The sequence below is a fragment of the Carlito syrichta genome, unplaced genomic scaffold (genome assembly GCF_000164805.1).
Source record: "Carlito syrichta isolate Samal-C Ts95f unplaced genomic scaffold, Tarsius_syrichta-2.0.1 Scaffold301651, whole genome shotgun sequence".
Classification (NCBI taxonomy): Eukaryota; Metazoa; Chordata; class Mammalia; order Primates; family Tarsiidae; genus Carlito; species Carlito syrichta.
Window position 1 is genome coordinate 2,030 of NW_007245747.1, and position 64,409 is coordinate 66,438.

At 36.3% G+C, this 64,409-nt stretch overlaps 1 protein-coding gene across 1 annotated transcript; it reads left to right on the forward strand.

Annotated features, from left to right (window-relative positions):
* Nucleotides 1-14,408: 14,408 nt before the first annotated feature.
* On the forward strand, nucleotides 14,409-44,130 carry LOC103257352 (potassium voltage-gated channel subfamily D member 2-like). Its single transcript, XM_008055076.1, has 7 exons — nucleotides 14,409-14,562; nucleotides 16,872-16,896; nucleotides 24,837-24,999; nucleotides 34,376-34,471; nucleotides 35,347-35,439; nucleotides 39,342-39,586; nucleotides 41,499-44,130. The coding sequence occupies exons 1-7, from the start codon at nucleotides 14,409-14,411 to the stop codon at nucleotides 41,674-41,676; spliced, it is 954 nt and encodes a 317-aa protein (XP_008053267.1). The 3' UTR covers nucleotides 41,677-44,130.
* The last annotated feature ends 20,279 nt before the right edge of the window (nucleotides 44,131-64,409 follow it).

The following is a 64,409-nucleotide window of genomic DNA, read 5'->3' on the forward strand; positions in this document are numbered from 1 at the left end:
CAGGATGTTAAGCCTTTGTCAGACCTAGAGTTGGCAAAGACTTTTTCCCAGTCTGTAGGCTGTCTCCCTGCTCTCTTGATGGTTTCTTTCTTATGCACAAGGATTTATATATTTCTACCCTGTAGAAACAGTCTACCTGGCTTCTCATATATTTCTACTTTACTGCCAATACATATTTAAGGATATAACTTATATGTGTATTTTCTTAACCTACATTACAATTAGAATAGTATCATGTATGTGATACAAAAATGTAGATAATATATTTTATATACATTTATATATTATATAATATGAAAACCATTAAATAAAAGATGACAAAGTAGATTTTTGAATTGTCTGAGAGATACTGTATACTTATGTCAAAGACACTGGCTTTAACATTTGATCAAAGATCCAAAGATATCAATTACATCATTGTAATGCCATGCTCATTTACATAGCTGAGTTTATATTCTACTTCCTGTATAACACTTACTATTTTTTTCAGTAAAATTGGAGGCTGGTATATGTAAAGCAGTGAATTAACTTTGTATTTAAAATGACTTGCATTCCCTTTATAATGATTCCTGGGTTTAATATCTGATAACTATAAAGATGTCCTTTTTCCCAACTTAATTTAAGAAGTCCCAGATGAAAACAAGAAAAACGAAATAGGCCATGAAGAATTTCAAACCAGGAAAAGGGATCCATATGGCTCCCTATGTTAAATCACAGGAGGAAAGAGCCTTTCTTGTCACTGAAAATTTGACAAAAATTCTTCGTATTTCTTTAGAAATAAGGGAAAGGCTTTGCAAACTTTTTGTATTTTATGGAAGTTCTATTCAGACTTAGTTCATGGAATATTCTGGTTCTGTTCCTTGGAGGCTTTGGTTTCTGGGCAAAAACAGTTAATAAATGATTTGTAGGAGTGTGTTTATCTATTATTTTGGTTTATTTTAATATGTGGTTTCATCAAAGTTTATATTTATAGTAAGAATCATAATTTAGTTTATTGAATAACAAGTGATAATCAGGCAAGTCAATAAATTGACAAATCAAAATATATAAGTTAACAGTAGAAGAATTTATTGTGTAACAAAGACTCTAATTTTAAGAAAAATTAAGGCTCCCCTCAATGGTTAATGTCTCAGGTGCTTCTTTCCAATTTAAAAGATTAAGAGAAGCTTATGTGATCAGGCTCAGTTGATGTTTCTTGCTCTATTTTCTGTCAACATGGACTCTAAAAGAACTGACATAAGTTTTTGGTATGGCAAGTTTAATTTTGCTTGTATATCAAGAGTTTGTTCGATTCTTTAAAACTTCCCATATGGATTTCAAAAATGTATTTTTTTTTTACTTAGCTTTATAGTCTAAGAGGAATACAAATGAACAAAAGAATATTAAATAAGCAAGGCAAACAAAAGTCCATAATGAAAAGTACAAAACATTTCCACCTAAGAATATAAATCTTATTTGGCTTTAAAATAGGAAAAAACTAAAAGAAAAAGTAATCTTAAATTGGAAGTTCAAAAATCAACTACAGGTTCTTGACGTGATAGCTCAGCCTGTATTTCCTGAGCAAATTCAGAATCTATTCCATTTTGCTTCTTGAAACACTTTTATTTCATCAGCAAGGTCCAGAATGCCTGGGTTCAGATTTCAACTCTGCCACAAATAAGCATGTACAACATCTGCATGCACAGTCACCATTTGCATGTGAGCCCCTTTAAGAATGTGAGGCCACACCTACCTAGCCCTTCTCATCTACCCTAGTGAATATCCCTTCAAGAACTTAACCCCTCTAATCCTCCTTTCCCTCATCTATAAAATAGGGGCAATAGTGATATCTGTCTCATTGTGATGTTATGAATTTCTTATAAATGTCTTTTTCCCATGTAACATTTCTAGTGCCCAATAAATGATATTTATTGTTTGGACAAGGAAGATTAAAGCTAAGCCCTAGATAAAGGAAACTTCTCGAGAGTCTATAAACCTTCATGTACCAACTCAGCCTCCAACAACAAAGAGTCTGCTTGGATAAGACAGTTTGCAGTAATAATTTCCACCACAAACTGGAAAGAAGAAAGTGAATATTGTAATACCTACATTTTACCAGTGAGGAAACAAGTCTCAGAGAGGTTAGATTATCGAGTACAATTTCATACAGCTAGTAGTAGACTGCTGAACTTGACTGCACGTCTTCTAATTTCGTATCCCAAAAGAGACTTATAGTCATGTTACTTCAAATGAAATGTCATAAATTGTGGAATAGTAACAAGAGGAAAATACTCTAGTCCTTGGCAATCAGTAACAGTAGACTTTTTTTTTTTTTTAAGCAAAATCCATGCAAGGTACAAATCTGGGCAAACGTCCATCAGAGATGAACATGGATAGTGGCAAGTGCCTCTACATAAAACTGTCACCCAAATGATCCCGTTATCTCTTGCTAACCTGAAATTTAGTTGTATCAAATTTTTCCTGAAACAAACTAAAGTGACAACTGGATCTTGCAGACTTCATTGTCATTGAGAGAATTTGCTGTGATTATATATTTGTTATAAGAGCTGCACCAGTCTTAAATGTGAGGACTTTGGAAGGTCTGACATACTATTCTTGTTTTGGCTTGGCTTAATTTTTCTGGAGTATCAGAAGCTAATTCAGACATAGTACTCATAAACAAACTCAGTAATGACAACTGCTTTATGATAACCATTTTTCTCTTTGCAATAATTTATTCATGAAGAGCTAACAAGGGCAACTTAAATGGCCGAGGCAAGATGGGTCAAAGTCAGAGTGGTAGTTATGGTCCTGAAAGTGGTAAGAAGGATAACAAGGACAAGCAAAAGAAATATTAACCTCCTTTACCAACTAGAGTGGGGGAAAATATGATGAAAACAAAGAGACTGAATACTGCTAGCAAACTGCCACTGGTGATACCTCATACCCAGTGCCAGTTAAAATTATTGAAGTTCGAGAGAATAAGGACTATCTTCTCATGGAGGAAAAATTTATTAAAAATCAGGAACAAATAAACCATTAGAAGAAGAGTAAAAGGGAAAACGATCAAAAGTGATGATCTGAGGAGGACCCTGATGTCAGTAGGAAACTTGGAAGAGATCATTGATGACAATCATGCCATCATGTCTGTCTGTGGCCTCTGAACATTACATCAGAATCTTTTATTTGTAGACAAGGATCTCCCAGAGCCAGGTTGCTTGATCCTGTTCAAGGTGTGCCATTTTGGGGTGTTGATGGATGACATGTATCCCCTGGTCACAGTGATAAGGGTGGTGAAGGCCCCCAGGAAATCTATGCTGATATTGAGGAATTAGACAATCCAAACCAGGAAATTAAGGAATCTGTGGAGCTTCCTCTTACCGATTCTAAATATTATGAAGAGGTGAGAAAAAAGCCCCCTAAAGGATTCATTCTCTATAGTTCACCTGGCATGGGTGAAAGCTTGTTAGCCACAGCTGTAACAAACCAAACCTTGACCACTTTCTTGAGAGCGTTTGGTTCTAAACATTTCAGAAGTACCTAGGTGATGAGCCCAAACTCTATGAATTGTTTCAAGTTGCTGTAGAACTTGCACCTTCCATCGTGTTTATTGATAAATGTGATACCACTGAGACAAAAAGGATAGACTCAAATTCAGGTAAAAGATAAATTAAGCAAACAACGTTAGAACTGCTGCATGGATTTGATTCAAGGGTAGAAGGAAAGTTATGGACATGAACCAAATAGAAACTTAGGGTTCAGCACTTATCAGACAAAAACACATTGACAGGAAGATCGAGTTCCCTTGCCCGCTGAAAAGACCACACACGGTGGCTTAGCCTGTAATCCCAGGACTTTGTGAGGCTGAGGCAAGAGGATTGCCTGAGCCTGGGGTTTCAAGACCAGCCTGGGAAACTTGGTGAGGCTTCATCTTTACAATAAATCGCAAAAACTAGCCAGGCATGGTGGTATGCATCTGTAGTTCCAGCTACTTGGAAGGCTGAGGTGAAAGGATCACCTAAATCCAGCAGGTCAAGGCTATGGTGACCGTGAGCGTGTCACTGCACTCCAGCCTGAGTGACAAGAGACTCCAACTCAAAAAAAAAAAAAAAAAAAGACTAAGTCTATCTTTCAGAATCACATAAGCAGGATGACACTGGCTGATGATGTAACCCTGGACAACTTGATCATGGGTAAAAATGGCCTCTGTGGTGTTGATATCTAGGCAGTCTGTACAGAAGCTGGTCCCATGGCCTTTAGAGACTGTACAGTGAAAGCAACAAAGGAAGACTTTTTAAAAATCTAAAGAAAACATTCTTTATAAAAAAACAAGAAGTCACCCCTGAGAGCCTCTATCTCTAGTGAACCCCAATTGCCATCAGAAAAATTGCTAAAAGTTTCCCTGACCCCTGAGAGAGATGATGAGGTTGTGGAAGTTGCCCTGAGGAATCCTTGTTCTGGTTGATTTTTATTAGCAAAACATCCTTTGTGTATTTTGGTGTGTGATGTGTAAGATGCCCACTGGATGGCCTTCGTCTGTCCGTCTCTCTGCGACATCCTGCTTCCCAATGAAGCTCTTTTACAACAATTGAAAAAAAGAAGAAGAAAAGCAGTAAAGAAGTATTTTCTCACTGGAATATTATATCTTTTACAGTGCTCAGTTCAGCACATCAGTTATTATTCAGTTTCTAATGATAATAGCTATACAATCAATACAAGAAAATCTTGCTATATAATTGTAAGTCCTACAGTCTTTCAGTCGCTCTAAATTAGATCACTCATTTTTTCTCCAAGAAAAGCCTTTTTCTATATGCTTCCATTGAGAATGGTACAAATAAGTTGAATCATTGAGAATTTTAATTTACCAGCTGCAGTCAGTTAGATAAAACTTCCTTTAGATCAGCGGTCCCCAACCTTTTAGGCATCAGGTACCAGCTTCATGGAAGACAATTTTTCCACAGACGAGATGGGGGAAATGGGGAATGATGTTTAGTTAAACCATACTGCTAATGTTATTCTGTATTTTCAACCACTCCCCAGGACTAGCGTCACCGTCTCGGCTCCATCTCAGATCTTCAGGCATTAGATTCTCATAAGGAGTGTGCAAACTAGATCCTTCGCATGAGTAGTTTGCACTAGGGTTCGCGCTCCTATGAAAATCTAACCACCACTGATCTGACAGAAGTGGAGCTCAGGCAGTAAAGTGAGCAATGCAGAGCAGCTGTAAATACAGAAGAAACATCCCTTGCTTGCCTATAACTCACCTCCTGCTGTGCAGCCCAGGTCCTAGCAGGCCACAGTCTGGTACCAGTCTATGGCCCCAGGGGTTTGGACCCCAGCTTTAGGTGATAAGGAAGTTTTACAAAGAAAATGAATTACTGTTTTATCTAATTATGCAAGTAAAAATTAAGTGTTGGTTGCATAGAGCTCAATGTAGCTAACATAAAACGTATTCAGCTATAATCCATAGATTAGTTTGTACTATGACATAAAATGATCCAACATTACACTTGCAAATACCTTTCCATAGAAACAACTGATCTTTGAATTTTTGTTTCTAGCATTGTATATTAATTCAGAATAATAAAAATTTAGCAATATTCAAATATCTGTTCTTTCTGCATTATGCTATTCATTCACATTTAAAATTTATGACATTTACCTTCCCCTATGGTAGCCATGGCATAATTAAATAAAACATAAAAATAGAAAATATCTTTAAAGTAGCCATTCCTATCCTTTGGGAATGAAAATATTCTTCCCTTCTTGTTTTCATTTCACAGCATGCACCCATTTTCAATTGGATAACAGACCGCCATATACATACATATATATACATATATATGTATGTATATATATTTTTATGGATTCAATTGGATAACAGACCGCCATATACATACATATATATACATATATATGTATGTATATATATTTTTATAGATTCAAATGAATTAAATAAAGTTTAAGTCACAAAAAATGTGTTGGAAATATTAAATAACCCTTGAGATTTAATTAAAGATATATTGAGATATCAGAAATCAATTATTGAGAATCAAGAACTTACAGTCTAAAGATAGTGTAGACCAAACACCCCAAATATACCTCTCACTCATTTTTCTGACTTTCCCTGGCATTCATCTTCTAGATCAATAGAAAAAGAATACAGCCATTGCTGATCAAAGTTGATTAAAGAGACTTTTGGCTTGTAGAGGCATTTAGTGGGATGACTCACATCTCTGCTTACACATGGCAGGAATTTGGCACAATTTGTAAGACTGTTTCTGTTAACCCTAAGATTTTGTTTTCAAAGGAATTTTAAGTTTAATTTTGAAAAAAGAAAAATGATTGTTGTGTAAGAGGTAGGGTAAAAATTGTTCAGGTCGTCCTACCCCCTTTAACTACTTAGTCTTTACATATTCCATTTAGAAAGAAAGGAAATATTGCTACATTTACCTCTTCATGTTAATAACCTTTATCTGTTGTATGCTCTTCTTATCTGAATCCATCACTCCGTTCCTGCTCTCAGAAGATATTACCGTGTATGTTATGTATACATAGGCATAAACACAGCTAAAAAATTATCACATTTATTTTCAAAGTCGCTTCGTATGTCCAGGGCCCTAGAATTATAGTGACTGCAGAATCACTTTTTTTTTTCAGTAAGAAAATTGAGAAGTTAAAACAGCACATCACACATATCATGAGAAAGATATAGAGCTTAAAACTAAAATACACCTGCATGGTCCCACATCCTCTTTCAGTAATAGCACTGTATTTTAGTTGGTATCGAGTGACAACTCTTTAGAAGAGCCAAAACGTTTTCTGACTTGATATTAAAATCAATATGCAACTGTCCATGTGAGTTCCCTACTCTCTTTCCTGAAAACCACTTATATAGACTTGTTTGACTTGTGTCATTCATTATAAATGAGAGAGTTTAACTTTTATAACCATACCTAAACAATTCAGTTAAGAAATCAATCACTTCTTTTTTTTTAATGTGGATTGGCTTGAGCTCACTCAGACAAATAATTAGCTGACTAAGAGGATGTTCTTACTTTAGTGAGCTTAAGCAAAATTCCACTCAAGATTATCATATTTCTGGGCTAGTGAGAGTTCATAATTACCGAACTTCACTCATATTTCAAATCTTTTATAATCTTTTGGGAGGTTTTAACAAGAAAACTTCACTAAGGTAAAGGAAAAACTGTGAGGTTTTTTTCACATTTTTTGTTTCTAAAATATAAAATAATTAGCACCATACTATGTATAAGCAGTAAATTAAAAAACATGAATAAAATTAGAAAATTATGTAAGAAACTGATTTTTTTTCTGATTTCATTTCATAGAGTTTAATTTAAGAAAACAATAAGACCACTTTTTTTTTTTTTTACTTCCCTGTATTAATGTTTATTCCATTCTTCACTCTCCTCTCCACACAGGGGGAGGTTTCATAAATGCATATTGACGTGCCTACTGTAGGCTCATGCGGAAGGGAGGATTAATCCTCCATTGTGTAACAGTCAAGTCCTATTTAGTGGTTTGTCTGCTAAGATCAATACGGGGTCTCTAAGGCATAACGGCTGGCTCTGCTCACTCCTACTAGACAAACAAATACCCCTTTAAAAGTCAGTCCACGAGAAACAGAATTAAAAAAAAAAAGAAAGAAAAGCTTTTTCTAGGCACAAACAGCCCTGGCTAAAACTTCTAAATAGCCTAAGTTTGGATATCAGTGCCCAGTCTTCAATTCCGGGCCCTTTTCCTTTTCCTGTCTTTGAATGTGACTTCTCTTCAATTTCTCCACATTAAAACCTACCTTCAAGAAACAATTTGCTATACAAATTTAATCCCAAAGAGATGCATGTGAATTCAAAGGTTTAGTGTGCTAAACCATTTCCAGGAATACAGCAACCCCTCCTTATCCACAGGATAGTATCAATCCCAATACACACACTGTTTTTCCCTATACATACAAGGGGGCACCCAAAAAATGGAATTATTTTTTTGGAGGGTGGGCCCCTTGTAGTACAGGATTTCCCCACTACATAAGTGTTCTAGAAATCCATCAGCATCACTGTATCAGCTAGTATTGCTGTGAGAGGCTGCATTCAGCGTCAGTGAATTTTTTTTTTTTTTTTTAGATTCTTTCAATAACATTATCTCATTTCATGATGGGTGATTTATGAGCACACCTACCCATACTGTGCTGAGTGTTCAACAGCTTTTGACCAAAAATGCATGACCCTTATGCTCCACCCTCACTATTCACCTGATCTCACCCCAAGCAACTTTTCTATGCTTTCCTGGATGAAAAAAAAGTTCTCAAAGGGGAACTTTTTGCTGATGTGGAACAAAAAACAGCAGAAGCACTAAAAGGAATCAAAATTGCCGAGTTTGAAAACTGTTCTGAGCAGTAGAAAAAGCGTCTCGATAGGTGTATAACATCAAGCAAAATTCTTTGAAGGTGACTGAAGTTTAAGCATACAAGAATAAATATACATTTCCTATAAATAAATTATGGTTTTGGGGGGTCACTCCTCGTACATATCTATGATAAAAGCTAATGTATAAATTAGGTACAGTACAAAATTAATAACAGTGATTAATGACAAAATAGAACAGTGATAACAATATGCTGTAATAAAGGTTATGTAAATGTGGTTTCTCTCTATAAATATCTCATTGTACTGTACTTATTCTTCTTGGGATGACATGAGATTATCAAACGGCTTTGTGATTAGATAAAGTGAGGTGACTTGCATAGGCATTGTGATGTAACATTAGGCTACTCTTGGCCTTCTGACAACCATCAAAAAGAGGATCATCATGGAGCCATGAGGATGTCGACAGTTGGATGTCAGGAGTAAACAATGTCAATGACTACAGGGAAGGTAGTGCGTACAAGATGCCTACACTGCACAAAGGGATAACTCATGACCCACGTGGAACAGGCAGTACAGCATGTGATTTAATCACTCTGCTTCAAGGGCACATGCTTTCAAACTTATGAATTGCTTATTTCTAAAATATTTTTGAACTATGATTGACTACAAGTAACTGAAACCATGGAAAGCAAAACGTTGGATATGGGGACTGCTATAATTTTATTTTAAAAGACAAGAATTCTTAGGCAGAATTAGTCTCCAATTGTGGGATTTAAGTAATACAAAGAGGCATTTGAGACATGGAGCTGAAAGCAAGACAACTCAGTATCATCATAGGCAGTAACTTACTCCCCTTACTCATAAGACAGTCATGCTGCTAGGAGTTGTCTGGAAGTCTCTTAGCAACATATCCCTTCTATTTACTGCCTGGCTAACTCCCTTTTATTCTTCTATATTCAACTCAAATCTTGCCTCCTCATGGAAGCACTTTACAAGTACACTCAACTACCAAGGAATCCCACAATCATTTCTATTATAGCAGTTATTACTCTCCATTGTTATTACCTATGCTGCGGCTTTCCCTCCTGGAGGTCACTAACATCAAGGGCTGCTGCTGTTAATCTCTGCCTTCCCACACTTAGCACAGTGTTTGAAGCATAATACTTCCTCCACCCCACACCCCCTGCACCAAAATTACATAAGTGGTAGACAGGAAACAGGGCCTCATCTCACTCTCCCTTCCATCTACTATAAACCTGTGAACCAAAGACATCCAGTAATGGTGGAAAGGGCAGGAATGAGAAAGAGGCAGATGAACTTTGATTCAGAGGTGCCACTTTTCTTTCCCCCAGAAGGTGCATTTCCTAAAGTCAAGAAGCATGAAATGTTTGAAGAAACACATTTTACAGTATTAAAATGATGATTTATTGAATGGTTTCAAACTCTTCTAGAAGAAACAGCACTTAACCTTTCCAAAGTGAATCGATTACACAGATTGTTCCTTCTAAGTCTGGGTTTGGCCAACTATGGTCTGTGGGTCAAGCACAGCCCATTTCCTATTACTGTATTGCCTGCAAGCTTAGGAGAATTTTCACATGTTTAAATGGCTAGAAAAAAAAATCCTATTTCTTGTCATATAAAATTGTATGAAATTTAAATATCAGTGCTCCTAAATAAAGTTTTACTGGACTATAATTACCCAAGTTCACTTATGGATTTCCTAGGGTTGTATTTGCATGACAATACAGTTGAGTAGTTGTGAGGGAGACAGTATATTCTGCAAAGCCTAAAATATTTGCCAGCTTGCCTGCCTTTTACAAAAGAAGACTGGCTCTAAATGAGTAAAATAGAGGCAACAATGGACAACTGAAAGACATTATTTATATCACATAAAAAATAGTTTAGAAACTTTTGAGAATGAGAAAAAGAGATTCACTTAGACTTGAACAGAGTTAAGTCATAGGGGCATTTCTCTTTAGGGTGAATAGCAGAGATGTAAATGAGATCATTAACAATTGTTTCCAGTAGACCTTAGATCAAGTAGAGCATGGGATGTAAATAGTTAGCTTAGGCATCTTAAAGGCAGAGGGAAAAGGTGTATAAAAATATTTAGAAACCTGAGATGATAAGAGTTCAATTATTTATTTATTGCTCTAACTTCTTTCCTTAACTGTGAGATCTTTGTGGGGGCGGGTGCTCAGTTGAAGAACCAAGTTTTCAATTTATTATCAGCCTCAAAGTACCCTACTCACTATAGCAGCTAGATACATTTTTGAGGAAGAGGGAGGGAGGAAAAAAAGAAGAAGGAAGAATATATATTTAAGAGTAATATTTGCTTTTAGCTTTTATAATTTGCTTTAACTTATCTTTTTATATATGGAAGTTCACTACTTTAAGTGCTTTTATCAAAGTAAACAATTTTATTTGTATTTATAAAACCACTAGCAAATGTTTCAAGGAATACACTTCTGCTGTTTCAAGTTTTAACCTCATTTTCTCATAATGAAAATCAACCACAATTGATCACATAGCGACTACTCTCAGAGGTTACTGCAGTAGTGAAAACCCCAGAAGCCTCTACCCTACAACTGTAAATAAACCATTATCGTAACCCCTCATTACTGGTTGAAACATCAAGTTGTCAAACAAATTCTAAAAGAGTATTCTAGCTATTCATGTTAATGACACCCATAATGAAATCATTATGTTCTTTCTTGTTTTTAATTTAAAGCACACATCATATGTTTCCATTTTATTGCCAAAAGTCTCATCTGCAATCTTATATCCTCCTTTAAACCTAATAATTTTTTTTCTTTATCTAAATTTATAACTAACAGCCAGGCTCTGACATATTTAGCTATAGACTTTTATTACTGTGATTTAAAAAAATAACAAATACAACAACAACCAAAACAAAAACTCCTACAGCAAAAAAGACTCAAGAGCAATTGAACTATGGAACTGAAATCATTTTTAAAGGCAACTTGGTTATACACATTCTCACCTGTCCTTAAAATATGGCTTTAATTTATTACTGATGGCATTTTCAATGATCTGTTGAAGGATTCAACTTGGAAACAGTTTATTCTAATTAAGAGTCTCTTGCCAACACTTAGTCACCATAAGGCTTGGAAGCCCCAGGGACCAGCTTTCATTACACATTGTGCCCATTTTAGACAAGTAGAACATTTTACAATCATCAGATCTAATTTACATCTTTATGATGTCGCTTCATGTTTGGCTTTTTTTTTTTTTTTTTTTTGTCACTCTGTCAAAACAGATATTTTGATTCTTTAGCTTTTTCTCAATTTACAAGGGATTGAAAATGCACATCTTTGACAGAAACTGAAAAGCCTGGAGCCTCCCCTAGAAGAAGACCTAACATAACCTTAGTTCTTAAAGTCATAAGGCTGATTTACTTGTGAGCATCCAAAACACAGGTGACTTGACTCACCACGCTGCTACCCAGAGGGTTCCAATCAGTCTCACTACTGGGATTCTAATTCTGGCAAAATGCAATTTTCTACCTTTAGTGGGGAATTGCTGGAGACCATTAACAGCATAACAGCTCTGTATCAGGTTCATAACGTTTTGGAACCAGATTGGATCTTTGCAGTGAGCTGTGGTGAAGCCGGCAGAACACAGCTTTGGGGGGAAAAGCCCTGGGTTTCAGTTTGGTTATGCTTCTTAAACTAGTGATCCAGACCCCAGCAGGCTTATCTTCCCAGGCTGGCGTCTCATCTCAGTTCCTGCTGGTTATGGCAATGGAAAGCACCAACAGGATATCTGAAGGGGACTGAGGGAAGAATCAGTGTATTTCTCTTCTTTCTTTGCATCTTCTAAGGCATTTGCCAACCCTCTTTTAATTCCTTCTGTATTCAAAACCTGGCAAGGATCCAGCTTCCATCTGATTCTCTGCCCTTGAGCTCATGAACCTTCTTCTCCCTTGGCCTCTCCAGCCTCCTGCTGGTAGAGGCTTCCTGCAGTTGCTAACTGCTGGGTGATCTCCAGGCTTCTCAGTTCTGCCATCTTATGAGGTGAGAATGCCCTTCGTTGACCCTATTCTGTTACAGAAACTTGAAGTGATTTTTGTCTTCCTGCTTAGACCCTAAATGCAAACAATATTATTTTTAAACTAAGATATTATGCTTATAATCTAATCTCATTTCCAGAAAATTAAGTGTAGATGGGAATATATAAAGAGATGTGAGAAATTATACATTGATTGTGCTCGGAATGTGGGTAATATGCTGGATTTTTTTTTTTAATTTCTAGTTTCAACTTATTTTCAAATAATTTGTTTCCTCTTTCTCCTTAAAATAAAACCTGAGGTAAATAAATTTTTAATAGAGGGTTTCTTCTTTTTCATTAGTTTATGTTTAAGCAGGTGTGCTTTTTGTTTCTTTTTTTATGTACTTTTAGTTTCATTTTGTTTTCATATAGGAGTCTGATTAAGTAGAATTCTAGAGGCAGAGCCATAAATTTAAGGCCTTCATGTATATTTTTTCTGAATATGCCTAATTTACATAGTTAATTGGAAGAATGACCATTCATTTAGTACTTTAATCTCCTAAGAAGAGGCAGAAGATCTAAACACAAAATGCATATAGTATATTCATTTAATTTTAGGGGATACCTTTGTCTCACATTGATTGGAATAGAATCATTCTTCTAAAACATATCTAATGTAAATATAGGCTCTTGGATTCTCATCAAAAACAAAGTTTGTTTAAGGATATAGAAATTTTCTAGGTTAAATTGAAGACTAACAATTTAGTGGAGATGGCTGTCTTTGGGAGGTTAAATCACATTTTCTCTGATCTCCTCTTTGTCTATATTTAAAGAGCTGTGTCTAGTTACATGAAGTATCATCCCATTAAATTATTGATACGTAAATAATTTTAAAATTTTTAACAGGAGAGAAGTCCCTGGTCAGTGACTGGGCAGAGGGACACATAGATATGCCAGGAACAAGGCAGGCTGGCAGCTTGGCTGTATGATTTGTGAGAACTACTCTGTGGTAGTAAACTCCACACTGGACCCATGCCCAGGAGGAGCCCAGGCCCTGCCCAGAGGGGTCAATTGAGCAAAGGGGCTGCCACCAGATCATACCAGGTACTTGGGAACAGGAATAATGTTCTTGTTGGCATGGCCAGATCTGCCAGGAGGAATACAACTTGCATTTATAATACCAGTATCTCAGACACCGCTGCTGCCCAAACAAGGCCTAATTCTCTGCCCCAGTAGACAGCCAAGTCTTATCTCCTAGGCAGTTAGAATTTTATGATTTCTTTTCTGTCACACTGAAGAAGTAGACAATAAGTAACCAAATAATCAGGACTTCCAGGGCAGAATTAGAAATAAGAGATGTGTTAGGTCATTACTGGATAATCCATAAGTAATTTCAAAAGTACAGTCAAAAATAAAATTGGTAAATACAACTTAAAGGTGTCATGGGATCTCTAATAGCTATCAGACTGTGTGAACTCAGGTGAGAAAAAAAGCAAAAACATTCACAATAAACAGATCCACTTCTTGCTTTTAAGCTGCCTAAGAAACACTCTCCTCTTAGGTTGGTGCTGCATACACCTGGGACCAGCTGTTTCTTCCTGTAGCAAAGGCACTGAGAACTTTTTGAATGGATCTTAAGCAGTGAGCAGTTTCAGGAGTGATGTGCCTGCTTATAAGAACACAGGTTTAGCCGGGCTCGGTGGCTCAGCCTGTAATCCCGCGCCTTTGGGAGGCTGACATGAGTGGATTGCCTGAGCCCACCGGTTCGAGACCCGCCTGGGCAGCGAGACCTCATCTCTACAATAAATCAAAAAATCAGCCGGGCGTGGTAGCGCATGCCTGTAATTCTGGCTACTTGGAAGGCTGAAGCGGAAGGATCACCAGAGCCCAGTAGGTCAAGGCTGCGGTGGCCGGGAGCAGCCACTGCACTCCAGTCTGGGTGACAGAGTGAGACTCCAACTCAAAAAAAAAAAAAAAGAACACAGGCTTATCAAGAGCACAGTCAAATGGCATAGGGATTTGGCTCCTTGGGTGATGGCCTGCAGGGCAGCAGCAGTGACTGGAAGCAGGCACAGTGGAAGTTTTAGTCAACAGAGTTACCCTTCAAAGGCCAGGAAGAGACTGGAACAGAAGCAGCAGGTCACTGAAGAAAGCCCCCAGTTTGAGAGCAGCCCTGACAGTGGTGAAGGTGAAACCTCTAGAGATGCAAAACCAAAACACTCATCTCAGAAAAGCTGGTGCCAACAACCCAAAAGCAAAAGACCCTAGCATTTGCTGAGATCTTGATTTGTTTAGTGGATTAATTTTCTTTTGTTGGAAGACAAGCATACCTCTTCTGAAATGATTCCAGGGCATAAGCAGGGAGGATTTTGTTAAGAAAATGCATAGCACAAAGGGAATTTTCAGGCAATTTCCAGTGTTCACTATCTAGCAGTAGCATCTGTGAGAAGAGTAGAGAGATATAGAAAAACTCAGCCATTTCTCAGAATTTATTTGCGAGATTTAGAGAACAGCAATCTCTAGTCATTCAAACTGTTGGATATTTGAGATTACAAAACCTGTCAAATTTGAGTGATTTGTATTTTAAGTTTTGGCCCAGCCAGACACAGTGGTCTATGTTTATAGTCTAAGCTACTTGGGAGGCTAAGACAGAAGGATCACTTCAGTCCAGGAACTCTAGGCTGTAGTGTGTGATTATCACATCTATGGTTAGCCACTGCACTCCAGCTTGGGCAACATAAAGAGACCTCATCTATAAGAAAATAATAATAATTTAAAACTAATTCTGACCAGATTCATAGATTCATGTTTGTTAAGCATGTGACTGTAGAAAACAGGTAGAAACTGGAAAAGTGTCAGGTCTTTCCACTTTGATTTTCATTTAAAATAATCTAGGTTAGGCACAGCAGAGTAACTCAAGCCTGTGATCCCAGCGCTTTGGGAGGCCGAGGTGAGAGGATTGCCTGAGGTCAGGAGTTCGAAACCACCAGCAACTTAGTCTATTTTGCACATAGACCTGAGTGACATAGTGAGATCTCATCTCTACAAAAAATAGAAATAGTCAGGCTTAGTGCTATGTACTTGAAGTTCTAGCTACTCAGGAGGCTAAGGCAGGAGGATTGCTTGAGCTCAGGAATTTGAGGTTGCAGTGAGCCAAGATGGTGCCACTGCACTCCAGCCTGGGCAACAGAAAAAGACCTTGTCTCTAAAAATAAAACCATTTAGGTTAAAAATGATTTCTCTGTATAAAAAGTAGAATATATTAACAGTGTAGATCCAGGTTATGCTGGGCATGTCATCTAAGTATGGGAGAGGAATTTAGAAGAATTGAGATGACGTGGTGCTGGGTATGGGGAGAAAAAGAAATCTGGTTAAGAGAAAAAGAGCAGTAGATATGTATTCCCGCCTCCAACTCCCTCCCATGTGTATAGTTTACCATCAGACTTTTCCCTGAAGGATATATTTAATCAATAAATTTTTATTGAGTTCCAACTATTTGCTCAGCATTGGACAAGGTCTGCACTAGACCTGGGTATATAATGATGACATGATCCTTGACCTTATGAGCATTATGGTTTAGTGAAAGAAGATAGGCCTGTAAAACACTAATTGTACTCTATTAGTTGTAAGCAGAATTGGAGGCATAGAAAAGGGAGAGTGGACACCCTTCTTGGATCCAGATAAAATAGCCAGACATTCATTAGATAAGAACTGATGTTTGAGCTTTATCGGTATAAATTGGAGTTTACCCAAAGGTTATGATGTGGGAGTGAAAAGTGGAACATTCTAGAAAAACAGTATCCAAGGCATAGAGGAATGGAAGGACATAGTACATTCCAGTCATAGAAAATTACTTGTTCTGGTTAGAATTTGGAATACTGGGAGTGGGGAGGGGGGTGTCAAAAAACACCAGAATTATCTTTTTGGAGAGTGGGCCCCTTGTAGTACAGGCTTTTCTTGCTAGGTCAGTGTTCTGGAAACCCATTAACAACAGTGTACCAGCTAGTGCTGTGAGAGGCTGCATTTGGCATTTGGCTTCAGTGAATGTTTTTCTTTTCTTTTCTTTTCTTTCTTTCTTTTTTCTTTTCTTTCTTTCTTTCTTTTTTTTTTTTTTTTTTTTTTTTTGAAGATTATTTCAACAGGTTTGCCATGTCATGATGAGAGATTTACAAGTGTACCTTCCCATACCTGGCTGAGTGTCCAGCAGTTTTTGACCAGAAAGGGCACGAGCTCCATACCCCACTCTCCCTCTTCACCTGATCTCAATCCAAGCACCTTTTTTGGTTGTTTTCTCTATTTAAAAAGTCCTCAAAGGTACATGTTTTGCCAATGTGGAAGAGGTGGAAAAAAAAAAAACAGCAGAAGCACTAAAAGGCATCAAAATGGATGAGTTCAAAAACTGTTTTGAGTAGAGGAAAAGGCAGAGAGTACTTTGAAGGGGGCTGACATTTAAACATGTAAGAATAAATACACAATTTTTTATCATTCCATTTTTAGGGGGTATCCCCCTTCGTATGTGTGGGTGAGCAGTGAGGACCAGGTGGCCAAGGTCAAGTCATAAAGAGCTGTGCGCATCATGCCAAGGAGTTCGGGTCTTTTCCTGCAGGTGATGGAGAGACAATGAAGGCTTTTATGCAGGAGAATGACATGACCAGACTCAAAGATATGTGAGAGTGAAAGGGTGGCTCCAGGCAAAAAGGACGGAACCCAAAGCAGAGGAAAATATTTCCGCTGGTTCCACAGCTGGGAAAGCCAGTGCCTGTTAGGGTTTTTCATTTGTTTGTTCTTAATGTGCAACTCACAATAATAATCAATGGTACATCTATTTTCCTAACATTTTAAACATGAAGAATAAAGTGTTGAAACATGGGCTCTGAAAAGCATCCTTTGAAAATAAGAGAGAGCTGTGTGTGTGTGTGTGTGTGTGTGTGTGTGTGTGTGTGGCCTTTTAATTATTGATTTTGTCTTTGAATTTTTCTATTTGAAGGAAAATTTTAAAGGAAACTATGTAGTCTTTTACTAATGGCATTCATTTTGGTAAAAAAAATTTTTCATTAGGATGTTAGGTCACAATCACATGTTTCATTTATACCTTTAAAGCCCTCACTTCATAATAGACTGAAAACATGAGAAAAAAATAGAAAACAGGGAAGAATTTGTTTTTCTAAAAAGGCACACACCAAAGGAACACAGACAGTAAGCCTTACTGAAATCTAATGTTAAGGGTTTGGTGTATAATGTTGAGTAGATGTGCTGAAAACATCTTAGTTCTTTCCTTAATGTTTTCCCTTTCTATCCACAAACCCAATCCCTTAATTTCACCTAATTTTCACACTAAGGGTCCTAGTTAAGGGCTTCTCATTTAAAATTATGCTTCAATTGTAGCTCACATTATAGAAAATGACTTATCTTTCTAAAAGAAACACAAAATGCTGTCAGAATTGTTTTGTATCTTTTTGGAAACACCTTGAACATAAATAATCTATGAAATTGGTGGGGTTTTGTCCTGTTCAACTATTTCCAGAGGAATAAGATGCCCAAAATATATCCTAAATATTGAACGTGTGCAGACAAAGATAAGGAATCGGTACGGGCAATTTACTGGAAATACTTTTCTCTCTCTCAGCTTGTGAAAACCAGAAAATACCTGGTTTGCTTCCAAACCTTCATTTAGGTTTTCGTGCCCCCTAGTGGGTATTTGGTATTTCTGCAGTTGTAAAATAGTGCTGATTTTTTACAGCATTTCCTTTGTGCAATGTGAGTTCAGAATCTTTATAATGACCATATATGACATTAACGTGTTCTCTTAAGTATTCAGATCAGAAATTTTAAACATTATTTGGGCCACAGCACTTTTGATAATTCAGTGAAAGTTATGAAAAGTCTTCAGGAAAACATATATGAAGACATAATTGTATCACTTGATTATATCCATGTATTCCATGAGAGTCCACGGACTCTCAGCTAAAAATCTCTAATTAGGATGTAGAATTGACTGGCTTCCTCCTTCATTTAGTAGACTGTAGGAATATCAGTGCTGTGAGTAGTGGTAAGAGATTGTTTTAAATGCACTGTTAAAAGAACAGCTCATAATTTGGCTGAAACAGAAGAAAACATCAAATACTTTAAATAACTATATATGTTAGGTGATCCAAAAAAAATTCTCAAGCTTTCCAGTGGAGCTGTGATAGTATAGTGATGAATCCTTCAGGCAAGAGAGGTAGAAACAAAATCAAGACAGCTTTTTAGGCGAACATCGATTTCAAAATGTCAAAGAGAAATCTGTCTATTGTTGAAGTAATACCAAGGCCCCTCTGGCAAACAAGTTCAGTATCACAAGCAGGTGTTCTATAGCAACACTTTTAAAAAGAGGTTGTTTGCTATTTGCAAACATTACAGCTACTATAAAAATCATCCATCAAATTGTGATCCTTCTAGAATATCAAACTGATGGCAGAAAATCCATGAATAACATAGATACTAAGACCCTAAGGGATAGAATTACTGGTTAAGAAGTGATCCAGTTTCCAGGTTGGAAGAAATAGTTTCTTAGATCTCTCAAATTAACATTCAGGTCAAAAAGAAAAATTCAAAGCCCAAATCAATAATTTAAAAGTACACACACACACACACACACACACACACACACACACACACACACACACACTCATACCCACAGTCAGCTAATGGCTTTCACTAGGATATTATATGTATTATTTCTTTCATCTAATTCTTTAAGGATACCTATTTTTCAAACACACCCCAAATGCTGATTCATATACCATATGAAGGTTTTTCTTTATTTTTAACTATTGTAGTAGTTGAAATACAGTATTTTTTAAATCAGCACATGCTTTACACAGTGTGTAAGATGCTCTTGAATTTCTCTGCACCTGTGCAGAATCCATTCATTCATTCATTCTATTCCTTATACCTAGTAATTTAAGACTTTTTGTTATACAAAAGTAAAAGAGAATGCAAGAGAGACTGCGTTACAGTATCATGGTCTATATTAAAATCAGCAGTTTCTTCCTGTTGTATGAAGATCTCTCTACCTTCATGATTGTTTATAAATTACATGATTTTTGTTTTCTCTCTTAGTATGTATGGGAAATAGTTCCAGAGATGGAAAGTCATGCATTATCTGGAAAGACTTGCCTTAAATAACATTTCTCCTTTATCAAATGAACCTACATTTATAGTCTTCAAATAGAAAGAGAAGAAAAAATAGAAATGCTATAAATAGGACTAGGAAGCTAACAGTATTCTACTTGAAGACTGTAAGAAAATTCAAAGAAATATTTCTTTATTTGAGATCCAAAGACAGCCACACACTAGTCATGAGATTTCTGGAGAATTGTCAAACAAGAAAAAATTTACTTGATATTTGTAAAATTTGGTTTACAATGAATTATGTTTAAAATTATGAGCACTTTCAACCTACTTCAGTATTACTTGATAAATTGAGAAGATAGATAGATGATAGGTAGATGGATAAATACATTCATGTTGTCTTCCTGACACAACCAGATTTAACCATTTTTTTGACATTGAGTAAGTAGAGTTTATGACAGAATTCAAGAACTTTTCATAAAATTTTTGGATTATATTTGAGATTGACATCTTTAATAACCAAAACTTAAACCTCCTCTGAGGAACTGGTCTTCCATCCAATGTAATTTTCAGTATATGGCAAAGGATGTAAGTTTAACCGAATATTTTTGGGAAGTGTGTGCAAATTTAAAATTAACATTTTAATGTGAAGGACACCTCCATATTTTACCTTTTAACTGATGTAAAGACAAAAGGGAGCAATAAATATGACGTTTGGCAGATGTCCAGGGTGAAAAGGGAGCAGAAAGAAATCGGTGTGGCTCATTTAACATGATGAATGCAGGAGAAAGAGGGAAAACATACAAGAAGCAGGGAAAAGTCAAAGGAGAATGGGAAACGTCTTCCTTTCAATTAGTAAAGTTCAAGTTGCTCTACTATGCTGAACTTCTTGTTAGTTATTCTCTTATGGTATACTCTCCCTGTTTGTTTGTTTGGTTGGTTGGCTTTTTGTTTATTTGTTTTGAGAATTCATTATCTCATTTGATCTTAGGGGTTTCTTGTAGTCTTTAATAAATTTTGTGAAATACAGAAAAATGTCTGTGTGAAAATAGGCACTACATTTATGCAATGTTTCGATGTAACTTTATGGGAGAAATGGATTTTTGAACACTGGAGACATAATATTAAATTCTAAAGAGAAACAGAAAAAAGGAATATATAATCCTACTGGGCTTAGCATAAATTTAAGAATAAGGAGTCAGGGAAAAAATGAGATGTGTTTTTATATGAAATAAAAAGAATAAAGTACCAACAGGTAACCAAGTTGCCTAGGATAGAAATAATCATTAAAAGATGGCCATAGTTTAGGAACTCTTAAACTTTAAATGATCATTTTACCATAAGTGTCACTTCTCATTATAAACTTTGCATTCTAAGCCTTTCCTCCACTGAGTTTCAAAGAGATATGATTCCTGAGGTGTATGATGCTATTTTGCTTCTTGCTAGGAGTTTGAATACTAGTTAAAAGATCCTTTGTTAAACACAGAAAAGCAGCTGGTTTTTCCAGAGATATTTCCCATCCTCAGCAGATTTTGTGCTCAATTACAAGTTTGCAGATAAAAATTACCCACTTTCATTTCTCCAGGTCATTCCTAAATGAGAAGAAAGACAGAAGGTATAGTGTAAAATAGACATGAACATTCTCTCTCTCTCTATCTCTTTCTCTACATATATATTTGTTAAGCTCCAACATATTTAAATAGTGAAATATGCTTAAATATTACAAATATCAACAGCAGTCTAGCCTTAGACAGGTGAAGGGAGCAGGAAAACAAACAGAAAGAGTAATATATACAGTACCAAGGGGTATGTGGAACAAGCCAAGGGCTCAAAATGTACTTACATGAAAAATCACAGGACAACCTGGACTGTCTTAGCAGCTCTGCCTGTTCTGCTTCCCAGTGCTCTCTTACCTTAACTCCCTCTGCTTTATTTCATGAAAGTAGTCTTGGGGACCATTTGAATCAGCTAAAATGTGGGAAAGCTCTGTCTCTCTATTCAAGTGTAGGAAGATGAGAGATGTCCCCACCCGTGAGCACTTAATCCCCCCTTTCTCTTCTTATCGTAATCATTGCACTACTGCCCACTCCTCCCAAATGCTCATCTATACTTTCTCAATTGTGAAGGTATTTTGGATTATGAACAAACATGATGGAGGGAAATGAGAAGTATCATTTTATTTGATGCAGATTAGCATAACATTAAACCACCCAATGTATCTGTCATCTCTTTTTTCTTATGGATTATTTTAGTCTGGGAATGTGCTGCCTTTCAGCAAGTTAGATCATCTTCTTACTTTTTAGAATTTTCTCTAATAATTACAAGTATGCTTGGCTTACCTACCTTTTGATATAGTAAGCCTAGAGTGCAAAAAGTAGTTGATAAATACTAATTTTAAAATTAGGGGCAGGAAAGACTACATGATGGATTCATTTAGTTACTTTATATATTTATATTTTAAAAGGCTTTCTTTAATTACATGGATCAATGCTTGTCTTCTTTGGCCATAATAAATAATAGAGTTTTATTTACTTTCTCTTTTGAGAACAACTTTCGAGACACTAACTGGTAAGCATTAAAATCAAATATCTTGGAAGACTGAGGCGGAAGGATCGCCGGAGCCCAGCAGGTCGAGGCTGCAGAGGCCGGGAGCGGCCACTGCACTCCAGTCTGGGCGACAGAGTGAGACTCCAACTCAAAAAAAAAAAAAAAAATCAAATATCTTTTTTAAAAGTTGTGTGTGGGTGTGTTCCTTCTCTAAAGTCTCCTGCATAATTCGTGCAAAGGGGAAAAAAATGTTTAAAAAACATAGCTGGATACCCAATGTGAACTCTGACAGATAGAGAAATTGGCTTGTATGTACACAGCACTCCATAAAAAGGAGTTGACCTTCCAGTCTCACTAACACATCTCCATAGTAAGAACACCTTCAAGACATTTCAAATTCATCTTCCAAGTTCCTTTAGTTTTAATTGTTTCTTCACTAACAAAATCTTGAGATTATAACAGCTTCTAGATGGTCTACGGAAAGGGACCCTATTTCATATGAACACAACATTTTGGTTCTTCAAGTTGTTTGGTTTGGTTTGGCTTGCTATAAATTAACACTGTCATTCTGGTGTCAAAACCTTGTGGGAGTTTTATTTATGATAAATTCACTCCACTGCTGATTGCCTATAAACACCAATAAGAATGAGTAACTGAATCGTCAAAGCAGAGGACCAGATCTTGGAACAGGGTCACCAAATACTGTACTAATCAGTAACAACTCCTGTCATTCTCAACAGCTTTCTTTTGGTCAATTATTCACAACTTCCATTTCTATAGAGACACACTCATGTTTTCCCACAAAACAGTGTTAAAGTATTCCTTAAGCTGCCCGTCAAGAAATAATATAGCCCCAATTTTTCCTAAACTCCTTGAGTTCTGGATTCTAGTATGTGAGTTCCTCTGAACCATGTTTCTAAGGATGACATTCTCAGAGTGTTTAGTACCCCGGAGTTCCGCAGACACAGCTCGGTGACTTCTACAACAGGATTGATAAAAAGATCTCTTTCTTCCCCCTTTCCCAAGAATGCCGTCTAAGACTAACTCTCTATCAGTAAAGAAGAGAAATTGTATTCATTCAACGAATATGCCTTATACTCATGAGACACAAAGTAGAACAACCCCTGCTTTAGCAAGTTTATTTTCTAATGTCAGTAGAGTAGATGAGAGCTCAAAAAATAAATTAATTATTAAGAAGATGTTATGTGTTAGTAAGTACTACAAGGAAAATCAAATGGGAAGATGTTATTGAGAGTGATTAGGGAAGAGAATAAGACTATCATGCATAAGGTGGCTGAAAAATAATTTGAATGGAGACATTCAACCTGATGAATCAGAATCTGGGGGTTTCACACACAACAAAAAGCCAGGTGGTCAGTGTGACCAGAGGCCAGTGAGCATGGTGGGATTTAGTGCAAAATATAGGTAGGAACTAAATAATGCAGGTCCCTGAAGTCAAAAGTGAGAAGTTTGGATTTATTTTAATTTCAAGTCCACTTGAAGTTTAAGCAAAGTAGCAACTGTCTAATCTTCATTTTAAAACCACAACTCTGGCTGCTATGTTGGCGTAAATAGTAGAGTGTAAATATGGAAGAGAGAGGTAATAAACCATATCCTTGTGTCTGGCAAGAAATGATTATGGCTGGGTTTATTGCCATGAAGAGATTCAAATGGTATGCAGTTTGGTTTGGCCAGAGACAACCAGACCAGCTGAGAGATGAGATGTGGATATTGGGCCTTGGGGAGGTGGCTATTTCATTGTTGGTATGAGCAACTGGGTGATTTGTAGTTTTATTTAATTATAGGTGACACATTGTGGGAGAGACCAATTTGAGAGGGGCAGAGGAAGCTAGGGAAATAAGAGTTCCATTTTGGTTAATTTAAATTTTAATTGACTCTTAGGCATCCAGGAGTAGAAATAATCAGACTAGACCACTGGAGATATGAATCTGGTTTTCAGGAGAGACAGTGGGGCTGTCATTGTAAATTAGGGGATCGTTGTTAGTTTTAAACCTGCATATAGGTAGTTTTAAACCATGAGATTGGATGAATTCACATAGGGAGAGGATTTATATGCTGAAGACAAGAGGACTCAAGACTGAGACCTAAATTACTCTAAAATTTAGAAGTCAAATAAGGGAGAAGTCGTCAGATAATAGGATGAAGAAGTTATGGCTACTGAGGTAGGAGGGTAACTAAGGGAATTTTCTAATACTAAAGCCAAGAACAAGAAGTGTTTCAAGGAGAGAATAGTCAACTAATCAAATACAAATGAGAGATTGAGTAAGATTATCATGAAGAAAAAAAGGCTACTGGATTTCACAAGTGAAGGTTAATGGATACCTTGAAAAGTTTATTTTATCTGATGAAAGAGGTGTGATGTGCTACTTTTTCTACTTAAATTTCATAACCAATTCACGGTTGAAAAAATTAAGTGGAAAACTATGTTATCTAGACTATAAATTCAGCATAGAAATATTGACTATTAAATAAATGTAAAGAATTATGTCATATTATATAAAATAAAATTGAAGAGCTATCATTACATCATCAGGCTTAAAATATTTTCCAATCAAAGAGATTTCTAAGTGCTAGGATCATTTTCTACAAGGTTGAAAGATAATTTTTATATTGAGATATTTATAATTTCTGGCTTATTAAAGGCTGAAGACATATATTTTAGTCATGAAGTAGAAATAGATATGTTCAAAAAATTATTTGACTTAAAGCAAAAAATTATTTGTAACAGGTATAAATGTCTTTCTGTGACTTATAACAATATAAATCTTTTCTCTAATCCAGATATGGTGATATGGTACCAAAAACCATAGCAGGGAAGATTTTCGGTTCCATCTGTTCACTGAGTGGGGTCTTGGTCATTGCTCTACCTGTTCCAGTGATTGTATCCAACTTCAGTCGTATCTATCACCAAAATCAACGAGCAGACAAACGAAGAGCACAAAAAGTATGTATTCAACTCTGTGCCCCCATGATTTAGCACCTCCCACTTTTTATAATGAATTTTAAAATCCCTCAGTAGCTATGTAGTGTTCTTAAGTGGTCAATAGTTGCATCCGTCAGGACCAGTCAGGTCATTCTACCATAAAAAAGAAACTTAACATCTCAGTGAGCCGGGCTCAGTGGCTTATCCTGTAATCCCGCGCTTTGGGAGGCTGAGGTGAGTGTATTACCTGAGCCCGCGGGTTTGAGACCCACCTGGGCAACTTGGCGAGACCCCATCTCTACATTAAATCAAAAATTAGCCGGGCGTGGTAGCGCACGTCTGTAGTTCCAGCTACTTGGAAGGCTGAGGCAGAGGGATCGCTGGAGCCCAGCAGGTCGAGGCTGCGGTGCCCGGGAGTGGTCACTGCACTCCAACTCAAAAACAAAACAAAACAAAACAAAAAAGCCTCTCAGTGGCTTAAACAATAAGGAATATTTCTCAGTCATGCTACAGATCCATTACTTGTCCAGAAAATGGAGATTTCATCTTGAGAATGTACTTCTGCAATCATTCCAGCAGAAGGAAAGGACACGATCAATTGTACACTGCCTCCTGGAAGGGGCTCCACTTTCATCTCTATTGCATTAACCAAAGCAAGTCACATAGCCATCTGTAACTTCCGAGTGGACAGGGGAAATAATCCTACATGAAGTCAGAGGCAGAAAGTAAGAAATATTTGGTGACCAACACTAATGACAGTAGTAAAATAAATTACAGATTTTTGGCAAATTTTATTAAAATCAGGCTTCTAAATCTGAGTCATTGAGTCTCTATGTATCTGAGATCAAACTGGTTCCAGTAGAGGAGGGTTATTGAAGGACACCAAAATGTGTCTCAGATATTTTATATAGTTGACACAGGAAGTAGGAGAAATCTGATCATTTGTAGCTGTGTTTTATTTCTGGCCCAGTAGTTCACTATTTCTCTGATCTTCATGCCAATTCATTAATCCCTCTAAGGATAAGTGCAGAGCATGCTCAAGTATAAAATAGGGAAACAAGAAGATTAAAATTATATGCAAATGTGCATATATCTATATAAATGCGTCATAACAGTAATAATGTTACTGATAGCTTACTAGGTGCCAGGAATTAGTCTAATGTCTTCCAAAAATAAATGATATAACCTTCACAACAAATCTAGGGGTTTTATTATTCCCATTTTCTAGATGGAAATACTAGAATGTGCCCAGAAATTAAGCAATTCTAAGGTTACATGCCTACTAAGTTGGAGAGTCACCACTCAATCCAAGCCGGTCTGACTCCCTGGTTCATACCCTCAGACACTATGATAGGATGCCTCTCAGAAAAAAACTAAGAAAGTGTTAGCACATTCTCTTTCTCATTTTTTTTTTTTGATCAAAATAATCACCTTGTGAAGAAAAACTCTTTTTTTCCTCTTTTAATTTTTATTTGAAAATTGTCGCTGGGCTTGGTGGCTTAGCCTGTAATCCCGTGCTTTGGGAGGCTGAGGTGAGTGGATTGCCTGAGCCCGCGCGTTCGAGACCCACCTGGGCAACTTGGCAAGACCTCATCTCTACAATAAATCCAAAAAAAAAAAAAATTAGCCGGGTGTGGTAGCACGTGCCTGTAGTTCCAGCTACTTGGAAGGCTGAGACGGAAGGATCACTGGAGCCCAGCAGGTCGAGGCTGCGGTGGCCGAGAGCAGCCACTGCACTCCAGTCTGGGTGACAGAGTGAGACTCCAACTTAAAAAAATTAAATAAATAAATAAATAAATAAATAAAATTGTGGGGTATAATTTAGTATGAGGTATACAAATATTAACTGTGCAGTTACCCTTGTTGATGAAGTGTGCCCCCCTTAACCCAGGCAGATATCAACTACTGTCAATCAGCCCTCCCACAGTTTCCCACTACTGCCAATCCTTTAGAAGAAGCTTTTTTTGCTAAAAAATAATCTTGGAGATTTTTTTTTTTGTAGTTTTCTTGGGGCTTATATTGCTATATTTTCATATTCTTCATGGTCACATATCTTTGTCTTTAAGGATGAGCTCATTTTTTAAAAAAAGCCATTCATAACTATGATTAAAGTGGATAAACAGGCTGGGTAATGTGGTATAACTATAAAAAAAATACCATGAGAGATTTTGGTGTAGTCCATTACTGGCTTTATAGGTTATTCCAACATGGGGTCTTAAACATGTGTTTGAACAATGTCAGCATCTCTAGGAAAGCATGAAATTTCATGGAGCAACTCTTTGGAAAGTTCAGGTTAATCAATATGGTCACACAGCATATTGTTCAAGCAACTCGTTCATGTCTATTGTCAGAGATCCTCTTGCTTAGCAAAAAAAAATCACTTTTTCTGTCTTGTAGCTGCTTGCTTTCTGGAACCCCTCATTTTGGACAAATGCCTAGTCTCTAACTAACTATCATAGAGAACAGTAAGAAATAGGCCAGTTAATATGAATATAGAGAACTGAAAATCCAGTGAATAGTGTGAGTAAGAAAAAGGTACTCTCTGAGCAGTTGAAGTCTCACACAGAACATACCCTTGGCAAGTAAGCTAGGGGGATTTTGGCCACAACTGTAGCTCTGCCCGTGTACTACAATCCCACTACTGGGCATTGACACATATTGTCTTAAAAAAGAGAAATACTACAAAAAGCTTAGCTTTCTACCACCTATCCATCTTCATTCTAGAAATCCCTTCTTTAATATAAGAACTGCCTGTCTGAAAACTGTAGGAAGCACAAATCTGATTTTCAAATAAATCTCCAAGATATCTGTACTTTTTTAAAGTTTATCATCTGCAATAAGGAAATCAGTAAAGAAAATCTTAAAATATTTTGGAAGGTTTCAGCTTAAGTATATTTAGAAATCAAAAACAAATAAATGCAATGCTATAAAATTACATTAAATGAAAAGCATGTTTTATGAATGCTTTCAGTATCTTTAAAATATCTTGGATATTCTAAGTTTCTGCCATAATGCAATGAATTTTGCATATTATTGCTACCAGAAAAATTGACTTAGTAAAGCCAAATATAATAACCTGATATAATATGTCCAGTAAATGATCTGTGACCAATAAGCTGGACATAATCATCTGAGAAAGAATAGTGGTTTTGGAACTAAATAAGTTACCAATGGATATTTCATATTTTCTTTCCCAGGAGATTATTTTTAAAGCAGAATAAACACCCATTAGACTAAGATAGTTTAAATTTATCTAGGACTGGGTGATTTGCCAAATATTAAAGTTATGCAAAAATAACCAGCTAATTCAGCCAAGCAAGCAGTCAGTTCAGTAAAAACATGAATCAAGCTGACCAATAAAGCTAATATTACAAAATGACCTTTTAGACCAGACTTCTTGGTGTTTAGTCCAATTGTCCCTCTAAGCTCAAGCAGAAGCATGAAATATACACAATATGAATTTGAGAAAATTCTCACTGTCACTCTCAAGGGTACTTTCCTTCTCCCATGAGCTTTTCTCTGTAAGTACTGTTCCTGCTTTTGCTACCCATGCCTGCCCTTTAAAGGGAATACATGGTTTACCCCATTCCTGTCAATCTTGATAAAGTCTTAACTAAGCACTGACATGTGGATGAATATAAGCCTAAATTGTGGCATTCTCTTCCAATCTCATCAGTAACTGTATTTTAAAATATTTATTGATTCTCTCAGCTCTTCAATAAATACTTATTGAGTAGAATGTAATTGACAAAATAAAACTAAATTAATGCAGTGACAGGTGACAGTGTTGATATTTTGAAACAGTTTCAAATACAGGTCACACCACTTAATCACCTGCATACTCACAAGTCTAACCTGTGAGTATGAGTAATTATCCTATGATCACCATAGTAGTAATGATAGTTATAATTTAATAATACTAATAGCAACCACAACAATCCTCTCTAGAGCTTCCAGAATGTCCCAGGTGTTTTGTATCTACAATGTCCCGGGTGTTTTGTATTTACAATAGCTTAGCAAAGGACGTGTATGATTTCCGCTTTACAGATAACTTGCTCATGCTCAATCACATGCTTTGCTAGTGATTAAAGTCCAAGTCAAAAAAAATCTAGCATTATTTGAATTATGAATATTTGGGGATTTTTCTGTATATAATTCTAAATACAGTAAGAAGTTGAGAATCATTGAACCAATGTACAATGTATGTGATTTTTCATTTTTCACATAAAAATTCTGACATTGACTCAGAAAGATATTACCAATCTTCAGTCTGCCATTTATTACACCCTGCTATGGTTGTTCTCGAACTTTAGATTTATTGGAATTATCTAGAAATCATGTTCAAACAAACAAAACAGATGGTTGGTCACCATTCACAAAACAATGGATTCTCAAGTTTGGAGTTAGAACCTAGGAGTGTGCATTCCCAAAAAAGTCCCCAGGTGATATTGATAGTACTACTCGGGAGATCACACTTTGAGAAAAACTGCCTAGTCCATTCAACAGTGTCCAAATCAAAGGATTTTTTTATAGCACTATACAATAATGAAAAAGCAAGAAATAACTCCTTGCTAGAGTCTGAGAATGATCTCTTGGTTTATCTTTTATCAAAACAAAATGACCTAGTTCTTAATGCTTCCTGAGCATATTGTCTGATACCCTCCTACATTGTCTTTCAGTTCTCATCGCTTCCAATTTAGAGTCCTCTTGCTGCCCCCTCGTTGTTTAGCCTCTTCCGCTGACCCCAATTCCAGCACTGTTTCTGCTCAGCCCTGCCATCTCCAGGATTAACCAAGCTGTAGACCGGGGACTATCGCACAGTCTACCATTAATGTCCTTCCTCTCTCTTCTTTCCATTATTGTTTGGCACTAACTTATCTCATTTCTAGGGCAGCTATTTTCCTTAGCAAATGGAAAGATTCCAATACACTCCTTAAATTTTTAAAAACTGATAAAGTTTAATATGCTACCTCTTCAAGCGGCATTTTGCTAAACCTTAAATGAAAGAAACAACTCTAAAATTCCCAGAAGACATGGGACAGGGAGTATATAGACCTATATTAAAGGAATAAGGAATTGTCCCAGATTACCGAAAAGAGAGACCTTCTCTATCTCACTTTTAAGGCTGCCCAGGATACCTCTATTTTTCAAAAGTATTGAAAATATTTTGCAATTTGGTAACTAGAAAATCCGATAACTTTCCTCAATCTATTCTCACACCTCATCTACAAGATAACTGCTCATTAAGAAAATCACTATCTCAATGGTGTTTGGCTTATAGATCTTTCACTGATTGACTCCCAGACTCTGTTCCAGAAACTTTATGTCACTGTAAAGTTTATGTCATTGGGGGAAATTATAAAACAATCTGCTTGCTAAAACACTGTCATGCTGCACTGCATACCAGCTTCTAAATACTCCACACACAAAAAAGAGAAAGTAGAAAGAATTCCATGTCAGATTTGAGAAAAGATGCATACTATATCCCCGTTATCCTCACAATGAGCATTCATAACATGATATATTGTGAGGAACCCAACATCAAAGTAACCTGTTTACCATTTCAGCATTTCCCAGTCTTTAGTTGACTACTGAACGGTTTTTTTGCTTCATCTGGTTGGCTTAGATTTTACCCACTACACTTAAGAATTTCTTGGAACCAACTTTGAGAAACCCTGCTGAGATTAGATGACTAGGCAAAAACTGCATTTATGAAGAATTGGTGTTGCATAGGAAAAATGTGCTTATAGGACCAATATTTCCCCAAATACCATCAGTATTTAGGACAAATAAATAATTTGAAAATATCTTCCAAAATCTTTTTTTTTTTTACACTCACAAGGTGAACCTTATTTTGTAGAAGCCTTGTACTTTCTATTCAGGCTAAAGCAAAGAATTTACTGAAATCTTTTTCTAATTTCCATACCATATGCTGGTACTTTGCCATGCCAAGAAGTTGTATTTCTTACAGGGGTGGAGGTAAGAGACTGAAAGGAATACATTTCCTTTTATAAGGGGGTGGCTTTCTTTTAACCTCATAATTGCACAGTCAGAGTTGCCAAGACTGTCATCATGCCAAGTGGGCCAGAAATAAAATGATTTTCCAAAATATCTTGGTAGAATAATTTCCTTCAATTACCTGCTGTAACCAAAGATGTAATCACAGATCATAAAGGCTAGCATTCAACAGGCATTTGCTGTGGTGCTTCACAAGACCAATTAAACCAATAAACTTGTGTAAAACTGTAGCAAAATAAAAAAAAAAGCCATGATTGAAATCGAGATGGGAGGTTCTTTCTCTAACAGTACGTGACAGCAAAAGTGACTATTCCATCTCAAAAACAACTTCATCTTTTTCTTCAGGCTTAGAACTATTTCTACAGTATGAACACCATATACAGGCTTTCCAACAGATGAGGAGAAATATGTGTCATTTTACTTTATTGGACAGTATTTTTTTGTCAACGTATATGTCTCATTAATGAAAGAAAGTATTATTTCCCAATGCAGCTGTTCAATGCTTGGAAAATGAATGGAGGAGGGGCTTGGACGGAGGGAGGGAAGGAGGGAGGGAGGGAGAGAGGGAGGGAGGGAGGGAGGATGGAACAAAAAAAGGAGAGAGAAAGGAGGAAGATGAAATGAGTAGAAGAGAACCAAGAAGGCAATGAACGTGCCAGGAGACCAAAGAGATTTTAGGACTGAAATTTCAACAATAACCCCTTTCAAAATCAATATGTAAATTGCTTATTTCTGAATTATTAGGTCAATTCTAAGTCATTTCCAGATGTGCTTGCCACTTGCCATTGTTTTATTGAGTCTGGCCTGGAATCCTGAATCTGTTGCCCAGCTAAGTTAAAAAATTTTCTACTTTCATTCTCCAGTATTGTCTTAATATTTTGAGCAATCTAAACATTTAAACTGCCAAAAAAGAATTAAATTTGTCTATTTCTCCCATCACTTGTAAATATGATATTTGTACAAAGTATTATTTTAACCTAGAGTCAGCACACAGGAAGAACAAATTTAGGAAGGAAGGGAGAAGGGGTGGAGTTAAAGCCAGATGATATCTTAATGCTATTTTGAGAGCTTCAGACATCTCAGTGCTACTCTCAAACAAAGTGGATGAAAGGGCATCTTGGTACAACAACTTTGGAGTGAAATTTGGCAAAACCTACCAGAAAAAACACACACCAATTGATTCAGAAATAATTCTGCTTCCAGAAATTTGTCTTGTGGATAAGCTCACCGTGATTTTTAAAGCAGGCAGCACTGCTTATAGTAGCAAAAATAAGTAAATGCTTTGAATATTAAATGATAGTTGGCCTGCTAAATAAATAATGCTTCATTCATACCAGTTGTACTTCATTAAAAAATTAGATGAATCATCTCTCTATACACACACACACACACACACACACACACGTGAACTCACAAGCTGTATGTACATGGAAACAACTAATGTAGAAGAGTATGCGGAATATTCTCCTGAGTAAAAATACATATGCATATACACATGAAAATGTTAATATATACTTACTTTTGATGCTGAGAAAATTTCTGACAGAATTCCCTAGAAAGATTCCCAGTGGTTGGCTCTGAAGCATAGGAATGGAATGACTTCAGGGTCAGAGAGATTTGTTTGGATGAATTTTTGTAGTATTAACATTTTTGTCATTTGTGTTCATTTTTAATTTTTTTAATCTAGATCATTTTAAAATTTTTATTAAAATGATAATTCCAGGACTTGAGACTAATGATAGTATTTATCTGGGTTGTTTAGAATGGGAAAAGGAGTCTTTGTAGGATAAACGTGCAAGAAGCTCATCTAAGCCATCCAGTTGCTTTTTTTTCATATATTTACTAGATACATGTAGTACAAATAGAATGGTCACCAACATAGTACTCTCCAGGAAGTAAAACCAGACCCATGCTAGGATGGTCTAAAGGCAGATATGAGGGGGGACCCAAAAAACACTGGAATTATTTTTTGGAGAGCAGACCCCTGGTAGTACAGGCTTCCCCGGCTATGTAAGTTTTCTACAAACCCATCAGCATCAGTTTTCCAGTTTTCCAGCTAGCATTGTTGTGAGAGCCTGTGTTAGGCTTCAGTGAATTTTTTTTTTTTTTTTTTGAGATTCTTTCAATGCACTTGCCCATTCCATGATGCATGATTTATGAGCTCACCAGCCCACACCATGCTGGCTGTTCAGCAGTTTGTGTCACCAAAAACGGCATGACTCCCATTGGTTCCCTGGGTGAAAAAAGTCCTCAAAGGGAAACGTTTTGTTTATGTGGAAGAGGTGAAACAAAAAATGGTAGAAGCATTAAAAAGCATCAATTAATGAATTCAAAAACTGTTTTTAGCAGTGGAAAAGCATCTCATAAGTGTATTGCAACAAACGCAGAATACTTTGAAGGAAATTGAAGGTTAAGCATGTAAGAATAAATACACATTTTTTTAAAAATAAATACCGTTTTTTTTGTTTGTCACCTTGGTACATAACAGTCATTATAAAGAAGCATGGAACACCAGAAATCTGGCTACACAGTCAGCTTGCTCAGTGCTCATTGTAACTAAACAATTGAACTGACCACCCTAAACCCTCTATTTTAAGAACATTCTGTATATGAAAAAATGCTTTAAAAATTAAAAATAATGTTATAAGTCTTTCTGGATAGGCTCACTGTGTTCTTTATTTCAACAAATTCAGGAGTGAAATAGAAATCAAATGAGTGCACTGTCATGTATACCTTTGCCAGGAGACAAAGTAGATAAATTGAGGGATTTTTTTTTTTTTTATGAGACCTGTATTGTTTAACATGGGTTCAATGTTGGTTAATTTAACAGAATAATTACAAAAATAAAATTTTATATTGGAGTATACAGATACAGATAAATAGTGGATCTTTAAACAGAAGGAAAAAAAAGAAAAGAAAGAAAGGAAATTGGTTACTGAACTTAATTACTATTTCAGAAAGGACATTAGTTTAATGAAAACGAGTTGGCAGTTGGTTTGCTGGACTACCAGTCTCCATTTCATTAAGTTACTCAGATTGCGATAAATAAAAATATGAGTAAAATAATATTGCAATTTTTCTCATAACACAATTGAGAGAAACAATAATAAAATGACTTGATCTTACTGTAAAGACTTAATTACAATTTTTAAAAGCATAACCCAGCTCCAAGGTAGTTAATTGATTTTACTGATAAAAGTTAACCAAAATAAAGTACTTTAAAAAGGGTAGAGAGGTGATTTTCAATAGTTACATGTGAAAAGCTAGCTTACTTTTAAAAACATGCATGCTGATGTAAGGATTACACAAGAGTGCATTCACTAGCTTAAGAAAACAATTCATAAGTATTAACAGAACATTCGTTTTTCTTCTCGTACAGAAAGCTCGACTGGCCAGGATCCGGGCAGCCAAAAGTGGAAGTGCAAATGCTTATATGCAGAGCAAACGGAATGGCTTACTCAGTAATCAGCTGCAGGTACAACCAAGCACTTCCTTTTTAAAAACTATTCAATTTAATCAGTATAATATTGATTTAGGTTTACTTAACTATATAATTTTAATTATGGGTAATTATGACAATGACTATCGAAATAGCAAAAGTGTCATTTTTGTGTCACCCAATACATTCCAGTTGACTATTGCAGATTAGAAATTGGGCTACGAATTATTGCTAGTTAATCATATTTCCTGTTAATGATCAAGCATTATTTCTGCACTGTCTCAGATTAACATGAGGAAAAAACTCAACAATTCAAAAGACTGATTCGTTTTTATTTCAGAATGACTTGTGTTTCTTAAAGTTCATTTGGGTGAGGGAGTGGGGTGGGTGACTGAAGTGACATATTGTTTTATTTCTTGATGGAGAGGAAACACCATTCGGTGTTACAAAGCTCACATGACATAAAATACAATTTGATAAGCTTAATTTTTCCCTCAAAATGTTTTAATATTTAGGATTCCAATCATATTTCCTTACAATATAGCTTTTGTGTAGGTGAGCATGATAGTGGTTTCAGAATTTTCGAAGTATTAGATGGAAATTTGATCATCCAAACAGAATGGCTCCCAGACTTACAAAGATAGTTTGTAGTTGAATGAGTAAAAGAGATTTTAAATATTCAATTCAAGGAGGCATGTCTAAAGGACCAGACTGCTTATTTGTTGCAAATGTAAATGCTGATCATCCAACTTAAAAGCAACTGCACATTTGTTCCTTTTTAGTTATAAAATAAAATGTTGCTATTTAATCTCAGAAAATAGGCCAGCTCTCTGTCTGTGGAAACGTGTGGCTGAGGTTCTCCTTGTTTGCAAATAAAATAGAAAGCTCTTCTGTCTTCTCTTTGTTAACAGTCCTCAGAGGACGAGCCGGCCTTTGTTAGCAAATCCGGCTCCAGTTTTGAAACACAGCACCACCACCTGCTTCACTGCCTGGAAAAAACCACGGTAAGGAGACAACATGACTGCTTTCCTCTGCGCTCCGACAGTAATTTCATTTGCTGTTGTTCATACCTAATGCTTCCAAGTGTGATTTTGCTGTCTGTATTAGAAGAAAATATACTAGAAAACAAGCAATCTAAAAACCCACAATATTTGAAATTCCTTTGAAAGATTATCTAGTGACATTTCATCTTGGGAAGTAGTTTAAAGACTTACTTAAGATGTTTTATCCCCAGTGGCTGTCTTAACTCTAGTCTAAGATGTTTCTGAAATTTGGATGGAAAGTTGTCTTCAAATCACAAGTCCTGCAAAACATCATTTTTTTCCATGATTCTTTCTTTCTTTTTTTGAGGGGTATCATTCTGTCACACAGGCTGGAGTGCAGTGGCACACTCACGGCTCACCACAGCCTTAACCTCCTGGGTTCAGGTGATCCTCTCACCTCAGCCTCCCAAATAGGCATGCATGTACCACCACATCTGGCTATTTTTTAAATTCCTTTGGTAGAGATGAAGTCTCACTATGTTGCCCACGCTGGTCTCAAACTCCTAGACTCAAGCAATATCCCCACCGTGGCCACCCAAAGTATTATGATTGCAGGTGTGAGCCCCTGTGCCTGTCTTTTCCTGATTCTTAAAATGCTGATTAAGAAGAATAAAATGATGCTCAAATATTCCTGACATCTGGCTAAAGATAATATTAATAGCAATAACAAAAAAATAAAGAATAACAGAATACCAGCATTTCGTTCTATCATAGGTATAATGAATTGAGGTGGATAACAAAAACTATTCTCATAAGAAAAATGACACAAGTAATCACTGGTGTGCCCATGGGTGCTGAGGGGTGAGTCTGCATTTCTCCACTTACACACTCATAACTGGGCCATCTTGTTAGCAAAGTCACCCATTTCTTGGCTAGCTTGTCAACAGGGGTTACTGTCTGTGATGATCACAGAACAGAACAAAACCTCCGACATATTTAAATCAGGTCAGTTCACTTAGGCGCTCACCAGAAACATTATTTATATTCTAAGTTCCAAACTATCATCCATTCATGTATTTATTTACCAATGTAGTCATTCAACAAATATGCATTACTTGCCTGCTATGTGTCCAACAGTGAGCCAGATCCAAGATCCACCATGAAATCTGGTGTGGTCTCTGCCACCATCAAGCCTTTATTTATCACACAAAACAGGGATGTTGCTGGAGAGGGACAGAGAGCAGCAAAACAACAATGGGGCTGCAGAGGAGGGGCCAAGGAGGGCAGAGCCACAGGGGGACAGGTCAGGCCAGGATTCCTGGAGAAACTTGAGTAGAGACACACAGAGCAACTCAGATAGGTAAAGAAGAAATGATCTCACTTATAAGTGGGAGCTAAACAGTGGATATGCATGGACACAGAGATGGAAATAATAGATACTGGGGACTTCCAAAGTGGGGAGGATATAGGAGTGAGAATTGAAAATTTACCTGTGTTCAATATTTGGGGGATGGGTTTACTAGAAGCCCATTCCTCAGCACTGCTCAATATACACATGCAACAAACATGCACGTGTAACCCCTTGAATCTAAAATAAATGAAAAGAAATTGACTATTGTTTTGTTAAGCACGGCCCAGGCCATGTGTTCGTTAAACTATGGCCACCATGTGTTCTCCTACCTCAGGGAGGTTTCTCTCTCTCTCTCTCTCTCTCTCTCTCTCTCTCTCTCTCTCTCTCATATGATTTCTAAATAAACTCTATTTTCCAATCTTAAAAAAAGAAAAGAAAAAGAAATGAAGAGGCTGACAGGTATTATAAGTACTAGAAGAAAGCAAGAACTTTGCGTAAAAGGAAATGAAATAATTTGAGAGTGGCCAGGAGAGAAGGTAGCATAATGCAAGAGGAGGCAGGAAAAAAGGCAATGACCAGTTAATAATGAAATGACCGCTTTGGCGGCATGTGAGCACTTTTGATCTTTAGCTCATGGAAATTATATAAAGGTTTTAAACAGGGTAATCACATGATCATATTTGCATTTTTAAATAAAGAACTCTGACAAGTCTATAATCTATTGCAATAACTCTTTAAAAATTAAATGCTATGTTAATGATAGAGTGTATTTATCCGTATCTTTTAATTTTATTTTACTTTTTTTTTTACTGCTTTACAACTTAGGACTTATGTAAAAATCACAAATGACTTAATGCCAACAAATATAGTTTAAATTGTGCTATCTACAAAACTATATAGTAACCAATAACAGAATAACTTTTGAATATCCAATTACTGATGAGATAAATTAGAATCTCATTCCTTGTAACTTGCATTATGTGTGTGTGTGAAATGTGTGTTGTAAAAGAAGGAAGCAAATTGTGAACCCTTTGTGCACTATTTTTTCTCTGAAATGTAATATTTAACATAAAATTCTGCCTTATATGATTATATTATTCTCTCGGCCTTAAACAATAGAACGTTAAATTTCATTTATTTCAAAATGTTTGTCTCAGCAAAGAAATGACAAAATGAGTAACTGAAACAAACTATTTCTTATTAGTCTATGAATTGCTCTCATTGTTTTACTAATATTTTAGTATGAGAGATGGTTAAGTAGATTTTGGTATGTGCAAAGCCTTCCTTTATAAGATTATTCTCACCCACGCAAATAAAAAAATAGTAATTGAGGTCATTCTCTAGAAGTTCAGACTAAAAGTGTTTTCCTTTGTATTTCTGAGGTAAAATTCTTGCATAGGCATTTTAGGAAGTAATTCTTTTTAAAAATATTTTAAAGCAAAATTTCTACTACGCTTCTGTCAAATATGGAATTTGAAATGATGCCTATTACTGTTTGCTACTTGGCTCGAAGTGAGGGAATAGGTATGGAAGAATCCTGAATACAGACAGAGATCCTGAATATCTCAGTGATATATCACAGAGATAAGAAAAAGGCCTAAAAGTTCAGTGCTAACGCCTTCTGTAACCAACATAAAGTGACACATTTTGCAGAGCATTATATTTTACTTATTTAACAAAAAGTCATATTTTTCTATGTACTGAAGATTTTAAAGAAGCATCTAAAGAAATGGATAATGTTTTAGGTATATCTTATTTTCTAATTTACAAGTGTTTTCAATTCTGTGTGAAAATATTTGCTAATATAGAACAGACCATCTGACTTGGGACATTCTATTAAAATAGTCTCTGTTTTATAACATAAAATCAATGGAAATTTACAAATTCTCTGATGGTGTTATCTAAGTCCATTTTTAAGGTTTTTTGTTTTTTTTTTCCTTTAGCTTACAACTTTCTTTCAGATTGTATGTTTAAATTAATAAATGATATTTCAAGCGGGGCTCAGTGGCTCAGCCTGTAATCCCACGCCTTTGGGAGGCTGAGGTGAGTGGATTGCCTGAGCCCATGGGTTCGAGACCCGCCTGGGCAACTTGGCGAGACCTCATCTCTACAATAAATCAAAAATCAGCCAGGCGTGGTAGTGCGTCCCTGTAATTCCGGCTACTCCGAAGGCTGAGGCGGAAGGATCGCCAGAGCCCAGCAGCGGGTCGAGGCTGTGGTGGCCGGGAGCGGCCACTGCACTCCAGTCTGGGTGACAGAGTGAGACTCCAATTCAAAAATAAAATAAAATAAATGATATTTCAGGATAAAGTTAGTCTATGAATAGACACTAAATCAACTTGCAGCTGTTCATCTCTAGGTCTAACTAAAGAAATTTCATTTCCAAACAAATGCCAAAAATAAGTGGTTTTGATATTCTAACCTTTATGAAAGTGGTTTTAGTTAACGATTAAATCGAGTCTCACTGTACTTGGGCATATCTGAGCTTTCAACATAACAACTATTTTCTTTTTTACAATTAAAAAACTGTGTTTCTCTTCTTTCTTCACATTTTCTTACTACCATGGAACAGAACCACGAGTTTGTGGATGAACAAGTCTTTGAAGAAAGCTGCATGGAAGTTGCCACCGTTAATCGTCCTTCAAGTCACAGTCCCTCTCTCTCTTCACAAGGAGTCACCAGCACTTGCTGTTCACGACGACACAAAAAAACTTTCCGCATCCCAAATACCAACGTATCAGGAAGCCATCGAGGGAGTGTGCAAGAACTCAGCACGATTCAGATCAGATGTGTGGAGAGAACACCTCTCTCTAACAGGTACCCAAGATTCATCCGTGTCATGTACACACACCTGTGCTGGTTTCTAGGGCAGGTCTCCTGTTGCTACCTCTATTGCATCTAAATCCTAGCTCCCAGGGTTCAGGAAAGGACAAAACTAATATTGTTACAAGTAGAAAAGGGGACCCACTGGCATGTCCATTAGAGATCAACAGCGGCAGTTATACCAGTTTTTAAAGAGTAGAAAGAGGAAAAGATGGTCAGGCACACAGAAGTGTATTTTTATCTCTTAACTTCACAACTTGTTCTTATTTGAGAAAGAAGGAAGTCTACACTCAAAAGCTCCTTATGTATTCAAATAGCATGAAGGAATGAATGACGTGACTAAAAGAGACAAATGAGACTGAGATCAATATTGTGGGAAATTATTCGACACCACCTAAAAATAAATCAACACATTCAATGTAACAGTAAAAATTAAAACTCTGCCTATGCAAACATTTTCTATCAATGTACAGTTTTGATCCTAAAGGTATTTTTAGACCATATCAAACACAAAATCAATCCAATACAGAAGAGATAAGTGAAATACTAAAATTGTTTACCTCTGGTTAGTGTATGGACAAAGTTAGTGAAACTTTCATATTGATTTTTTGCTTTTCTTTACTTACTGTTTGGTTTTACCAGAAACGTGTAATAAAAAGGAGTACATTTTTAAAAATCAGTTTTTGCCAAAATAATTGTACTTTGCTCTTCAAATTGAAGAGCATGTATTTTTAGAGTGACAGTATGTAAATTCAGTTCCACTTATTTGTTGGTATTCAACAATCTTTGTTGAAAACCTGGATGAGATTCTGAATTCAGGCTATATTGATTTAGATAAATTGGATGTCTCTGGGACCAGAATATTAAAATTTGGAGGAAAAGATTTCTGTCTTTAAGATATGTTACCTTGCCAGGCACGGTGGCTCATGCCAGCACTTTAGGAGGCAGAGGCGAGAGGGTTGCCTGAGCCCACAGGTTTGTCACCAGCCTGCGCAACTTGGCAAGCCCTCACCTCTACAATAAATTAAAAATTTGCTGGGCATGGTGGCTCACGCGTAGTTCCAGCTACTTGGAAGACTGAAGCAGAATAGTTTGAGCCCAGCAGATAGAGCTGTGAGCATACCACTGCACTCCAGCCTGGGTGACAGAGTGAGACTCCAACTCAAAAAAAAAGATATTTTACCTCTGCATTGTTTTATATCTATTGTTGAAAAAGTAGAAAATGAAGTATTTCAGAAGAAAATCTTAAGGCATAAACATTTTAATTAAGTTTTCCATGAAAATAAAATAGTTTTAAGCATTTGTTTATACCCTTCTTGTTCCTTTTCCCCTTATCTCCTTCTCCACATAGAAATAAAATCCATGCAAGAATACCTCTTGAGAAAATCATGAAATATTAGATCATAATTAGCTAACTTTTTTGGCTTCCTAATATGTTCTCAAGTTGAGAGCTTTAAGGACATTAAATATTCCAAAAAGAGATGAAAATAAAAAGATTCTGTGGTCAAAGGAATTTAGAAATCCATATGATATGACCTTATCATAATGGTTTCTCCAATCTCTCAGACGTCTTGACTGAAATAACACTATTTTACTTTGCTCAGCTCAAGCTGTCGAAGTCTTACCTGATCCCCTTTCTTTCTTGAATTTTTGTAGGATACACTTTGTTTGAGAGACCCTGGATTGAACCCATGTGAGCTGGCTTTTAGAAATATATTTAATGTTAATGAACTGACTAATGCTCACCTTACTGTACATTAAGTTTTCACGTTTAATTTTTTAATTACAGTAACTTTTCTTAAATATTTAAAATGTTGTTTATAAACATTAGGACTTGCATTCCTCAGTTGCATGAAAAAAAATTAAATAAACAACTTACTTTCTTAAATCTATTTTTTCTCATCAGCCGATCCAGTTTAAATGCCAAAATGGAAGAGTGTGTTAAACTAAACTGTGAACAACCTTATGTGACTACAGCAATAATAAGCATCCCAACTCCTCCAGTAACCACACCAGAAGGAGACGACAGGCCAGAATCTCCTGAGTATTCAGGAGGAAATATTGTCAGAGTGTCTGCTTTGTAAAACAATTGGAAGAAGGTCTTAGAGAATTTGAGCCCTGGCTGTGAAACGAATTTCAATGTAGAAGAAAGAAGAAACAAGAAACCTTGTGTAGGCTAAGGCAGCAAGGCAAGAACGTTGGTAGTGAAACAAACAAACAAAAAGCTTCCAAACTTGAGGATGTGAATAAAACCACCAAATGGCATTTCTAGACAGTTTGACCTGTTATACAGAGGGATATTCTGTGACCCTTTGACTTTGTGAATGAGCACAATGAAATGCCACCTATTGATGCTTCTTATGATCAGAACTCTTTTTTAATAAAAATAAATAAAATAAATCTTTGAGCATAACGTTCCAGTTGAGTGCAAAACAAAAAAAAAAAAAGAAAAACATTTTGATAAATTTTTTCCTGTTAAAACCATGAACATTGGCTATGATGAAGATTATTACATATAAAAAAAAACTCACACATTTGTATTGACTGAAGGAAACCATCATAATGCATGCTAGAATTCTTTGAAGCAGTGATCTCAGTTCCCTATGTTGTCTTCTGAATAGGCATGATAAACTATAATTGTAGAAAGGGGGAATTTCTGTGCACTTACAACAAGCTGATTGTTCATGTTTCATGGTGGGCTGTGCAAATAAACTCCTTTTAGAATTTCAGTATTTCTCATGGGGATGCTCAATAGTAAATCTAAAGTGTTCGGATAGTTCAGTATTAATTATCATTTAATCTTGCACCTAGATACTGTTACAACTGCAATAATTCATTGTACAACTGTTGTATCAGGAGTCAAGATTTTTTTGTTGTTGTACTTTCGAGATCTTTATAGATAAATAAAAGCCTTCTGGTGTGGCCAGGTTTTAGGTAACTTTTTAATCCAAAACTATTGTACCATAAATGTTTTTCAGTAATATTCTTTGGTCCACTGTATTCCCGTGACACAGTGTGTTATCTGTTCCTGTATTTCTATAGCACCTTTCTATTGGGTTAATCATCATTAACGGGACTAGCGTTTACTGTAGTTCAAATGACTTTCCTACTTTTGTACACCCCAACAAATTATCTAGTAAGTAGATTTTCATCAATCCCCTTGTCAAAAACTAGGAAAAAAAAGGAGTTGACACCTATAAATTCTCTCTGATGTCCTTGTTGTTTATGGAAAAGCCCAGGTAGTGGATTTATCACTATGCGTTTCAGGAAAAGAGTTGACTGGGACTAATAACACAGGATCAGTGATCTCAGAGTCTTACTTGATGTGTTATTTATTTTGCTTTAGATCTTGAATACATTTTGAGAATAACTAATGTGAATTGAAATGTAGAAATAAACTGGAGTACTTTATGTAGCAATATTTGGTGAAAGCATGCTTTCCACACCATTCAGGAAGGCAGCAGAAATTGATCTCCGAAAGTTTCCTGTATATTGCAAGGTGCAATTTTCTCCACTGATTTAGGAGGACAGGAGCTTGATAATGCGAAGTTGATCTCTATGTACATTTAAGTGAAAAGTCTTTATGTCTTTTCACCCTTAAAATATATCAGCAGACATGTCTGCACGTGACAGTGTAAAAAAAGTTTAATGTCAAATGCAAAGTTTGTATTCATTCCAAGCCACCACTGTAAGGAATAAAGCTTAGCTTCTATACATGGAAAGAGTTAATAATTAGCCCTCTATTATAGATAATTTTAAGTGCTTATCATAATTTATAATAAAAGGGATTAATCCAATCATTGTCAAATAAAGTCAGAAATTCTTGCTTCCCGTTTCTAGAATAGCTTCTAGAGCAGTGCTGTGCACACAGTAGATCTTAATAAACATTTGCTGAGTGAAAGTAAGATAAACTCAACTATCTCTTGGGAAGAACTGACTTTATTCCTAGTGTGTCTAATCTTACTAATCTTCCAGCAGTGCAAATATTAACAATTATAACACCTGCCTTATGTCACTTTATGCTTCTAGAGCAAATGTCTAGTGAAACTTCTTTGATGGCATTTATTGAAAACTTTTTAAAAAGTAGACTAAAGAAACCACAATCAGGAATACTTACATCTTTTGATTCCCAATGAGAAGTTCTATTTTCATGTTCTTAATATTATACAAAAGAAAACGCAGTTAGGTTATTGCAATTGAAAATTCTGCCTCCTCTTTTGATTTACCACTTAACCAAGACTATTAATTTCCTTAGATTTTGGGAAAAGAAAAAAACTTTTTGATGTTTTAGGTAATTTTAAAATATACTGTGTTGGTGGTGAATGACTATTGATGACTGTGTTAAGTGCATCTGTATTGTAAGTGAAATGTAATTATTTCTGTGTACCATATGGAGTAACTAAGGTCATCGTTTTTTGACAATTTTGTTTGAAATTTATATATCTTATTTCAAAGGATAGCATAATATCTGCATTATGCTGGAAAAAAATAGACCTTTGGAGAATACTTAAATAAAACATGTGCATGCTTGAACAGGACAACATGGTTGGCTATTGTCTATTTTCATTAGACTTCTTTTCTCTCCAAAATCTAGGATGATGTGATACACTCATAATACACATGTGGGAGAACCTTGTAGCACATACAACTCAAAGAACTCAACAACTGGAAGTATCACTTAAATCTCATCTAAATGGATGGAGATAGTAGCTTTCTGCCAACAATGGGAATTTAGGCCAAGATTTCACCAAAAAAATTATTATTTAAGTAAGACCAATCCCTGAACCTTATATACTTCTTAGTCACCATTGCTTGCATTAAGCACAGGGAAGATATGAAATAATAGCTTTAGTCAGAACTCAATTGAATTCTTAAACAAAAGCTTCGCTCTATCTAGATAACAGCGGGATTTATTTGTCTAGCTCTGTGTGTGTGTGTGTATATTCATATACATATACACAGATTTTTTTTAAGAGATAGGGTGTCACTGTGCCCTCCAAGCTGGAGTGCAATAGCATGATCATAGCTCACTGCAGCCTCGAATTTATGGGCTCACGTGATTCTCCTGCCTCAGCCTCCTAAATAGTTTCGACTAGAGGTAGCTACTACCATACCCAGGTAATTTTTTATTTTTTTGTAGAAACAAGGTCTCACTATGTTGCTCAGGCTTAAAAGAACCTTCCACCTCAGCCTTCTAAAGTGCTGGGATTACAGGCATAAGCACCATGCTCAGCATAGACTTTAATCCATTTTTTAATATGCACATACTGTTTGTTTTTATTCACTATCTTAGCGAAAACAAAAAGCATGAAAATGTTAAGACTTTATCAGAAGAAGGAAAAATACAAAGTAAATTAGTACAAAGACTGATTTTAACTAGTGATATATCTAATCCTCTTGGTGGATAAGCTGTATGTTTTCTTGTTAATTTTTTTCATTTATATCTCTTGATTTATTGAGGTATCAATTCTGTATTAAAAAATTCAGCACGCCTCCCCCAATTCCTTTAACTTAGTCACAATGTTGACTTGGAAATAGCCTCAGGGGAGTTATAATAAAGTCTGCTATAACATTGCTCAAAAGAATCAAAATGGATTCTTGATTTCAAATTGATGACTCCTCAGAGTTTCATAAGAAAGGCACTTCTCTTCCCTACAGTGTTATTAAGGTGTTTGTTTTATTAGCACACAGGTACAAGAATAGTTTTTGCTCAGCACTGTGTAAACTTCATCAGAATTTTCAACACAATTGCATAGGCACACAGTATTTATTTTTTAAATGTTTAAATTGTATCTACTCCAGGTGGTTGTATTAGGACAGTTAAATATTCTTTTTTAATTATTTTATTTATTTTTTGAGTTGGAGTCTCACTCTGTCACCTAGACTGGAGTGCAGTGGCCGCTCCCGGCCACCGCAGCTTCAACCCGCTGGGCTCAGGTGATCCTTCCGTCTCAGCCTTCCAAGTAGCTGGAACTACAGGCATGCGCTACCACGCCCGGCTAATTTTTTGATTTATTGTAGAGATGAGGTCTCGCCAAGTTGCCTAGGCGGGTCTCGAACCCGCGGGCTCAGGCAATTCACTCACTTCGGTCTCCTAAAATGCGGGATTACAGGCTGAGCCACCGAACCCGGCCATAAAATACTCTTTAAAAAGTTTGATTTTTACCCTCTAAGAAATTATTACTTTGAATAGCAAGTGTGTTTAAGACAATTATACAATATATTGGTACAAAAGGTTTTTAGTTGAAAATAATATTAGATCTGTATATCTTCTAATCTTTTTTGTCACCACCTTGCCTTTTCCCTCCTTTCTCTGCAAGCACTAATTATTATTTTAGAAGATTATTCTCCTTCTTTCCTGAGTTTTTTTTTCTTTGATTTTTCTATGGAAATTCATTAGGTAATTACTGTTCAATCTACATATAACTCAATTTTTTGAATGCATATGATAGGTCAGACATGGTGATAGATGGGTGGAGAAATCAAGATTAAGAAATCAGATCAAATCCTCAAGGCATTATGTAATGAAAAACAACTCAAAATACTCTCTGTTTTGCACTGCTACTCATAAATCTTACACTCAAATCTTCTCCTTTCCACTATGCTGACAGTCACTTTGTACTTCAATCTCCTGAAGACATTTCTTTAACAGAGGTTGCATAAAGACATTGCTCTTCAAGTTGCTTTCAAAAATCTCTCATTACATCATTAAAATTTTCTTTTTGTAGGCAATAGTTCACTTCCTATGGGCGATGGAGGGAAGGACACATGAATCCTACCTGCTTGCAAAAAGAGTAGAAAGCAAATCAAGTTAAAACAGAACCAAAAAAAGAGGCAGTGTTTCATATTTATGGTATGATTAGGGTTCCAAAAAAAATCGACCTTCCTTCAAGTCCTCAAATATCCACTCTATCTTTTCTACTATACTTTCAGAGAATGTGAAGAAAGCTATTAAAATTGTTTTGCAGGAGGAATAATACATAATGTTGCTGTGATTCTTAACATCCCACCTCAAATTAGCTCATCTGATTAATCCTATTGAACTATCTGAAAAAATTGGACAATAGGGCAGTAAATCAAAAAAGAAAGGTAAGTTTCTACTCAGGGAATCTCACCAATAAGCTGGGCCTAGTTGGTTCATGTCAATTCCAAAATACGAGGATGCCGGAACAAGGATATTAAATGGGTAACAAAGATTTGAAGAGAGATTTGGAGGAACCCTGGAAGACTAGAGTAGGGAGTTGGAAGGGCTGCAAGATGGTAGAGACAGTCTTGGGCTTTGATCCAAAGGACAATCTAGCATTAAGTTTGACTTATACAACTTCATTCCTTGATTAGAGCTGCAAATTGCAACACCAAAAAATATTTATCTTAACCTATTACCAGTTGTTAATAGTTATGCACTGATAGATTGTTCAGATTTCTCTAGGCATCCTGCAGAGCAGAGAACAGAACCCTAAACAGCAGAATAAGAAACCGGTGCTGAGAAATGTGGAAGGGAGCTGAAAAAGTCAAGATTAAATGTTCCTTGGGTAGTTGGGTAGATAGATTTGCTAAATTTTCCAGAGACACTTTATTGGAGGGGCAGAGATTTTATATCAGAATGTAACCATTTTGAAAGTAAACATTTCAAAGTGCATCACAATTCTACATAGAAATAATTCTAGACATGCATTAATTTTTACTCTCAGTCAACCCGGTTAAAAAAAAATAATAAAACCACAGCAGTGGTTAATGCACTTTTCCATAATGCAGCTTCTTTCTTCAATAGATTCACAGTGAGTGCTAAATAATGATTATAACAATCATGAAAAGATAATAATAATGGCTGCTAAGCGTATTGGCTCTTAAATATATGCCAGGCACAACACTAATGACTTTATGTGCATCATCAATCCATTAGGTAATTGTATTAACCATATTTTCTGTTAAGAAAACTTTAACACTGAAAAACTATTAGTCTAGATTTTCATAATTTAGATAATAGAAATTTTTAATTAAATCATGTATTTCTGTGATAGAATTCTATTGCACAGAAATATTGATGCTGAGCAACCCCCTCAGGTCCCTTCTCACTCTGGGAGTTTTTCTGTCCTCTCAATAAATACTGCTTTCAAAAATATATACATACATGTATATATGTATATATATACTTTCAAAAATACAAGCATACATGTATATATATACATATACTCTTTCTTCTTTTTGACTAATAGGTAAAGGAAGTGGGGGTGAGAGCACAGGAGGAAGCCTGATTATACCCATACTGTATGATTGCAGTGTCACTATCAAAGAGAATCCATTTTTTTCCCCACTTTCTTTGGTTTAAAACTTGTTCTTATCTTGTAAAATGTGCTGGTTCCCATTTTCTTTATTCCAACATTTTTTCTTATCTTGGAAGGTGTGCCGGTAATAACTGCAAACCAATTAACACTTGGCAAAATAAAACAAAACTGAACCTAACCAGGAAAATATATCACTGTTTTAATTAACCAACATTTTTCCAACAACTTTGTACCAAGACAGCATACACATATAGTTAATTTTCCAGTAGTCTGTGTTCAAGAATCTACTAGTTCTTCACTTGTTCCCCTTTTTTGAACAAGTTCTGCCAAAAATGTCAAGGTTGTTTATCAGAAACGTAATTACAGGGTTCAACAGTTAATATGTTGAATGTGTTCCAAGTCTCGGAGGCTGATGAGAATGAAACAGAAATATTTTTAAATTAATATCAATAATCACAATTCTCACCTTTTTTTTTAATTTTTTTTTTTTTTTTGAGTTGGAGTTTCACTCCGTCGCCCAGACTGGAGAGCAGTTTCCGCTCCCGGCCACCATAGCCTCGACCCACTGGGCTCCGGCGATCCTTCCGCCTCAGCCTTGCGAGTAGCCGGAATTATAGGCGCGCGCTACCACACCGGCTGATTTTTTATTTATTGTAGAGATGAGGTCTCGCCAAGTTGCCCAGGCAGGTCTCGAACCCGCGAGCTCAGGCAATCCACTCACCTCAGCCTCCCAAAGGCGCGGGATTACAGGCTGAGCCACCGAGCCTGACAATTCTCACCTTTCATTGTCTTGTTTATCTCCCTAAATTCTTGCAGGCAAAAATTTCAGAAGGTGACAGCAAAATGCGTATTGACATTTAATGCCACATGCAAAAGGAGGCTCAAAGGCAAAATAACTGCATGCTTCAATGTTACAAATTAATATAATATAATTTTAAATGTTCTTGGATTTTTCCATCCTCATGAGAAATTCCAAAATTTTTCTGTAGGTCATTGATATTTTTTATTTGTTCCTAATAAAATAAAAAACTTCAATAAAGGTGTAAACACAGACATTTGATTTATTCAGAACTGTAGAAAATTTAATGTACCTTTTAAAATGGTACTTGGGATGTAACTACTTGCCATAAAACTTCTTCTTTGGGCTTCATAGTTTGCTTGTTTTATGTTCCAAAATCACACTGGCCTATTAATAATATCTCTTTACCTTCCACTTCAATCTTTCCCTTCCTACTTCTCAAATGTTCAATGTGTTATTCATCATAGGTGTTAATATTGTGTCCAAACTTTTTTATGTGAAAAACTAAGGTGTGATCATGATTAAAAATACATGTATGAGAAAATTAGTATTATATGTGACTAATTATTGTCAAATCCTGATGACAAATTATAAAAATATGGAATGATGAATTTGATATGATAAATTATAATTTTTTAAAATTTTGAAAATTGTATTACAAAATAATTAAACTTTCCCAAGTTGTCATAGAGAAGGATTTTAAAAAGTCTAATTTCTGATTTTTTTTTCACACTAGGAATTTACAACAGGTAACGTCTAATACAAAATCACACTACACTATCAAAGAAGACATATGTGTATATAGACACACACACACACACACACTCAAAATCACAGGTCACATAAAGACATTTTGGGCAGAGAGGAACTGCAAATATGTGGGTGGTCCCATATATTATAATATAATGTTTTTACTGTACCTTTTCTGTGTTTAGATATACAAGTACTTATATTGTATTACAATTGCCTAAAGTATTCAGTACAGCAACATGCTATACAAGTTTGTAGCTTGTAAGCAATAGGCTATACTATATATCCTAGGTGTGTGGCAGACCTTATCATTTAGGTTTGTGTAATTACACTCCATGATGTTTGCACAAGGATGAAATTAATTACACATTTCTCAGAATGCATCCCTGTTGTCAAGTGACACATGACTTTCTGTGTTTGTCTGTGTGTATATCAGATGACAGCTCTGTTGATGTTTAGAATGAAATGTGTTTATCCATCCAAATGTATAGAAGCCCACTAATGAGAGAAATGGAGCCATGAGTGACTGGTAGGACCTGAAACCATATATTCTTAGGAAGACACGGAAGTTGGAAGACCTGAAAAATTCAACATCATGTCAGTTTCTTTGGCTATTGAACCTAGAATTCAGTTCATTGGGAAAGAGTCTGAGAATTTAGTTATATTTTTCTTCCATAGTATATATAAAGTTATTAGTGGACACAGACTTATGAATTGTGTAGGATTATCTAAAATTTGCTCGGGACATTTTGCCCATTACCTATATCCTCAAAATATAATAAGCATCTCAACTCAAATTTAGACTGAATGCTAAAAAATAATTATAGTAAGTTCACTTTAGGAGACTAAGTTTAAGGCTATAAGTCAGAGTGAGGTGTATAAATGTCTCGGTTTCTGTGTCTGAGTAGCTCTGATTCTGATTAAATGTTTCTGTAATTATTCCTGACTGTAGTCAAGATTTAAATACAAATGAACTTTAGGATGGCTATCATTTATTTCTAATTAGTTTCATTTCTTACAACTAAGAGAAAAAGAAATTCATTACCCAAAATGTATCATACAAGCACAGTCTCAACAATTTTTTTTTACAATATAGGAGAATGCCAAACAAATAAGCTAATATATAAAGTAATATAATAAAAACATAAGTTCTTAGGAAATTTCTCACACATTTCTATTTTTAATCATAGATTACTATGTAACTTATGAAGATGTTTTATTGTGAAGTCTATTTCATGTTTCATATAAAACTCAGGAAAAAAACCATTGGAGGAAAGTGTGAGCACATGAGTACATACACACAGCTCCATACTCACACCCCCACACACAAATTGAGACAGGAAGAATGTGAATTTCCATTTATTTGTCCACCTGACAAAAACAGAATTTTAATAAAATCTAATGGAAAATTTTTTCTTGCCATAATCATTATTCCTTTTGTTTTCTTCTTTGTCAATTGTACAAAATTATAATGTAGCGAAGTCTAAGCTTTTAAATGAATCTTCTTAAAACTTTCAAAAGTAATATTCTTAAGATTACTAAATGGCATTATCTTTTTTCTAAAGCTTAAATGCTTTAGAATCTCTGAACTTGCATTATCTAGTACATGAAAGAAATAGAATAGCAAAGATTTTGAGGGCATACATGAAAAAGAAACTCATTGTTATTAACTTAGAAAGTATTAAGAATCTGTGTTTTTTTAGGTTGCTTTTTAAGTAAAGCAACTGATATAGTGTCTTAAAATATAATTAATTTCTTAGGCAAATTTGTTTTAAACTTTCTGATAGTGGCATTGTGAAAATCAAGTGTTCTTCTGTTTTGTCATCATGAAATTAAAGAGTACACCAAAAATTTCAAATTCTTGTTTACAAAATGTTATTGATGAGCTTCTATTCTGTTTTCCTCCCTCCTTTTCAATTAGTTAAGCCGTTTTCTTTGAGCTTTGCAATTTATAAGGTTCTTAGCTATATATACAAGCTCACATCCTCTGATCCAGGGTAATTGTTGTATATGAACTGGGGTTGAGAACTGGGGACACACCAAGAAGAAGGAGGCAAAATCCCTTCACATCATGGGACTGCAAAGTGTATCTTACATATTAAGCAGTATAAGATGCAACTCAAAAGAGTTGTTCTAAATTCTCTTAATGGCCAGTAGGATGCCTATAGCTTAAAATTACATGAATTTCAAGGAATTTTCTAAAAATGAGATTTTTTTTTTAAAGAAATAACTCTTGCATTACACTTCAGCAATGGCTAAAACAGTATACTAAAAAGTTATCGTGAAACTCAGGCTATGTAGCCATTCTATTCATTCATGTTCTTTGTCAGCACATTGTATATCCCAGGACCTGCTCAGTGTTAAAAATGGAAGGCTAACAAGATCCAGACCTTGGTGTTAATTGTAGTCCCATTTGTTGACCTGGACCCAAAACAGGCAGAAATGTAATTAACCAACCTAAGTTCAGAGCAAAATGCATTCTAAGAATGAACAAAAAAACATATAGAGTGCTCAGATGAGCAATAAAATGGTGGTTGGGGGGATGCTTAGTACAGTTTTGAAGGAAAGACCTCTAAGTAAAGACATGTTGGAAATGAAAAGAAGAAAGCCAACCAAACAAACAGCATTTTAGAACTGGGAAGCACATATACAGTTGCCCTGAAAATATAAACATCATTCTATTTGATTTCAGTAAAATGTGTGGATTTTAATTTTTTATTGCTATTGCCTATTATTGTAGGCCTATGATTTAGGAGCCTCCCAAATTTTGGAATATATTAAATACATTAAAAGTTTGTTATTCCTTGTTTCTAGTTCTTTCTTTTTCATAGTTGTCTAAAAGAAAGGTTTTTCAGTGAAAATGATAGCTAACATTTATTCATTAAGCAACCAACAAGAGTCATTCACTTTATTTCAATCCTCTGCAACAACCACACAAGCTAATACTAGGATAACCATTTTCAAGTTAGGGACAGAAGCTCAGTGAAGGTAAACAACATGTCCAAGGCCACACCAATGGTAAATGATTAAGATAGGTTTCAAACCCAGGTCTGACTGCAAGGTTCATGTACTTCCTTGTCTAACATGATATTTTATTTTATTAAAAATACCATTAAATAGTATTGAAACTGTGTCCAATACTTAATTCCGGATTTCATCACTTAAAGACAAAAAGTTTAGGAACATCTTGTGACTTGCATATATCTTAATTACAGAACTAATTATGTTTTCACCACTGAAATGACTGACAAGCACTTCCATTGGCCACAGTTCATTCATTCACTTTATTAACTCAATAAATATTGATTAAGAACCTTCTATGTGCCAGATGCTCAACTAGACATTTGAGATAAAATAATTAACAAGACAGATATGATCCCTGTCATTATAGTGTTTGCATTAAGTTAGGAAGACTATCATCAAGCAAATAAACACACAAATAATATACAATTGCAAATTGTGGTAAGTGCCATAATGGAAAATAATAAGGTACTGCAAAAAGGATAATCAAAGGGTCTTCAGTTAAAATTCAAATTTCATAAAATTTCTCTTTGAGGATCATCATTTACTGGGGCCTATAGGAGGAATGGGAATTATCCAAAAAAGAGAGAAAAACATTCCAGGCATATTCTAGAGACAAAATTGTAATCGACAAGATAGAAAGGATTGTGTAACATTTGAAAGTCTGTTAGGAGGCTTTTGTGGTTGAGCCACCCTGAATGAGGGGAGGAGTGACTACAGATTGGAAAGTGGACAAGGTCAAGGCTGTGTGTGAACTCTCAGACACTTCCACTTAAGAATATTAGACTTCGTCCTTTGTCCAATAGGAAACCATGAATTTTGACTGAAGGAGTGACATGATTCAATTTAGGCTTTTAAAAGTTCACACTGCTTGCTATATGTTAAAGAATGAATTGGAAAGGGCACAAGTGAAAGCAGAAAGACCACTTTGGAAACTACTATGGTAATGTTATCACACAGAAAGTCAATCACTGAGATGATGAGTATTGCCAGGGATGAAGGCTTTATTTGGGTGATATCAGTCAAGGAGAACAGGAAATTTTTTCTCAAATCTGTCGTTATATCCCACTGTAGTCACGGGTTTATATAATAGGGCAGGAATTCAGAAATCAGGAACATTGGAGGAATAAGAAAGAAGAGTGGGAAAACAGGTAGAGTTTGGCATTATGTTGTCTGTGATCTGGTGAGTTTTAGTCTTTTGGCTCTATAGTCCTGAAGGCTGGTTTCCTGATAAAGGAATTCAAGTAAGAGAAAGTTTCCATTTTTAAAGTTGGGAACTTCAATTTCTGTTTTCTGAGAAAGGAACTCAAATAGGACAGAAGTGAATTTCATTATTTAAGGTCAGGAAGGTGAATTTCTATGCTTATTCAAAAAAAAAAAAAACCCAAAGAAACCAATCATTAGTTCTATGGGGAAGTTGGACCAGTTTCAGTAGCTGAAGAAACAGTGGAGGTACGGTTGATTTAGGGTAGTCCCTGAGAGAACTGGATTATTTAAGGGGCATTTTGGAGATGTGGTAATGAATGCTATTAGTGTGAGAGATATCTACAGAAGCTATCAATTTCTGATTTTAAGCAGCTGAATGAAGGAAAGTGTCATTTGCTAAGATGATCAGGAGTTTTTAAAATATGTATCTAAGAAGAAGGGACAAATAATAGCGACAAGAAGAAGAATAATTAGTAAACACTTATTAAACGCTTACTATATTCCAGGCACAGCTTTTAAGTGCTTTACATGTATTAACTCATTTATTATCAGAAAGGTCCCATAAAGTACATACTGATTGAGAATAAAGAAATAGAAGCACCGAAATTGAGAGAAGAGGTAGTCAAAGGCTGGCTAGGCAGATAGACAAGGAAGATTTTGAGAAGAAGTAACACCAGCAGGAATGCCCCTGCACCAACCCAGTTATATAGCTAGCAAATGAAAATATGGTTAATGTGGTTAAGAGCATCCTCTCATACTAGGATGTTTGTTCAAAAGGGACTTTTGCGAATCAGAGCAGGCACAATAGCTCAACGAAATGCCCTAACTTGACCTAAACTTATTATAATATCATTAGATAACATATGCATTGTGGTTTTACCCTCCCCAGTGGGCTTTTCTGTGGTACCTATGGGTAATAATCAAGATGAAGTAACTTTGGACAAGGGCACACATGAGCAGTAAAGGCTAGGAAGTTGAGCGATGGATAAGATGCAAATTAGAAGAATGCCCCTAGAAAGGAGAGAGAAAAACACAAAACACTCACCCACTACCAGTAACCCATTTTTGAGTCTCTTTTCTTGAGAGTTTTCTGTTGCTTAATAAACTCTTTTTTCACTCATTCTTCAATGTACGCACTCCTGAATTTTCTTGGACATGAGACAAGACAAGAATGCAAGGGTCTAGCCGCGCTCAGTGGCTCAGCCTGTAATCCCGCGCATTGGGGGGCTGAGGTGAGTGGATTGGCTGAGCCCGCAGGTTCGAGACCCACCTGGGCAACTTGGCGAGACCTCATCTCTACAATAAATCAAAAAGTTAGCCAGGTGTGATAGCACATGCCTGTAGTTCCAGCTACTTGGAAGGCTGAGGCTGAAGGATCGCTGGAACCTAGCAAGTCGAGGCTGCGGTGGCCAGGAGCGGCCACTGCACTCCAGTCTGGGTGACAGAGTGAGACTCCAACTCAAAAAAAAAAAAAAAAAAGAATGCAAGGATCTAAGTTAACAGAGCAGTTGAAAATTCCGCAAAACAATGTCACATGACATAACTAAGGTCACAGAGCAAATAAATTGAAAGATTAGAATTGAAACCAGGTTTCTTATTCTCATTCTAATGACTAAAAGCTTAACCACACCAAGGAGTTCTTTCTTTTGTCTTTAAGTAGTAGTTAGATGCAGGAATAGACAGCCTAGAGGGAGATTACAGAGTTATTCACTTGGGAATCAGCAGCAGAGAGGAGGTATTCAAGTTCAAGGGAATGGAATAAAATATAGAATAAATGAATAATCCCTGGAATCATTCAGGAAGAGCTGGAAAGAAATCTGAGAGGCAGGAGGAAGCCAGGTGAATGTTGAAGAATTTCCAGAATAAGGGGAAGCAGAAAGATCAATTTAGAAACTATAACTCAAAGAAGGGTCAAAGTTGTCTGATTTAGCGTGGTCTTTGAGAGAACTGGGCTCACCAAGTGTTCTGAAATGTCTAGCAAGGTATAAAGTGAAAGTGTTTGGGGGATTTGTCACTGGAGTGGTCACCATTCAACTGAGCAAAAACACATGATATGATGTCGTGGGCACAAAACCTAGAGTAGATTAGAGATACCACGTGTAGGAAACATTCTTGGGCTGCCAGGCTCTGAAGTACAGCTCAGAGAGGTTTCTAAGTGAAGATCTACGGAACAAGGATGTACATTTTTTACCTTCTCAACTCATGAGATAAAAAATGGCACATTTAAATCTTGGTAAGAAACGTCTAGTAGCTAGGAAAGTAACAGTTGAAGTGCAGGAAAGACTTGAGAAATACAAAGAGTGAAGTCTGAGGAAGGGAGGGCATGCAGTTAGAGTGCAGAGAAGAAAGAGGTCCTGATGGGGTAGAGGGCCATCTCCTTTGAGGCACAGGCAGGTGCCTCTCCCGTCTCCTTTGTGGTTACATGTGACAGTGCATGAAACAATCACTGAATGTGCTCCCTTGCTGTCATTCACTTGTGCTCACTGAGAGGTAAATGTATTGACTGGAAACAGGTTTGCCCTTTTACTGTTCTGACTAAAAGGAGGAATGCCCTCAGATCTGCAGAGCACTAGGAAACCTCTGAAGCACAAAACCATACCAGGTATGTCAGACACTAGGCAAAATTTGGGAACCACTGACTTTTCCATTCCTCAGTGTTGCCCTGTCCTACTGATGAGGAGAAATCCCTGGGATCCAGGAAGATGATCCAAATGTCACCTCAGCCTGCAAGCTACCCTTCAATAACCCAGGTGTCTCCCAATTCACTTTGCTGAGACTCTTCCATTTTTTTCTTTTCTCTGGCTGTTGTCAGCAAGAGCTAGGAGGAGAACAATCTAATTATAATAACTAAACATGAAGATACAGATGACAATACAGCTCCCGGGATATTTGCAATTGACAAGAGACCACTTAAACTTAAATGAATCTCTAGAGAAATATAAATATCGAGAGAGAAGCTTTTTGTGGTCGCTGAGTATTCTCAAGGGAACTGTCTATTCTGCTCATTCAGACAAGTCTGCTTCAATCAGGATGCCCCTGAATATACAAGAACACACCAGAAACACACTCAGGCATGCACACACACACACACCTACATATATACTCATGACACAGAGTATATTCCCAGACACACACTAACACATGGACACACATGACATGCACTTAAACACGCATATACACACAAACACAAACACAGATACACATACACACATAGTTTGTGGCAATAACCTAAGTACTGTGTATGTTGAAGACCAAGGTGACTGGCTAGTAGATGGGGACATAAATATGTTTTTAAACAAAGTCATAGTAAAGAGTTCAGATGCATTATTCCAAATGAAATAAAAAGCTCTAAGAAGTTTTAAATGGAGGAGTGACATGAACTGATTTCATTCAAAAGGTCATCATGGCTATCAAGAAGAATACTTATAGGCAGTGATCCTCAATCTCCGGGCTACATATTTGTACCAGTCCATAACATGTTAGGAACCAGGCCGCACAACAGTAGGTGAGCTGTGACTGAGCAGAGTCCTACCTCCTGTAAGATCAGTGATGGCATTAGTTTCTCACAGTAGCCAACCCTATTGTGAACTGCACATGTGAGGGATCTAGGTTGCACGGTTCTTATAAAAGTTAGATGACTGATGATCATTCCCTCGCCCACCCTATCTCTGTCCATGCAAAAATTGTCTTTCACAAAACCAATCCTGATGGCAAAAAAAAAAATGGGGACTGCTGCTTACAGGGACCAGAGAAAAAGTAAGCAAATCTAGTCAATGGTTCAGGTAAGAAACAAAGGTAGGTTGGATTAGAGTGGAAGTAGTGGAGACAAAGTTTGGTAGATTTGGACGAGATATTGAAAGAAGTGCTGACAGGATTCACCCAGGGAGGAGATATGAGATAAGAAAGAGTTTAAACAAGTGGATAGATTAACTAAGAAAGGGAAGGCTAGGAGAGAAGCAGGGAGGATCTAGAGTGTGTTTTAGCTGCGGTTCATTTTAAATTCATGTGATCTATGTGGTGATGTCAAGAAGCAGCTGGATATATAAAACTGGAATTGCAAGGATAGGTCAGGGCTGAAGAAAGGAATACTTGAACAAGAATTATGAGACTAGGGCTGGTATATAAAGCTTGGTATGGGATGAAGTTACAAGGTAAGAGTCTTCATAAAAAAAGACCCTGAGCATCTAAGAAGCTCCAACATTGTAAGGCAGACAGAGGAGGAGGGCAGCATAAAAGGAATTATCTGTGAAGGATGAGAAATAGCAAGAAAGATTTTATTGGTTCTTGTCAGTTTTACTAGTATGTGAACGAGCTGAAAAAAATAACACATTTATTTTATTTGCTTTCTCCTGCAAAAGCTGAGAATTTGGGCAAGCAAAGTTTTAAAGATATGTTCACAAATTATTTGATATTCCTTCATCTAAGAAATGGAGCTTAATTTCCTTTTCCTTGCATGTGGGCTACACTTAATGGCTCAATTCTAACTGAATCAGGCAGCAGTGATGGGATATGACTTTAAGATAGATTATTTAAAGATTGCAGCTCCCATCTTGGGTTCTCCTTCCTGCTTTCTCTTGCTCTCTAGGGATCACTTGCTCTGAGGCAAGCTAGTTGGCTGTGTAGAGAACTGGCCCAGTTGGAAAGGAACAGAGAGCCCTGACCAACAACCAATAACCACTTGCCCACCATGTGATTAAGCCAACCTGGAAGTAGATTGTTCAGGTCTAGATGAACCTCCAGATGACTATATCTGCATTCAACATCATTCTTAACATCTTCATTAGAGACCCTGAACCACACCCACTCAGCTAAGTGACTCTCAGACCCTTTGAGATAAAAGTTTGTTGTTTGAAGTCACAAGTTTTAGGGTAATATGTTAATAAACAATAGATAAATGTGTCTTCATAATGAATACAGAAAATGCTGAGTAACTATACATGTAATAAGCTTCCTCTCTCCCAACCCCAAATTCTTATTGCCTTGCTTCTAAGAGGAAAAAACTCAAATCTAGTCAATGTATTTAGAAAGACTGGCATTGATATTATCACCTCTTCATATAGAAATGAGATCTTAGATGCTCAAGGACCTTTTTTATGGATACATGTTTGGTTAACATCTTCTACTTTCAGGTGTTTTGGTCAAAGCACTGCCTACCTTGAATAGTATTTTAGGTAATAAAACATGAACTTTAGAGGTTAGTTCCAGTTCATTATAGGCTTGGTAAAGTATCGCAAAGGGGATGATTTTAAATCCTCCCCAATCTCTTTGAAAATTATGAGGTCAAGGCCAAGAGAATACATTGAGAGTAAAGAAAATGAAGAGGTAGTGACATGTAAAGGAAAGATACCAGGAGTCCGGGCTCTACTATCTCGTTGTGAGACCTTGGACATATATCCAGTCTTTTGTGTCTCACTGTCTGCCTCTCTAAAATGAAGTTCTGCCCAGCTCACACATAAATGGGAGGGTTAAACAAAATAAAGCATGTGAAGGCACTTTTACATTACAAGGTTTTAGGACAATCACACAAGCCACTCCTATCTATTCACTCCACTATTGGTATGTTGATGAGAACAGGCAGACAGAGGCTGATGGTTTCATCTGAGGCTAGAATTCATTTACTCAGGTGATTTGGAATGTTCCTCTCTCAAATTGCTCACAGATTGTATGAGCCCAGTGCATCTTACTCTAAAGCACACATTTCTACCTATGTGTTTCCATAGAGTCTCAATACTTGATTCAGCTATTCTTGTATTTTACTTTTCTAAGTGATTATTAAGCGCTTGTTCTTTCTCCTTTTTGATAATCTTTGGTGTGAGGTTTTTTGTTTGTTGTTTTGTTTTGAGAAAGCAGGATTTATTAAGAGAACAGAAAAGTTCCCACCGTGGGAGGGGACCCAGTGCCTGGTATGAGATCTTTTATCTGAATCAAAGACACAGACAATCTCAGAGAAAATTTGTAGAATCTGAATCAGGATAGCTAGCTTTTTCAGCATCATTTTCTACTCTCATTTCTCTTTATTGATATCACTGAAAAGAACAATACCAATGTGTCTTTGTTCATTTATGCTACTATAACAAAATACCTGAGAATGGGTAATTAATAAACAATAGAAATTTATTTCTCACAGTTCTGAAGGCTGGGATTACAAGAATAACACTCCAGCAGGTGCCTTGTTTTGCAAGAGCTGCTCCCTGTTTTCAAGATGGCACCTTTAATGCTGTGTCCTCACATGGCAAAAACTGAGGACAAATGGTGGAAGAGCAAAAGGGATTATCACTAGTTACCTCTAGCTCTTATATAAGGTCTCTAATTCCATTTGTAAAAGCTACACCCTCATGTCTTAATTACCTCCCTATTTCTTAATATTATCACAATTATGTTTCATTAATCACTTCTAGAGAACATTCAGACCACAGCACAATCATAGCATCTAAATGTAGGCAGATAACCAAATTAAAGGTGAATTTCTCACATAAAACTCACAGTTTGAGAAATCTCTTATAAATGAAAAGTGTATGAACAAAATACATGAACTCTTTGTTAGTTATTGAGATATCTGTGGTATCATACTTAAGTTTTTCATTTATTTTATTTCCTCCTCTCCTGACTTTCAATATACAGAACTAAAAGGGCATCCTTAAAGGAAGCTTCCAACCTCAGGAAGAGAAAAACCATCAAAATGTCAGGATTGATCCACTAAACTAGTCAAAGAAATAGGCATAATTTGCATCTCTTCATAAGAAAATGAAATTACAAATTTGTTTATAATTCCCTTTTGTCTTTGGCTTCTCAGAAGACATTTTTTGTAAACAACAGTTAAGGACTTTTATATTATTTTTAATTTTTTTATTTTTATCACAGGTACATATTAATTATACATCTTTATGGAGCATACGTGATATTTTGATACAGGCATACAGTGCATGATGATCAAATCAGAGTAATTAAGGTATCTATCACCTGAAACATTCATTATATCTTTGTGTTAGGAATCCATTCTTAGTTATTTTAAAATATGCAATGTGAGATTTAAAATCAGGAGACTTCTAAATTTGGAAAACAGAGCTTTCTTCCTTGTGAAGGGTTGCAACCTGCAGGCTGGAAAGCAGGGACTTCAGGGTAGGAAGGGTGGGATAAGAGTTTTATGCTAGATAAGCTAGATGAGTTGGCAACACAGATTATAGGAGGAACTGTGAATATTTATGAAAGAGGGTTATGGGTATGGGTCCAAAGTAACCATACATGTTACATATATTCCATGCTCACTTTGGGGTGGAGACAACATTAGAATTCAGTAAAATCCAGCTCTATATATCAAAAGGTGAAACATAGGACACAAAGGCACTTTTTGTGCAGTCTCTGTAAACTGCCCAGAACTAGTCCATGGTCGATAGCAATTTATCAGAAAGAAATGTTTTGTAAGGGGGTCAGCTGCCATGTTGAAATTACAATAGAAGTGTGACTGTCTTTTGCACATTTAATTTTATATGCTGAGACTTTGCCCAAGTCCTTTATCAATGCAAGGAGGTTTTTGACAGATTCTCTTGGACTTTCAAGGTATAGAATTGTGTCATCTGCAAAGAGGGATAACTTGACTTCCCCTTTTCCTATTTGGATACCCCGATCTCCTTCTTTTGTCTGATTGCTCTACCTAGGACTTCCAAAATCATGTTGAAAAGAAGGGGTCAGAGTGGGCATCCTTGTCTTCTTCTAGTTTTCAGGGGAAATGATTCCGATTTCTGTCTAACAGTTTGCTGGTTGTTGATTTCTCATAGATGGCTCTTACTATTTTGAGGTATGTTCCATCTATGCTTAGATGTTCAAGGGTTTTTGTCAAGAAGGGGTTCTGGATTTTATCAAAAGTCTTATTCGCATCTAATGATATAATCATGTAGTTTTTGTTTTTACATCTGTTGATGTATGTAATTAATCATGGTCTTGCAAATGTTGAACCAGCCCTGCATCCTGGAGATGAAACCTACTTGATGACCATCATCAATAACAAAAAATAACAGACACTGGAGAGGATGTGGGGAAAAGGGAATACTTCTCCACTGTTGGGGGGAGTGTAAACTAGTATAACCTCTGTGGAAAACAGTTTGGCAATTCCTAAAAGATCTAAAAATTGACCTTCCATATGACCCTGCAATCCCCCTACTGGGAATATACCCAGAGGAACTCAAATCACTCTATGAAAAAGATACCTGCACACACATGTTTATTGCAGCACTGTTCACAATAGCAAAAAAACAGGAAACCAACCATCTGCCCCTCGAAACAGGATTGGATTTAAAAATTGTGGTACATATACACAATGGAATATTACGCAGCCATAAAGAAGGACAAAATTATGAACTTCACAGCAACTTGAATGAACTTAGAGTCTATAATACTCAGTGTTCTATCACAGAAACAAAGAACTGTGTATCACGTATTCTCACTCATGAGTGGACTTTGAGAAATTATCGTAATACTAAAAGAAAAGGATTGGCAGTAGTGGGAAACTGCCAGGGGGTGGGATGGGATTGGTAGTAGTGGGAATCTGCCAGGGGTGGGGGGAGGCACACCTCATCAACAAGGGGACCTGCATAATGAACATTTGTATACCTAACCCTGAATTGTACCCCACAGATTTAAAGTAAAAAATTTAATTATAAAAAAGAAATTACAATAAAGGAAGGGCATCTGGCTGAGGTCTCATGCAATTAATTAGACTTGAAGTAAGCACAGTCTTCGGTTATCGTTTCCCAATTCCTGTATTTCTATATTCAGATCTCCCTGCCTTCAGGCTATATTTCTTTCAGTCTATCTTGCGTACTATAAAAGTGTATGTTCAAAAATACGGCTCTGCTGATAAAAACCCATGTGATGTTCTCTATGTACTCAGAATTAAGTCCAAAATTATTGTGAGGCCCTCTGTTTTCTTATATTATTTTTCAGTGTTATTTGATTCACAGAATATTAATGAATACATTTACTATACCAGAAACTGTACTGGGAACTGCTTAACTACTCCGTGTCCAGTTTCTAGGTCTCTCCAGGTAAACCACAAGTTCCTTAAGACTGGAATTATATTTTTCTTTTTCTTCTGATCTTCACAGTGTCTGACCCAGCTTTTGCTACTTAGCAGATGTTCAACAGATCTTACTAAATTGAGTTGAATTCATCTCAAACTTGGCAAGAAAATAATAAGAGGAATTCTGAAGTAAACTAGAAAAGAATAGAAAGGAATTAAGAATCATCATTAGACACCTGATTGTCAGATTGATTCATATTGAACCTCAAGCAACATATTAGTACATCCTTCCCCACAGCAATTTTCTTCTTTAAATTTTGCCAGAGCACAGCTTTCTAGAGGGAAATAGATTTTTAAGCTATGCAAATATGGAGAACTCAACAATACAAGGGCAATTACATTCTCACACACTTGGTACATAATATATAAAAGAGAATAACCCAAAGATTAATTTTAAATTCTGAGAAATGTATCTACTATTTTTTCTTTAATTGTTCCACCTACAGTACCCTGCCCTTTGACAAACTTGTGAATGATTTATTATAAAAACAGAGAGCACTTTCTCTTACCCCAGTAAGAGATGCTTTCTGTCTTTCTTAAAAGATCGATCAAAGATCATTATTGTAGGTCTATTTTATTAAACTTCCTTTTAAGAATAAGAAGGATTATGCCCTGGGAGTATAGTAGAGATGCTCTCGTTAGAGTAGAATGAATTCCCTGATCAGTGGAAGGGGTGCTAGATCTGGCTCCCTAGCTTGCTGAATCATTGTACGTCCCTAACAGATAAGACGAAAGAGCAGGCTAGGCATTTGATTTGCCCAGTTCTGTCTAGATGAAATGACTTTAAACTAAAGCAAGAGAAATTTAATCAAATCCTCATAACATATTAACTACTAGACACTAAGATTAGTCAACTGCTTAAATGGTTACCAAACAAAGGCTATCAGCAAAGTTCAGGCCAGGACTGAGCACACCCAGTTGAAGTTGGAAGAAGATAAGAAGTAAGCCAAAGTCCAAATGGGTAAGTGGGGGCCTAGCCAATGAGAGAAGGGATCAAGCACCATTAGAGTTTGAGACACCACTTAAATTACTTAACATCCCCTTGGCAGTATGGCTTTGTTGTTCTCTATTCATCTGCTTTTAGACAAGTATTTTCATGAAGAAAAGGACATCAAAGAAGGTTGTTACTGACTATGAGTAAGATTATAAAATGAATATAGATAATAAAAACTTGCTCTGAAATCTCTGTTAAAGTGATCCAAAAATAAAGGAGTTATGGCAGATCAACATTTCCAAAGATGGCCACATCTATTCCACATGATTCTCTGGAATGATGCACTCCCCTCACCAGGACAGAGTCTAATCCTCCTCATCTTGAATCTGGACAGGCTTGTGGCATGTGTGTCATCAAGAGAATGCAGTGGAAGAGATGCTGTATGACTCGCAAGGCTGAAAGTATAAATGTGAATGCAGCTTCAACCTGGTGAGCTGGAACATTAGTGCTGGATATTAATGCAACACCAGTGCTTTGAGAGAAAATGATTATAACTCAAGGAAGTTGTCATCATGACTGAGGTAACTTAAAAGGACTGTACTCTTAAATGAGTAATATAGAAGAAATAGTGCCATTCACATAACTTTTCTTTTCTTTTCTTTTTTTTTTTATTTGAGTTGGAGACTCACTCTGTCGCCCAGACTGGAGTGCAGTGGCCGCTCCCGGCCACCGCAGCTCGACCTGCA

Coding starts and splice junctions, on each gene's coding strand:
- LOC103257352 (XM_008055076.1), top strand. CDS start 14,409: ATGGCCTGCAGGGCAGCAGCAGTGACTGGAAGCAGGCACAGTGGAAGT. Junction 14,563..16,871: donor CAGCCCTGACAGTGGTGAAG/GTGAAACCTCTA, acceptor TTCCATTTTTAG/GGGGTATCCCCCTTCGTATG. Junction 35,440..39,341: donor ACTGCCTGGAAAAAACCACG/GTAAGGAGACAA, acceptor ACCATGGAACAG/AACCACGAGTTTGTGGATGA.